General features: G+C 41.3%; 2 protein-coding genes across 2 annotated transcripts in view; one reads left to right on the top strand and one right to left on the bottom strand.

The window, feature by feature from the left end:
- The window catches only part of OGFOD1 (2-oxoglutarate and iron-dependent oxygenase domain containing 1), a 27,658-nt gene extending 22,576 nt beyond the window's left edge, over positions 1 to 5,082 (top strand). The window contains exons 11-13 of the mRNA XM_011961018.1: positions 2,438 to 2,560; positions 3,113 to 3,171; positions 3,630 to 5,082. Of these exons, the coding sequence (XP_011816408.1) occupies positions 2,438 to 2,560; positions 3,113 to 3,171; positions 3,630 to 3,791 (344 nt within the window). The 3' untranslated portion in view covers positions 3,792 to 5,082. The remainder of the gene's footprint in view (positions 1 to 2,437; positions 2,561 to 3,112; positions 3,172 to 3,629) is intronic.
- Positions 5,083 to 12,320: 7,238 nt separating this feature from the next.
- BBS2 (Bardet-Biedl syndrome 2) lies at positions 12,321 to 48,983 on the bottom strand. The gene is made up of 17 exons (XM_011961014.1): positions 48,827 to 48,983; positions 43,154 to 43,381; positions 38,734 to 38,859; positions 38,417 to 38,479; positions 37,569 to 37,646; positions 33,692 to 33,796; positions 33,522 to 33,608; positions 30,232 to 30,367; positions 29,882 to 30,021; positions 28,924 to 29,068; positions 28,668 to 28,839; positions 27,286 to 27,415; positions 25,939 to 26,070; positions 25,206 to 25,343; positions 24,442 to 24,554; positions 13,516 to 13,664; positions 12,321 to 12,797 (listed from the first exon to the last, which is right to left on the bottom strand). The coding sequence occupies exons 1-17, from the start codon at positions 48,941 to 48,943 to the stop codon at positions 12,691 to 12,693; spliced, it is 2,166 nt and encodes a 721-aa protein (XP_011816404.1). The 5' UTR covers positions 48,944 to 48,983; the 3' UTR covers positions 12,321 to 12,690.
- Positions 48,984 to 72,089: the final 23,106 nt, after the last annotated feature.

The following is a 72,089-nucleotide window of genomic DNA, read 5'->3' as shown; positions in this document are numbered from 1 at the left end:
ACGAGCGTGAGCCATCACACCTGGCCAAAATTTGTCCAGCTCTATTCCTTTTTTGGTTTCATTTTTATGGGAACCTGCAACTTAGGATAAAATCTATATGGGCAGCCAAAAGATGCTTTATTCCATTGTTGAGCATCTACTGTATACAAGAGGCTCTGGGCCAAAGCAGAGTAGGGAATACAAAAGTGAATGAGAAACATCACTGATTACAAAGTTTACCATCTTGAATAGAAGCTATAAATCTTGGCAAAAACTATCAAATTGCTGGGCATATGATAGCAGTGCTAAACATTGGCATACATGGGACACATCTAGTGAGATAACATTACAGACCTGATAACTTTAAGATGTTTTTAAAAGACTAACACATCAATTTCAGAATGTTTAGAAAACAAGCAAAAGGAAAATAATCATCTGTAAGTGGCCATATTAGCATTTGGAATATATCCTTCCACTGTTTTTTTTTTTTTTTTTTTTTTGAGATGGAGTCTCGCTCTGTCGCCCAGGCTGGGGTGCAGTGGCCGGATCTCAGCTCACTGCAAGCTCCGCCTCCCGGACTTACGCCATTCTCCTGCCTCAGCCTCCCGAGTAGCTGGGACTACAGGCGCCCGTCACCTCGCCCGGCTAGTTTTTTTGTATTTTTTAGTAGAGATGGGGTTTCACCATGTTAGCCAGAATGGTCTCAATCTCCTGACCTCATGATCCGCCCACCCTGGCCTCCTAAAGTGCTGGAATTACAGGAGTGAGCCACCACGCCCTGCCCACCAAAGCAGTTTTACATATATCTGCTTTCCAACATAGCATTTCTAGAAGATTTTATTTCAAGAATGTATGCCACAACTAAAAGTTTTGAAAAACACTGTTCTCTAGTATAATTTTTAATGCCTGCAATCTATTGGATCAGATGACCTTAACCAGTCCTGTGTTGAGCATTTAGATTTTTTTCCAGTTCTTCACTGTCATAACAAACGATGCAACCATTGTGTCTTCAGAATGCTTCTCAGAAGTATGGTGATACATCAAAGACTGCTCAAAATTTTAAGGCAGTTGCCAAATTGCCCTCCCCAAAACTTGTGTCAGTCTGCACTCTCACCAGCATTGTACATGATGATATTTTCATTCTTCCTAGCAAACTTGTATTTTCTTTTCCAACTTACTTATTCTTTAGGTGAAAATGGCATTTGCCTATCATTGACTAATGGTGCATGGTTGTATATTTTTCCCTATTGGTTACTTGATTTTTTTTCATGAGTCGACTGTCATTACCTCAGTGTATTTTCCTGTGGGCTTTTTGTCATTTTATCAGTTATAAAAAAAAAAGTTACATATAGGAGTATTAACCTTTTTTTTTTTTTCTGAGGCAGAATCTTGCTCTGTCACCCAGGCTGGAGTACAGTGGCGTGATCTCAGCTCACTGCAACCTCTGCTTCCCAGATTCAAGCGATTCTTATGCCTCAGCCTCCTAAGTAGCTGGGATTACAGGCACACGCCACCATGCCCAGCTACTATTTTCGTATTTTTTAGTAGAAACGGGGTTTTGCCATATTGGCCAGGCTGGTCTTGAACTCCTGACCACAGGTGATCTGCCTGCCTCAGAGGGATATTAACCTTCTGTTTAACAGGTTGTAATAGTTTATTTTTTAATTTTGTTCAGCATGGTTTAAATTTTATAAAATATTTTAGTAATCAGGTCTATCTTTGCCTTTCCTGGTTTCTACTTTAGGTAGTAACATGCTGAGAAATCTCTAAGGTTAGATAAAATAATAATCATGTTTTTTTATATATATATATATTTTTTGCAACTAGATTTCTTTTCCATCTGAAATTTATTATTATAGAGAGAAATCAAAATTCAACTTTTTTTTTTTTTTTTTTTTTCCATCTGAAATTTATTATTATAGAGAGAAATCAAAATTCAACTTTTTTTTTTTTTTTTTTGTGAGATGGAGTTTTGCTCTTATTGCCCAGGCTGGAGTGCAATGGCGCAATTTCAGATCACCACAACCTCCGCCTTCTGGGTTCAAGCAATCCTCCTGCCTTAGCCTCCCAGGTAGCTGGGATTACAGGCATGCACCACCACGCCTGGCTAATTTTATATTTGTAGTAGAGACGGGTTTTCTCCATGTTGGTCAGGCTGGTCTCGAACTTCTGACCTCAGGTGATCCGCCTGCCTTGGCCTCCCAAAGTGCTGGGATTACAGGCATGAGCCACCATGCCCAGCGCCAAAATTCAACTTTTTTACCCCAAAATAGAGCTGGTAATTTCTGACAATCTTTTATAAGGCTGGATTGGTAGAATAGCACTTCAATCAAAGGTTTGAAAGGAATGGTTTCCCTGTATTGCTGTATCATTCCTAATTATCATTCCCTTACAACCTAACAGTTCTATCAAGGTTATTTTTTAAAGTTGCTCGTCCTTCTTTTTTTTTCCTTCTTAGAATCAAGTGTCCCCACATGCCAAGGGGAACTGAGGCGTTGGAAGACCGGTCACTACACTTTAATTCATGACCATAGCAAGGCTGAATTTGCCCTAGACTTAATTCTCTACTGTGGCTGTGAAGGTAAGAGAGTGGAAAGCAGTGAATTATTCCCTATAGGAGGGGCAGTCTCTTCTGAGGGACCCTTTCCAGCTGAACCAATTCATAAGTAATTTGCCTAGTTCAGAATCTCAGATCACAGGATCTCAAAGTCGAAGGGATTTTAGAGGTCATGAGTTCCAGTCTCCCAGTTCAAAATAGGATTCATATCTGTGACTAGGGAATGGGGAGATGGACCATGCCATAATTTTCCCCTACGTGTGCTCCCAGATCTATAGATTTTATGTAATTGCCTTTCTGGGAAAATATTTAGCATTTAATTCTCTCTTAATTTTCTTATTCAAAGTTTTTTGAAATAAGTCTGCATTTCAGTTCAACTGTCTCAGGAAATTAGGCATTTAGGGGAAGGGAATCCATGACAAACTAGATGATAATAAGTTCAAGCTCGTAAGTCATAGAACCAGTTACTGCTGAACTCCCAGATCGCCCACTGCAGCATGGGATCAGTGATTTAAACAGATGATGCAACTCTTGCAATGAGGGCTTTCTGAATGCTATTTGTTTTTCTCTTGTAAGGCTGGGAACCAGAATACGGTGGTTTTACTTCTTACATTGCCAAAGGTGAAGATGAAGAGGTAAGTTTCTTCTGATAGCAAACTATCCTTTTTAGTTATTGAGAATGCTTTCATTTTTCAAAGACCCAATTTTTATGACCTTTTACCAATGTCTTTAGCTAATAAATCTGTTGGTCTGCCAGGCAATGGTTCTAATTTCTAGTAGAAAATACTCAACATGGAATAAAGATGCTAAAGGATACTCAGTAAGCATTTATTTTACCCTCCTGAGAAATTCCAAATTAAGAGCCTTGTGGTGCATTGCCACAAATCTTACAATGTATAAGAAATAAATGTAATAGGTAAGTACCTTTGTAGGTATATGCTGGAATAGGGCTTGTTGGAAAATGGCTTGACAGCCACCCCTAGTAAAGGTTCATTTAGAGGATCCCTCTATCCCCAGATTAAGTGCTTGGTATGGAAACCATCTGTTCCATGGTTAATCATGCAAGAGTTGAGAATAAGTTTCTCTTTTTCAGCTGCTAACAGTGAATCCAGAAAACAATTCTTTGGCATTGGTCTACAGAGATAGAGAGACTCTGAAATTTGTCAAGCATATTAACCACCGAAGCCTGGAACAAAAGAAAACCTTCCCAAACAGAACAGGTTTCTGGGACTTTTCATTCATATATTATGAATGACAGCACTGGACAAAGCTGAATAAAAACGTGACCCTTCGTCAGTACTGGGAAGTCTGGAAGAGCTAAGCATGGAGTCAAGGACAGCTACATGGTAGCTTGCCTGACAGTGTTCTTAAAACTGGTTGTCTTTTACTAGGACTCATAATGATTGTCCTCAACTAAGACCTTGAGCTAGGAGCTACGTACTTATCTCTTGATTAAAAAAAAAAAAAAAAGTTGACTTTTTTTAAACATTGAGTCCTTCTTTTTCCATATTGGCTTCTTTAGTGAATTTTTAACTTCAATTTTTTTTTTATTGAGGTAAAATATTTATAACATAAAATTGACCAGCTTACCCATTTTTAAATATGCAATTCAGTGGATTAAGTACATTCCCCTTGTCCAGCCGTCACCATCATCCATCACCAGAACTTTTCCATCTTCCCAAATTCTGTGCCCGTTGAACAATAACTCCCCACCCCGCTTCCCCTAGCAACAGCCATACTTTTTGTCTCTGTCATCAACTTCACTACTCATATTTCTCATATAAGTGGAATCATTCAGTATTTGTCCTTTTGTAACTGGTTTCACTTAGCATAAAGTCTTTAAGATTCATCCATGTTTCCAGCATTTCGGTTTTTTTAGAAAAACTCGTAAGTTATTGCAGCCAGCCATGGTGGCTCATGCCTGTAATCCCAGCACTTTGGGAGGCCAAGGCAGGCAGATCACCTGAGGTCGGGAGTTCAAGACCAGCCTCACCAACATGGAGAAACCCCGTCTCTACTAAAAATACAAAATTAGCTGGGCGTGGTGACACATTCCTGTAATCCCAGCGACTCAGAAGACTGGGGCAGGAGAATTGCTTGAACCCAGGAGGCGGAGGTTGCAGTGAGCCAAGATTGTGCCATCGCACTCCAGCCTGGGCAACAAGAGTGAAACTCTGTCTCAAAAAAAGAAGGGAAAAAAAAAATGATTGCAGATTTTGTTCTTCTCAATCATGCTGGTTTAGAAAATTACAGAGCCTTACATCCTGATCATGCTGGGCCTTAGAATTCTGACACAGTGAGTCATCACATTTCCTCCCACTGCCTGTGGCCTTGTTCCACCATGACTCTCACAGGACAGTGTAGGCTTAGACAATATGTAGTATTACTCCTTTGGAAAGGGTCTGGCCTACCATCACATGCCCCAAGAAACTTCTGGTTGGTAAAGAAGATAGGCTGCTTATTGCCATGTGTAGTCACTTCCAAGTGCCCACTGCCTTTCCATCCTGGAGTTGTGGCCTTTGTATAATTAAATGATTCTAGCCTCACATGTTGCTTCTGTTTTCCTAAATACTGTAGGGTCAACTATATAACTAATTGCTTTTTTTTTTTTTTGGGACGGTTTCGCTGTGTCGCCCAGGCTGGAGTGCAGTGGCGCGATCTCCACTCACTGCAAGCTCTGCCGCCTCCCAGGTTCACGCCATTCTCCTGCCTCAGCCTCCCTAGAAGCTGGGACTACAGGCGCCCGCCACCATGCCCGGCTAATTTTTTTGTATTTTTAGTAGAGACAGGGTTTCACCTTGTTCGCCAGGATGGTCTCCATCTCCTGACCTCGTGATCCGCCCGCCTTGGCCTCCCAAAGTGCTGGGATTACAGGCGTGAGCCACCGCACCCGGCCTGCTTTTTATTTTAAGAGATGGAATGCTAAAAAGCCACATCAGAATGCCAAGAGGCTGTGCATCTTGTTAATTTTTTTCTTGAACTGTTCCAGGGAGTTACATCATAATTACCTATGTGTGGGTATGCATGGGTGGATGAAAGATGCTGTTCTCATTCCATCCCAACAGAGTCTCCTTCTTCCTTTCTCTTTTTTACATTTATTTTTAGCTTTTGCAGTAGCATTTAGTGTGGGTTTTACTAATTAATAGAAAAAGCACTGGGCCTTTAAACTTCTTAACCACTCTTCTCTTTCATCTCCTAAAACTTTGAATATTCATTCTTTCCTGAAGTTTGCATTTAAATTAAAATGAGTTTCGCTTTGTCTTTTAGGTTTAGTTTCAAAAAGGTTTAATTCTGCACCCCACCCAGTTAAGAAATGTTTTAGCAGGTATGCCCTTGATATGGATATTTATTTATTTATATATATATTTTTATATTTATATAAATATTTATATTTATATTTTTATATTTATATAAATATTTATATTTATTTATATATTTTACGCATGTAGTAATATTAGTTATGCATGTAGTAATATTAGTTCTATTAGTACTAATATTAGTAGTTATAAAACACTAATTTTTAAATGATGAGATAAAAATAAATATCTAGAACTAGTTCTAACAGTCTTCCCTTATGCATATGGTAATGAACCATTTTACACCATATTATTTTGGAGACCACAATTTTGTGTGTGCATGTGTGAGACGGAGTCTCACTCTGTGGCCCAGGCTGGAGTACAGTGGCATGATCTCGGCTCACTGTAACCTCTGCCTCCTGGGTTCAAGCAATTCTGCCTCAGCCTCCTGAGCAGCTGGGATTACAGGCGCCTGCCTCCACACCCAGCTAATTTTTTTAAACTTTTAATAGAGACTGGGTTTCACCGTGTTGGCCAGGCTGGAGACCACAATTTTTTAACCACAGTGCAGCAGCACTGGAGTGGGATTGCAAATACTTTGTTACTAATGGTTTATGTCACAGCTTGCCTTTTCTATGTTCCAGCTGACTGAAGGTCATCTCACTTGCCTTCTGTTGTGTCTTCATGAGTTGAGGGGAAAGGGTGTCAGTGGCATAACTCCAGGAAGAGCCAGGGAAAAGTGCTTAGGTAGGTGACACTGTCATGTATGCCAACCTTGGAAAATAGTTTGAGACTCATGGCTGTAGGTACCATCCAAGGCCAATTTTCCAATTCTGGAAAGCCAAATCTAAATCTTAGAATACCTCACAAATGTTAAAAATGTGCTTGTTAGTGTCTCCTTTATCTCAGTGTGTTTATAGTCTGTCAACACACAATCTTTTATACACTACAAAAAGGGACTCGGGTGTCTGAGGGGAGAGAATCCCTAAGAGCCCAACTCTGATGTTGCTGTCAGTTACATCATCTACAGCAGCACCTCTTAGACTGTGAAGGATGGTGTAACTTACAGATTGTGTTTCTGCACTGAAGACACACAGTGACAGTGAAGCTTGTTTTCCTTATAGTACTTCATTTTGCATCTTGATTACTTTTTAGGGCCTGGGGCCAATGTCAACAACTGTTAGGTAGCAAAAGAAGAATTAGAACATGGGCATCTTTGTTTATACCTCTTTCAGATAAAAGCTATGATATTCACCTATAAAATATATGGTTTATCTCTTTATTCTTAATAGTGAGTCTCCAATTCTTATAACTCCCATTTTTATCCCCAAAGAAAACAGCTCTATGGGCCCGGCACAATGGCTCACACCTGTAATCCCAGCACTTTGGGGGGCCCCAAGGCTGACAGATTACCTGAAGTCAGGAGTTGGGAGACCAGCCTGGCCAACATGGTGAAACCCTAGCTCGACTAAAAATACAAAAATTAGCTGGGCATGCTGGTGCATGCCTGTAATCCTAGGTACTTGCGAGGCTGAGGCAGGAGAATCGCTTGAACCAAGTAGGCAGAGGTTGCAGTGAGCCGAGATCGCATCACTGCCCTCCAGCCTGGGCAACAGAACGAGAATCCGTCTCAAAAAAAAAAGCTTTCTGTTTTTTCAGACTACATAAATAATACATGCTCATTGTAAGGTAATCACATGTAATAATCTAAAGATCACCTGAAATCCCACCATCCTATGACAGCCACTGGTAGCTTTGTCATTTTTCAACTTGACTAGACTGAACTACATTTCCCAACTGTCTTCCCTATGTCTCAGGTTAGGATAAGCCACAAATTCCTATGCCAGATCTGCAGGGTCCAATGCAGCAGCAGCCCTTGAGTAGCTGGCACACCTTGCTCGTGTGAACCACACCTGTGCCTGGGCCTGCAACCACTCCACCTTCCCCTGGATGGATCTTCCTTCAGTTCCTCTGCAAATGGTCTGTTTCAGCAGAATGCCCACACCATCAAGGTCAGAAGCAACAAAAATTGACAGATTTTAGCATCCTCATGTGCTCTAGCCCATGCCTATGGGTTGCAGTTTGTTCTCCCCAACTCCACATCTTTTCTGACTACCTGCCCTATGGGCTTCAAGCCCCAGCACTGGACAGGAAGAGAATAGCCTTACAGAGACTACTTCACTACTTCTTCTTTTTATGTTAACCATACTGGAAATGAGGAACATTTTCACAAAACTTGTGAACATATTTGCATCTTTGAATAAGAAGAAAAATAAAACGTCTAAGGAAGTACCCTACAAATAACATTAGTCCTTAATTTTAAGGATGTGGAAAATGAAGGTTCCAAGAGAAATAATCTGTTAGTTTTGAACTAGGCTTGTCTACTGTTTAAAGATTGCCTCTCAAAATTCCACCAAAGTGTGGGTTTCTTCCCCACAGAACACCCCCCACCCAAAAAAAAAAAAAAATCAAAGCTTGGGTTACCTCTCCTAGACTAGTATTTTTTTTTCTTTATTATTATGATTATTATTATTTTGAGATGGAGTCTCCCTCTGTCACCCAGGCTGGAGTGCAGTGGTGTGATCTGAATTCACTGCAACCTCTGCCTCCCAGGTTCAAGCAATTCTCGGATTACAGGTGCCTAACACCACACTGGCTAATTTTTGTATTTTTAGTAGAGATAGGATTTCACTATGCTGGCTAGGCTGGTCTCAAACCCCTGACCTCAAGTGACCCACCCGCCTCAGCCTCCCAAAGTTCTGGCAGTTATTTATTGAATAAGAAGTTTTGGGGTGCATTATCTCGTCAACACCATGACTAAACAATGAAGAAGTGCAAACCCTGTTGAAAAGGTCCTGGGTCGAGGAGATCTAGTGAAATGATGCCAGAGGAGAGCTCTCCAACCTGCATGGAACTGGGTGTCCTGATGATTCTCTCTCTGATGTAAAATCAGTCCACAAAGACAATTTAAAAACAACTTGGGAACTGTCCATGTGACATCACTTTTAGGAAAAGCAGATTCTGTACTGTACAGATTACAAGATGACTCCAGAGCTAGAGCATAGAGTGTGGGCAGGGGCCAGATGGAAAAGAGGCAAAATGCGAAACACCAGGCTGTAATGGGTGTCTTACTGTACTTGAGTTTCCAAATGAAATTGGAGGTAATTTAGTTCTATAATGACAGGACTGTGCATTGGCAGATCTGTAACGGCTAATTATAAAATTTGAAACATTAATAACAATGTTGAAAATCATTCCTGTAAAACACTTCTAGGATTGCATAATAGTTTTAAAGTTCCTAGTTCTTTGATTTCTAAAGCTGCTGACAGGCGTATTGAGGACAGACAATCCCAAGCAGAGCGGCAGATGCTATTCTATGCTCAAGGCATTGGCTCAGCACTGGGGCGAGGGTGATGCTGGTTAAGATGCAGACACCATTCTTGCTTAACAGGGGATTAAGATTTAGGTAAAGAATTTAATAAGGGTTAAGGAGTAGACATGGGACAGGAAAGGTCACCTAAGGAGAGAGCATTTGAGTGGGGCCTTGAGGTACTGGATAGGCAGTCATGGTGGGAAATAATACAAATTATACTCTTAAAAATCCTCAGAACCTGAATTATGGTACTGAAAGCTTTCTCTCAGATATCAAAATCCTCAAAGTCAGTTTTAAATGACAGCTCAGTGCTCACTTAAAGCTTCAATATAATTCAGCAGTGAAATACAGCTTCACCGTAGCTTCTAGAAGTATTCAGATTCTATCAGGATAGAAACATATGGCAACAAAATAGAGAAGTTACTGATAAACTCATTTCTCCTTGTCCAGTTTTTCCTCATTCCTAAGCTGAACAGGATGAGTTCTAAGTGGGGGAAAAAAGGGTAGTTGTATGTTTTATGAATGTTTTCACTTCAGCCAGTCTTTACTTGCTTGGGAAGTTTGGAGTAGAAGAGGCTGTGACTACTTGGTTCCAACACCTCCTTCACACCAGGGCTTACCCAGCTGTGGGACCCTGTACAGGACACTCTGTCTTGGAGCTCAGAGCCTCATCTGTGAAACAGACACTGCCATCAACAGGATCAAATTACTGTGAAAATAACCTATAAATCAGAACAACTTAAGATGTCTTGCTGCAGGTCAATGCCTTCTAGCCTGGCCATGAGTATTTTTAGGTCTAAGAAGGAAGTTTTTTGGCTAAAGAACAACAGAGTGACCTTTGATGAGATTATGTTATTAGACTCCCTAAAAATGAATGGCATTATATAATTTAAAACTAGCACGAACTAGAGATTTTAATCTCAAATGGTATAAACTAGACTATGGTTAAAACAGACTCAACAGTAGGACTCAAGTTTCGTCTTGAGTCACTAGACAGGTCACACAGGTCACTAACTCTGTGACCTGAAAAGGAGGTTATCTATGCCTCAGTTTCCTCCTCTGTGAGGCAGATTTATTTATTTATTTATTTATTTATTTTTTGGAGACGGAGTCTCCCTCTGTCACCCAGGCTGGAGTGCAGTGGCACGATCTTGGCTTACTGCAACCTCCATGTGAGGCAGATTTACGATGATACTTTACTATTTTGGAGATTGAAAATAATACAGTATATGTGGATTATCTCTTGAGTTTATAGGTTGAAAATGGAAAACAGAAGTATTAGCATATTCTCATAATTAGGACTCCATAAGGCTTACATTTCAGATATAGGAGGGGCGATCCTAAAGTGGCCACATCAAAATCAGTAAAATTAATGTATACTAACCTCAGGGAAATGGGCCACTTCCCCTAAACTGCTTATGAATGCTATTAAGATATTAAAACTAACTGAAGTTTCACTCATTAAACCAGTCCTGAAATCTACGTTAGGGCAAAATTTTTCCTAGAGAAGAGACTGCTAGCTGTTGGCACAAATACCAGCGTTCTCACAGGCACGCAGCTAGATTCCATCTCCCGGCCTCCCCTGCAGATGTGGTCATGTGATTCAATGGAATTCTGAGTGGAGATGATAGTGTGCTACTTTCAGACCACACTTTTAAAAGAAGCTATGTTTTCCTCTTACTCTCTTCTACCAGCTTAGCTATACGGTCATGCTCCACTTAACAACAGGGATACAGTCTGAGAAATGCATCGTTAGGCTATTTTGTCATCATGCGAACACTGTACAGTGTGCACTTAAACACACCTAGATGGTATAGCCTACTCCACACCTAGGCTATATGGTATGGCCTGTTGTTCCTAGGCTACAAATCTGTACAGGATGGTACTATACTGAATACTGTAGGCAACTGTAACATAATGCTAAGTATTTGTGTAATTACACATAGCTAAACACAAAGGTACAGTAAAAATACGGTATTATAATCTTATGGTGACCTAAACTTCATTATCTGGCACATGGCTGTAAATAACCACAAGGCCCTATGACAGCCCTTGTCAAATAGGGTTCCAAGTGAGATAATAAAACCCCACTGTCCTAAGACCTCCCTCCACTGTATGTACTGAATGTGAAACTAGTCACCCAAACCTTTTTCCTTAGGCTTATTCCTTTAGGGAACTCAGGTAGAAAAGTTTGTCCTAGGGGATGACAGAGCCACATGATTAAAGGAACCTGGGTCCCTGCATAACTATGGAGATACCCTTACAGAACAAATGAAAAATGAGTCATTATGATTTTGAGGTCTATTTGTTACAGCAGCGAACATTACCCCAACAAAGTGATCACTCTAAATTGACTCTTCCTTAATGTAAATTTGTTGTTTGCACCCACCTTTCGGTGATTAACAAGCACACAAATCCAAATATCCACTTTTTTTTTTTTTTTTTTTAGACAGTTTCGCTCTTGTCACCCAGGCTGGAGTGCAGTGAGTGGTGCAATCTTGCTTACTGCAACCTCTGCCTGCCAGGTTCAAGCAATTCTCCTACCTCAGCCTCCCGCATATCTGGGATTATAGGTGTCCACCATCAAACCTGGCTAATTTTTTGTATTTTGAGTAGAGACCAGGTTTCATCATGTTGGCCAGGCTGGTCTCAAACTCCTGACCTCAGGGGATCCACCCGCCTTGGCCTCCCAAAGTGCTAGGATTACAGGTGTGAGCCACTGCGCTCAGCCCAAATATCCTTTTTTTTTTTTTTTTTGAGACAGGAGTCTTGCTCTGTCACCCAGACTGGAGTGCAGTGGTACGATCTCGGCTCACTGCAACCTCCACCACCCGGGTTCAAGCAATTCTGCTGCCTCAGACTCCCAGGCAGCTTGGACTACAGGTTAGTGCCACCACACCCGGCTAATTTTTTGTATTTTTAGTGGAGACAGGGTTTCACCGTGTTAGCCAGAATGGTCTCATCGCCTGACCTTATGATCCGCCCACCCTGGCCTCCCAAAGTGCTGGATTACAGGCATGAGCCCTGCACCCAGTGCACATTTTTGTTTTTCTCTACAAAATACAAATGGACAATTCTGATTTGGTGGTGATTTTATAATCAAATCAACACAAAGTTTAACATCTTTACCTTTTAATTAAAAAGTAGATAATCAATTTGAAAAGTACAAATTCAGTTACAATTTCAAGAAAAAATATGTATTTATATACCATAAATAAGCAAAAATTGGACTCTGAAGCCCTAATACTTCAAAAGCATTCATCCTATTCCATACAAACCTAGTATTCAGCAACAGTACTACTGATTTTAAAATAGAAAGTGAACCTATCTTCACAAGTAGTTCTCTGTCTTTAATTTGTACAACCCACCAAGGTTATTTTCATTCTTAGCACCTAGGGTTCACCAGGGTATGATCCAAAGCAAACCAGCATAGGTTTTTAACAGAAAATCTTTGCCAAGAACTTCATGACCTGTATTTTCCTCTCCTATGAAGAAGCTGTCCCCACTCGCATGATTCTGAACAGTGTGTTGATGTTATTGCTTCGAATTGCATCCCGACAAGCAGTGATCACCTGATTCTTTGGTTTTCCAACTGCATGAGAAGAAACATCAGGAACCAAAAGATTGTTAGATGTGAAATTATAAAATTAGAGGCCAGTTTTAAAACAACATAAAACCAGGAGGGAAAATAGTTATATGTGAAATATAACTAATTTATCTTACCATTCCCTAAAAAAGATAACTTGGTGAGGGAATTTATTGAAAAAACTGACTTAAAGACTGTCTCAAACCTAGAAACCAACAGTCGGTTTTACAGAAAAGGATCAAAGCTCATAGTCACCTAGCAAAGATTATTTCTAAAGAGGTCAAAACATCGACCCAAAACAGCAGAATTCAGGTATAAATCTCTGGCTATATTTCTGCTTCCTTGGGTTTGCCCTATTGTTCTTTTTCTAAATTTTTAAGTTAGACACAGCATTAATTTTCAGTCTCTTTTTTGCTAATTGGGCCTTGATGGTTTTATATACGCTTGTATATTTCCTTTGGGTTATATATAGTAGGTTTTTCTTTAGAGGATGCAGGAAGATCTAAGAAAAAGAGCTGAAGGTTTTCTTTCCCTCTGAAGTCCAGAGACAAAAGCCAAACACCAGGCTGACTGACTGAAACACAAGTGACTGGTGCCAGCTCTGGAGTGTGAAAGGTATGCTACTTTCAGCCCCAATATGAATTATTGGATGTTACCACCATCTTCAATGAGTTCCACCAAAAACATTACAGATGAAAGTGCAGTGTTAAGAAAAGAGACTTACCCCGTAGACGACCTGCTCTTTGAATTGCTTGATTTACTGCTTTGAGGTTTCCCAACAGCTCTGTGTGATTGTTACAGCGAATTTTATATCCATTTAGCAAGTCTCTATTAAGGTCATAGAGTTCCATATAACGACTCTTCATTGTTTTCCTGTGCAAATCAGTAGAAATTTGACATCATTTCATGTTGATACGGCAAGCTTAAGAAACACTTGCAAACTTCTTAGACATACAAAGAAAAGACACCATTTTTAAGCTATATTTTCATTAAAATGGAGTAACTGCTAGTTTGCTTTGAAAATATGGATAAGTTCCACAAAAATGTTCTTTTCTTTCCAAATAAACAAAAGACAAGTGGCCTTCCTTGGTTACTGGTCAATGGTTGGTTTTGATTTAGGTGGTTAAGAATTCTCAAGCCCACTGTGCTGGGAGTACGGACAAGTGAACAAGGTGACAACCCACCTTCGAAGTTTCAGATGAATATTCATTCAACTAATTTGGCCTGGCTGACAACTCAGCCTTGTATTTTATCAAAGTTTTAAAAACAAAGTCATAAAATTAAAACAGAAATGAGATCTATACTACACAACAATGAAAATGACTAAAGAAAAATATAGCTGAAGATACCAAATGCTAGCAAAGAAGTGGGATAAGTGGAATTCTCATGCATTGTGGACAGAAATACAAAAAGCTGCAACTACTTTGAAAGGTGATTTGGCAGTTTCTTATAAAGTTAAACACACACTGTACGACCCAGCAATCTCATTGTAAGGTATTTTACACAAGAGAAATGAAAACATATGTCTACAAAAAACTTGTATGCAAGTATATATAGCAGCTTTATTCTACTCACCAAAGTCTGGAAACAACCCAGTTATCCTCAATTGGTGAATGGATAAATACCATATATCCACACAATAGAATACTATTCAGCAATAAAAAGGAACAAACTACAGATACATGCAGCAACAGGGATGAATCTCTAAGACATTATGTAAGTGAATGAAGCCAGACTCAAAAGGATATATAGATATATATATCGTATGATTCCATTTATATGGTATTTTGAAAAGGGTAAAACTATAGGAAAAGAGGCCGGGCGCAGTGGCTCACACCTGTAATCCTAGCACTTTGGGAGGCCGAGGCGAGTGGATCACCTGAGGTCGGGAGTTCGAGACCAGCCTGACCAACATGGAGAAACCCTGTCTCTACTGAAAATACAAAATTAGCTGGGCGTGGTGGCGCATGCCTGTAATCCCAGCTATTCGAGAGGCTGAGGCAGGAGAACCGCTTCAAGCTGGGAGGCGGAGGTTGCAGTGAGCCAAGATCATGCCATTGCACTCCAGCCTGGGCAACAAGAGCAAAACTTCGTCTCAAAAAAAAAAAAAAAACTATAGGAAAAGAAATAAGATGAGTGGTTTCCAGGAACTGGAGGTTAGGAGAGGTATTGATACAAACAGTCACAAGAATGACAGAAAGTTTTTTTTTTTTTTTTTTGAGACGGAGTTTTGCTCTTGTTGCCCAGGCTGGAGTGCAATGGCACAATCTCAGCTCACTGCAACCTCCGCCTCCCAGGTTCAAGCGATTCTCCTGCCTCAGCCTCCTGAATAGGTAGGATTACAGGTACCCACCACCACACCTGGCTAATGTTTTGTATTTTTAGTAGAGATGGGGTTTACCATGTTGGCCAGCCTGGTCTCAAACTCCTGGCTTCAAGTGATCAACCTGCCTTGGCCTCCCAAAGTAGCTGGGATTACAAACGTGAGCCACCCAGCCAGTGATAGAAATATCCTATATCTCGATTGTGGTAGCAGCAACATGATTACATAAGTTTCTCAAAATTGATTAAACTGTAAACCTAAAAAGTGTAAATTTTCTGCATGTATGAGTTATATATCAATTAATTTGATTTTAAAAATAAAAACAAATATTGACATTTTGCAGTCAAATGCCTAAAGCCTTTTTGACATAAGAGAGAGACAGAGAGACAGAGAAACTAGGGACCCTACAGATAGTTGGCCAAAAAAAGCAAATATCTATCTCAATTTACAGATGATACAAGAATACATCTGGAAAAACTGTAAGATAATTAGTAAAGGGCACATTATAAAATCAGATAAAAATCAGTGTTCATATGTACAAACACAAAACCATAATTATAGAATAAGATATAAACAATATTTACAATTACAAAATATTTCGTGATTGTCTAAAAACACAGAAAATATCTAAGCATAAACTTAACACTGGTAACATCCAGTATCTACAAGAGGAAACTATTAAAGCACTCCAGAAAGACACAAAACATGGCTTGAGCAAATATAAAGACATAGCATGTTCTTACTTAGCAAGACCAAACGTCACTGTAGCGGCGTCAGTTCTCCCTAAGTTAATACATTTAACGTCATCTCAATTAAAATGCCTATTTTTGTTACGGAGCTACAAAAATTGCTGATGAAATTCACTGGAAGAACAAACAAGCACAAGCAGCTAGGAAAAACCATGAAAAAGAAAAGCAACAAGTGGGGACGGGGCACCTACCCACACCAGGTATGAAACATACAAAACATCCATACATGAAAGAATGGCACCATCAATGGTAGTTGCCAGAGCTAAAGGGAAGGGAGAATGGTTACTGTTTAATGGGTACAGAGTTTCAGGTTTAAAAGATAAAGAATTATGGAGATGCTGCTGGTGGTGATGGTTGTACACATTATGAATGTATTTAATGCCACTGAACTGTACACGAAAAGTAGTGTACAGTAGTTAAGATGGTAAATTTCACATTATGTGTATTTTACCATGAGTGGGAAAAAGAAAACAAACTATTACCCCTCTGCTCCCACACCACAACAATCAACACAGAAGACTGCTGTCCTCAACTGTGTGGAGATTTTTCCCACACACCAGGAAACAATCAGTTCTGTAGCAGACACCAGCTGGGTGTCCTCCAATTCCCTTCTGACACTATTCATCTGGAGACAGTGTCCGATCTCACAGACTGAGGGCTCAGTCCCACAAGATTGCCCCGACTTCAGACACACAGCACAAGTTCAGGCTGACAGAATTTCTCACTCATCTGCTTCAAGTTAGGGTTCCCAGGACCCACTCTCTGGGTTTGATTAGTTTGCTAGAGCAGTTCACAGAACTCAGGGAAACTTAATGGCATTTACCAGTTTATTATAAAGGATATTACAAAGGATACAGATGAAGAGATGCACAGAATGAAGTATTAGGGAAGGCGCTTGGAGCTCCCATGCCCTCCCTAAGTGCATCAACCTTCAGGAACCTCCGTGTGTTCAGATGTCTAGAAAATCTCTGAATGCTGTCCCTTTGGATTTTGATGGAATCTTCATTATTTAGGCATGACTGACTAAACCACTGGCCATAGGTGATCAACTTAACTCTCAGCCCCTCTCCGCTCCCTGGCGGTTGGGAGAGGGGTGGGCAGAAAGTCCCAATCCTCTAATCCTGCCTTGGTCGTTCTGGTGACTAACCCCTATCCTGAAGCTACCTAGGAGATGCCAGCCATAAGCCAATCAATAGCATACAAAAAGACATCACTTCAGAGATTCTAAGGATTTTAGGAGTTATTATGTCAGGAAACAGAGTGAAGATCAAATATATATTTTATAGTATCACATATCACAATGAAATTTCTATTTTCTTTTTTAGAGATGGGGTCTTGCTATGTTGCCCAGGCTGGTCTTGAGCTCCTGGCCTCAAGGCATCCTCATGCCTCAACCTCCCAAAGCACTGGGATTACAGACATAAGCTACTGTACCCAGCCAAAAATTTTTTAAATAAAAAAGAATGGCTGAGGCAGGATGATGGCTTAAGCCCAGGAGTTTGAGACCAGCCTGGACAATATAGTGAGACGTTGTCTCTACCAAAAACAAAAAAAAATTAGCAGGATGTGTTGGTGTGTGCCTGTAGTCCCAGCTACTCAGGAGGCTGAGGTAGGAGGATCCCTTGTACTTGGGAGGCCGAGAGCTGCAGTGAGCTGTGATCACACCACTGCACTCCAGCCTGGGCAACAGAGTGAGATTCCGTCTCAAAATAATTTTTTTTTTAAAAAAGAATGATATTGTCAAATGAAGTGACAAGTCAGACCAATGGAATAGTGCAGAAAATCCAGAAATAGATTCAACTGTGAACAGAAATATGATATATGATAAGGGCAGTATCTGAAATCATCGTGAGCATGATGAACTTTAAAAGTAGTATCAGGCCGGGCACCATGGCTCACGCCTATAATCCCAGCACTCTGGGAGGCTGAGGTAGGCGGATCACCTGAGGTCAGGAGTTTGAGACCAGCCTGGCCAACATGGTGAAACTCCATCTCTACTAAAAATACAAAAAAAAAATTAGCTGGGCATAGTGGCGCATGCCTGTAATCCCAGCTACTTGGGAGGCTGAGGCAGGAGAATCGCTTGAACCAGGAAGGTAGAGGTTGCAGTGAGCTGAGATAGCGCCACTGTACTCCAGCTTGGGCAAAAAGAGCAAAATTCCATCTCAAGGAAAAAAAAAAAAGTAGTATTAAAATAATGCAATGTGGCCAGGCACAGTGGCTCACACCTGTAATCCCAGCACTTTGACAGGCCAAGGAAGGCAGATCGCTTGAGCCCAGGAGATCAAGACCAGTCTGGGCAACATAGCAAGACCCTGGCTCTACACAAAAATTAGCTGGCTATGGTGGCACATGCCTGTAGTCCCAGCTATTCCAGAGGCTGAGGTGGGAAGATAACTTGAGCCCAGGAGATTGAGGCTACTGTGAGCTGTGATCTCTCTGCATTCCAGCCTGGGTGACATAGTGAGACCCTATCCACACACACAAACACACACACAAACACAATAATAATAATATAATAATAATGTGATAGTCATATGGAAAATGATAAAACTGAGTTTATTATTTATATGAACACCAGGATAAACTCCATCCGGAACAGAGACTTAATGTAAAAAAGGAAAATGTACAAGTACTAAAGGAAAACAGGTGAATTACTACTCTATTCCCTGGTGTTAAAGGAAACTTTTCTAACAGTAACTTAAAATGTAAAAGTATTAAGAAAATGTGGCTGGGCACGGTGGCTCATACCCATAATCCCGGCACTTTGGGAGGCCAAGGCAGGCAGATCACCTGAGGTGAAGAGTTTGAGACCAGTCTGGCCAACGTGGTGAAACCCCGTCTCTACTAAAAATGCAAAAATTAGCCAGGTGTGGTAGCGCTACTTGGGAGGCTGAGGCAGGAGAATTACTTGAACCTGGGAGGCAGAGGTGGCAGTGAGCCGAGATCACGCCACTGCACTCCAGGCTGGGCAACAGAGTAAGACTCCATCTCAAAAAAAATAAATAAAGTATTAAGAAAATGAGTGATCAATTTGACTATATACAAAATTTTTAAAGCTCTTACAAGGCAAAACCAATATTAAAGCAAAAATTTTTTTTAAAATCTAAGCAAAGTTTGGAAAACCCAAATGACAAACTCAGGAAAACATATTTGCAACTCACACCACACATAAGAGATTAATATACCCACTATGGTTTGGATGTGGTTCATCCCCACCAAAACTCATGTTGAAGTTTAAATGCCAGCGCGGCAGTGTTGGGAGGTGGGCCTAGTAGGGGGTATTTGGGTCATGCGGGCAGATCTCTCATGAATAGATTAATGCCACCTCTCAGGAGTGAGTATGAAGTAATTCTCAAAAGAGCAGGTTGTTATAAAGTGAGGGCACCCTCAGGCTTTGCCTCTTCACACATGTCCCCTTCTCCTTTGACCTTTTCTGCCATGTTTTGACCTCACGCATGGCCCTCAACAGAAGTCAAGTGGATGCCAGTGCCATGTTTCTTGTAATTCCCAGCCTACAGACCCATAAGCTAAATCAACTTCTTTTCTTTATAAATTACCCATTCTCAAGTATTCTGTTACAGAGGCACAAAATGGACTAAGACAGTACCTGATATGTAAACAGACAAATAGTTCACACAAAAAAGAAATGCAAATGGCCCTTAATTAAAACAATGAAAAATGCCCAGTGCTGAACATAATAAATGGCTCCTACAACTCAACAGCGAAAGAAAAAGAATAAATAAATAAACCACTAGTAATCCAATTTAAAAATGAGCTAGGGACTTGAATAGAAATTTATCCAAACAAGAAAAACAAATGACCAACAGGTATATAAAAAGATGCTCAATACCACTAGTCATCAGGGAAATGCAAATCAAAACCTCAATGAAGTATCATTTCACCTCTGTCAGGATGACAATTATCCAAAAAAAAGACAACAAGTGTTACCAAGGATGTAGAGAAATTGGAACCCTTGTACACTGCTGATTAGAATTCAAAATGGTGCAGCCACTACAGAAAACAATTTAGAAGTTCCTCAAAAAATTAAAAATAGAACTACCATATGCTCCAGCAATCTCACTTCTGGGTATTTATCCAAACAAACTGAAGTCAAGACCCTGAAGACCTATTAGCACTCCCACGTTCATCACCACACTATTTACAATAACCAAGATGTGCAAAAAACATAAATGTTCATCAACAGGTGAATGGATAAAGAAAATTTAGTACATATAAACAATGGAACACTATTCAGTCTTAAAAGAGAGGGAAATTCTGCAATATGTGACAACATGGATGAACTCTGAGGATGTTACGCTAAGTGAAATAAGCCAGTCATAGTAGGACACATTATATATTTGCATGGAGTATCTAAAATAGTCAAATTCATAAAATCAAAGAGTAGAACGATAGCTGAAGAAGGGGAAGAAGAAATGGGAATTTGCTTACCAATAGTTTCAATTAAGCAAGAAGAATCAGCTCTAAAGATGTGCTGTACAACGCTGCACCTATAGTCAACGATAATGTATTATACACTTAAAAATGTGTTAAGAAGGTAGATCTCATGCTGTGGTCTTACCACAATAAAATAAAATTTAAAAAATAAAAATTAAAACTAAGAGGCCATTTCTCATCCACTGGAGTATGCCAACACACTCCCCTGGCGAGGCTGAAGAGAAACAGGCAATTCTCATACATTGTATGGGAATACAAAATGATGTAACACCTATGGAGAATTTGACAAGATCTTGCAAAATTCTGTATGCATGTATCATTTACTGCAGTAATCCCATTTGTTAATAAGCCTTTTTCTCAAAGGTATCCTGGCAAAAATAAAAAAAGATTTACATAACAAAACTATTCATTAAAGCATTATCTACAGTAGCAAAAGAACAAATCCAAATAGAGGAAACTGGCTGAAAAACAGTCAGAAAATGGAGTAGCTGTAAAGACAAATGAGATGTATTTCTCTATACTATGGTGGAAAAATCTCCAAGATGTATTTTAAATGTAAAACACAAGGTGGGAAAAAAAAAAAAAAAAAAAAAAAAGCAAGGTGGAGGCTGGACGCAGTGGCTCACATCTGTAATCCCAGCACTTTGGGAGGCCAAGGTGGGAGGGTCAGTAGATCCCATGAGTTCAAGACCAGCCCAGGCAACATAGTGAGACCCTGTCTCTACAAAAAAATAAAAAATTAGCCGGGCTGGTGGCTCATGCCTATAGTCCCAGCTACTCACTAGGCTGAGGTGGGACAATCCCTTGAGCCCAGGGGATCAAGGCTGCAGTGAGCTGTGACTGCATCACCACATTCCAGCCTAGGTGACAGAGCAAGACTCTTGTCTGAAAAAAAAAAAAAAAAAACCAAGGTGGAGAAAAAGATGTATACATACTATGACTTAATCTAAGATATGAAGAGGTGTGTGTGTATATATCTGTGTGTATATACTTAAATATTCAACTGGTTATTTATAGTAAAAGGGAGAGAACAGAAAGAAGGTCACAGGAATGGAAAGTTAGACTTTTCTGTGCATGCCTGTCTTATAGATCTAACTTTAGAATCACAAAAAGGTTTTAGTAAATATGTAATAAAATTAAACCTAAAAGGTAAAAATGCCAATCCTCCAAAACTGAGAGCAAAATAAAACAAGGAACCTAACTCTGTATCAAATCTGTGGCATAACCAAAAGAGAAAAAATCTCAAGTGATTTTAAGATACAGTAATTTGACTGAAACTCCCTGCTGGGATATGCCCTAAAGGCACAAAAAACTAACACTCAGCAATCATATTGTTGATAACAACTTGGCTAATATTCTTAAATGTTGTGTCTGTGCTGTAAAATGAAGCAAATAAATAGTTATGTTGATACTGATTGAAGCCATGATATTCCCCCACTTTTTTAAAAGAGATCTTGCTCTGTCATCCCAGGCTGGAGTGCAGTGTCATGATCATAGCTCACTGCAGCTTCAAACTCCTAGGTTCCAGAGATCTTCTTACCTCTGCCTCCTGAGTAACTAGGACTACAGGCATGCACCACCATACCCAGCTAATTTTTTTTTTTTTTCCTCAGAGACTGGGTCTTGCTATGTTGCCCAAACTGGTCTTGAATCCCTGGGCTCAAGTGATCCCCTCACCTTGGCCTTGCAAAGTGCTGGGATTACAAGTGTAAACTACTGTGCCCAGCCTGAAGCCATGATTTTCAATGTGAGAGAGAAGAGATGCAATAATAAAATCAAAGTTAAGAGCCTATATTCATAAATTTGAATGGTAAATAGTATGAACTCATATTTTCTCACTGAAAAAAAAAAATTTCCTAGCTCTATTCACTGAAAAGGCCTAAAAACAATAATCAACCCAGTAGCAATGAACACCTTTAGTGGTCAGACCATGATCTCTAAATACCATTTCTCATGTAAAAGGACCAGGACTGGAGAGAAATGGCTGGTTCCATATTCAGACTGGGCATGTACCAGATAAGCCTAAAACATTTCATCATACAAGAAAACAAAGAACCAACCAAATTAATGGGACCATGTCCAAAGGCAACTGTATCCAACCTAAAGAGACTTCCATAGACCCACAGACTGGAAAATCTAGCCACAAAAAAATAATAATAACTGATATAAATTGAAACACATTAAATATGTTCAAATACATGGGTATATAAGGACTTAAAAATCTCACTGGTCACTTAGTGCATGCTGGAGACCAACGCATTATTTTAAAGCCATTAAATAAAGCTGATAAAGAACCTGTCTTTCCTGTACAAACTGTACCTCAGGGAACCAAGTAATTCATTAATTCATGAGGGAACATTATTTTGCATAGAAGTAGTTCAACTAACATATGAAGAAAATAACAGAATTAGAATATCACTATTTTGCAAACCCCAAAAGAAATAATGAATCTAGGCAATGATCATCAACGGCTGATAATATCATAAAAAGAAACAATCAGAAATTGCATGCTTCCTCATGGAAGTAAACAACACTACTCAGGAAATATTCTTGCCAAAATTTGAAATTGAATCTAATCAAGCCTCCAGATCCACCACTATCCCTTCTACACAGAAGGGGACAGAAGAATAATACTTAACATTACCAGAAGGATACAACCAGCAAAATCTAAAATGGGACCCCACAGGAAAGGGAGAGAAGAGACTGAGTGGGCAAGCAAAAGTGTGGATTGAAAGATTCCAACCAAATCCAATGTATGGTCTTTGATCTGGATCTTGATTTGAACAAGCCAATTTAAAACACACATGTCCACATTTATAAGACAACTGGGAACATCTAAACAGATGAGATATTTGTAATATTAAACAATTATTGTACATTTTTCTAAGTGTGATATGGCATTGTGGTTTTTATACATACGTGTGTATATATACATATATATGTGTGTGTGTATATATAATATTGAAAGGCCCTTTGTCTGAAATAGTTGTGGCTAGAATTACACAATGTCCAAAATTTGCCTCAAAATTATCTAGTGCCTGGGAGGGAAAGAAGGTGAGTGTAGAGATGAAAAAAGATCAGTCTTTAGCTGATAACTGTTGAAGCTGGGTGGGTGGTATATATGAAATCATTATATTCAAGTACTTTTGTATGTGTTTGAAATTTTCAATAATACAATTATCTTAAAAACCATTTACCTCTGAGCAAAACCATTATAATTATTTGCCAATAATTAAGGCCTCTCAGAAAAAACACAAGCAGCACTCTGGGTGAACTCTTGCCCCTAATATATAAATTGCCCCTAACATATAAATTTCATCTATGATTTGTTAGCTATTTTACTGAATTTTTTTCAGTACATTTTATTGGCAAGGTAAATTTGGCATCCTAGCAAGCACCAAGGAAGACCTGCACATACTTAACTTTTTTATTATAAAACGTTACATATTCAGAAAAATTCACCGAATACTTAACGAAGTCAAACAAGACATCAGACAGGAAGTTTCCCAAAGTGTTTTTTCTGAACATAGTCTCTCCTTCTCTGGGAGAAAATACTATCTTATATGATAATCTCTTCCCTGAATTTATTTATATTTTTATTTATTGCATGTTTCCCAAACTATAGTTTACTCTTTTCTCTAACTATACACACGGATACATTTTATAGTCTTTTAAGTCTGTCTTCTTTCAGTGTGTACTACACTTATCAGATTTTTCCTTGCTTTTATGTGTCATGGAGATTCATATGCTCTCACTGCTGTGTAGTATTCCACTGTATGAATATATCACAATTCATCCACTGTTGCTACACTGTTCATACTAATTTGGATTGTTTCCACTTTGAGATTTTTATAAACAATGGCTTTACAAATATTCTTATACAAATATCCTGGTTTATAAGCATACATATAACTAAGCTGTAACTTTCTCTAAGCTATAAACCAGGAATAGAATTGCTGGGTCACAGAGGACATGCATTTTCAACTTTACTGATAATGGCAAGTTATTTTCCAAAGTCACTGTAACAATTTATACTTCTACTGGTAACATCTGAGAGTTGCTATTCCATACTGCTCACATTTTTAACCTTGCACCTGTACTAACCATGACAAATACTCACATGTCCCTCATCAGACGAGCATCCTCAGCTCTGACCAGCAAACTTCGGATCAGATTAGAATGATCAGCCATGTCAGCACTGAGCTTCTGATGCACTGAATGATATTCATCCACCTGGAGACCATGAACACTCATGAATGAAAAAGGCCTCACAAACTTCTTGAACCCAGACAAATGAAAAGACACTATTTACCAGATACAGAGATCCCTTCTTTCCTCTATTCACTTATACCAATTAAGCTACTTCCCGTTATTTCATCTCTTTCTCAACAAGTTAACTCATCTGTGCTGCCTCCAATTTCAACAGGACACTCCATGTGAATCCTCCCCATGCTTTAGTACCAGGAGCCCCCATAACACACATATTAATATTTCAGGGATTTGCAGTGGGAATATTGTATACTTTGGGGCCAATCACAATCCTCTTTATTTTGCTCTTTTATCTTGAATTTGGGTTTTTGGAAAGACCTAAACTGAAGACCAAAGCACATACTACAAATAAGATGAAGAGCTAACAAAGGAAAATGTTAATATTTAAATGCATCACTTTAAACCAAAGAAAGCAAGCATGGTGCTCAAGAGCTAAACACTTCCTTTTATAAAAGAAATCCTTAAGTAGTAAACTCTCCAATACTAGTTCAATTTTTACTTCAAGAATTGCAAAAATTCTTGAAAACATCACTACAAGTACATCTGTAGTATCATTAATCTCCTCAGATATTAGACTACCACATTCTCACAAATGCATCTACCGCATGCCCTCACCTTCACTAGCACCTTTCGTAATTCCTCAAAGTAGACAGGAAAATCCGCTTCTACCTGAAGGTCTTCGATAGCAAAAAATGATGCCATTGACTGAATGATATCACCAGCCAAATCAATATCATCAGTATTTATAGTGATCTACCCAGAGAAAAAACAGACAAGTTTAGCATCCTCAGACATTAGACAAACTTAGCTAAAATAGTACCTGAATTTCCCCATACTCATTATATTATACTACTATAATATATATGATATATATTATAAATATTATACTACTATAATATTTATAGGCAGTGTTGAAAAAGGTAAGTTTATCTCTCAAAGAAATTACAAACTGCATTATTTCCAGCAGCTAGCTAAAAGGTAAATCCTCTAGCCTTAGAAATGAAATGACAAAATCATCCAAACAATGAAAATGTTTTTGTTGACCTCTGTATTCCCAATTCTTTCCAAATTAGACAAGGAAGAGATGAAGGGAAGGAGGTAGAAAACATCTATTCCAGATTATACCCCAGTGTCTAAGATGGTAACACTAACAGACTAAGTTAAACTATGTGAAAAAAATAAAACAAAACATGTGGTTTTATGACCTTGACATTGATGTCCCCCACCTCACTTTGGACTGAATAGTAAACACGACATGAGAAATCTATGCCCCTCTCATTCCATGGTCTAAGTGTTTGAATAAATAAATTTAAAAAAGAAATCTATGCCCCATTATATTAATCATTACCTCTCCATTAAGTTTTATTTTTATATACAGGTGGCCACCATTCCGTAAAGATGTGAAACACACTTGAAATGGAGCATTCTGAATGTGAGTGTCTTCTGGTAACAGAAAGTTCTGACTGAGCCATACAACAACCTTAAAAATGAACACAATGAAATGAGCCTCCACTTTTAAAGAATGTACAGACATTCTTTTTTTAATATGCCTCTAAATATGAAGGTACAGCCATTCTTAAGGGAAGAGTTCTCCTTTCTAGTTTTACTGCTTTGTTGAGGATAAAAAAAAAAAAGAATTATACTTCATCTTACACCAAGAAAATACTAAAACACTAGTCACACTCCCTTTTCTCACCTCACCCATGCTCTTAAGTAACATTCATAATTATCCCCGGCCCCACAGAAGACATGATTTCATAGCGTCTTCTACTTAGGCCTAGTCTAATATGCAATGTACAAATGATTCAGGTATGATGCTAATTCTGTTACACAACAGCTCTTCTGTAGGTATAACCTGGACAATGTAGTGTGCTTAAAACCATTCCCTTCTATTCTTTAAGAAGTGTAAAATGAAGTATACATGGGCACATACCACAGATATATCCACACAATAAGGAAAATATAAGTTTTAATGTTAATAGCAGTAACACCATGCAGTGGCTTGCAACACTGGTTCCACAAGAGAACCACCCATGAGACCTTCTGGAAGGGCCCACCTATAGAGTTTGTGGTTCCACAGGCCAGGCAGAGGCCTGAGAATCCACATGATTAAAAAGTCCCACCAGGAATTCCAAAGCCCAGCCAAGGTTAAATTCCACTGGTATCAGTCCTTTCAAATGTACAAGGTGGTACTATTACACCAATCATGTAATCCTTGGCCCCCCCCCGCCCTCAAAAAGGTGGGTAAGATTATCCTCACCTACAGATAAGAAAACTGAGGCTCACACTGGTGAGGGGAATTCCCCAAGATCACTAAGAATTTAATGAGTTAACATAGCGTTTAAAGCCAAAAACGTTCTCAGCTCCGAGTCCCACTATTTTTGCATATTGCTGCAGGTTCCTCTTGAAATACTACACCAGGATAACCACAGTAAGACCACAACAGAAAGAGAGGAATTAAACACTGGTAAGAATTCACCAGTAACAGGATTGCTCAGGTGCTTTTTCAAAGTGAGAGAAGATATGTTAGCAATATTTTTATTACAGGTTATAAGTCACCCCCAAGTTAGAGAATTCTTTCATATCCTATTTACTGCCACCAATATAACACATTCATGTAATTTTCCCTTCTATAAATAACATCTAAAGGGTTCTACTGTGTAAAAGCATTGAAAGAGAAAAGCGAGATGCTCACCCTCTGTGCCCGTTCTGCAATGGTAAAGTTAACATAACTGATTGGCTCACTGGCAGGGTCCAGGCTGGTCAGCGCATACATGGAGAATCGAGGGAGCTGTTTTGTCGATTCAAATACATGAAACTGGGTGCTGTGGTCAATCAATGAAACACAAGATAACTGTTTTGTATAGAATGTTGCTTCAAAATGCAAGGCCCAGAAAATAAAGTCACTTCTGGGTCATCAAATGATATTTAAGGGTTTCACTTAAGAAGGAACCCTCAAAACACTTGAGGCTTAAAGTACTACAGTAATATATAAGGTTTGGGATTTAAAGACAGCATGAGTCTACATATATACCTGCATGCACTAAGGGTTTAAAACACCATAAAGGGGATGTAAAAAGTCTCTTATCTTCCACAAATATAGCAGGTTTTCTTCATTAGCTGAGATTATGTATGACTGTAATATAAAGTTGCATCCTAAGTCTTGTAGTTTTAGTGGCCAATACTACAAACTGACAAATCATCAATTAAACATTTTGTGATTATGAGATCACCTGACTAAAAACAGAAAACAACGATCTTAGCCAGGCGTGGTGGCTTATGCCTGTAATTCCAGCACTTTCGGAAGCCAAGGCAGGCGGATCACCTGAGGTCAGGAGTTCAAGACCAGCCTGGCCAACACGGTGGAAACCATCTCTACTAAAAATACAAAAATTAGCAGGGCGTGGTGGTGGGCGCCTGTGGTCCCAGTGCTCGGGGGGCTGAGACAGGAAAATGGCTTGAACCCAGGAGGTGGAGGTTGCAGTGAACCGAGATCACCCCACTGCACTCCAACCTGGGTGACAGAGCGAGACTCGGTCTCAAAAAAAAATAGTCTCAAAAAAAGAAAAAAAAGAGATGGAGTCTCGCTCTGCTGCCCAGGCTGGAGTGCAGTGGCATGAACTTGGCTCACTGCAAGCTCCACCTCCCCAGTTCACACCATTCTCCTGCCTCAGCCTCCCAAGTAGCTGGGACTACAGGTGTGCACCACCACGCCTGGCTAATTTTTTTTTTTTTTTTTGTATTTTTAGTAGAGATGGGGTATCACCATGTTAGTCAGGATGGTCTTGATCTCCTGACCTTGTGATCCACACGTCTCAGCCTCCCAAAGTGCTGGGATTACAGTCATGAGCCACCGCACCCGGCCAAGAACCATCTTAAACTTACACATCAGTTTCTTCTTTTTCTTTTTACAGGTTTCAAATTGAGGAAATAAAAGGTCACGGGAAACTCTGGGTAGATAGAACCATGAAACGGTTTCTCAGGCCCCCCAGAATCCACTGGGTATATGGAAAATGTACATATCTTGCCCTCCTTTAAGTGCTGTATTGAAATGAACTGTGACTTGCAAAGGGTCACCTGCTTCTGTAACCCACGAACGCTTTCAAGTGCAGATCCACAGGGACGTCTTTGGGAGCCACAATAGGGATGCAGATGGAACTGGAAAGGTTGTGAATGCTGGGATGTACCACGTGGCTTTCACCTGTAAAAATTCCCTCTGCAAAAATCAATACTGCTCGGATGATGGTGTCTGCAGGGAAGAGGAAAAATAGTTTAGCACCGACTCCAAGATGGCGCAGGTGCCTCTAAACACCAGCTGTGAGTACTGTCTTACCATTAGAAGTAGAAATGCATAATTCTGTATGAGCAGTTTGGGTCTCACTCCCCAGGCTGACTGACAGCATGGTGTGGAGCCTGGTATTGGCTGGGATTATGCCCCGATGCCCATCGGCCTCGTTCAGTGGACTGGCCAATTCAGCCTGCAAAACACCCCAACCATTTCCTAGTCAGTCAACAAAACACTGAACTAATATCAATTTTAAATAATATTGCTATTCAGCTTCAAAAGACAGAGCTTCCAGAACCTTATTATTATAGTAATCTGATTCTTTAGAATTCAGAGAACTTACCTCATTAGTGCTCCCTTGCTCTATCTGGCCCTGTGGGAAAATACCCTTGCCTCTTCCTATGGCTATGGTCTACTGTATCCCATCATGCCTTTTACATTTTTAAGTATTGTTCTTTTAAAGTAAGCAAAGAAATTCCATTGGTACACCAAATTCAAATATAGTAATGCACGACAGGACAAATTAAAGGAACATTTCAGCCAGTTTGCTGTACACACACACAGTTTTTACAATTGCCAATTTTTAAATTATTTGTTTTTGAAAAAGATAAAAGACATTCTATACATATTGTTCTTGCCTTTTGTCACTTAGTAAAACGACAGATATCCTTCCATATCAGTCCAAGTATTCACTCTTTGAGCTGCTTAATATTCCCCCAGCACATACTTCCTACTGCTGACGAACACCTAAGTTGCTTCCAGCTGCTTTCACTGCTATAAATAAATAGTGCTGCAGGAAATGTCCTTGAACAATCAGGAAAACATTTCTACAGTTTAACTACCTGGAAGTGAAATTTCAAGATCAAAGGATATATCCCCTCTCAATTGTGACACTGGCAAAAAAGGCCACACCCTGGCAATGACACTGTCATTCTTCCGCATTTGCTGATCCTCCCGGTCAGTCTCAACATTTCAGCCTCCATTACCTGGTCACATTAAGACCTACCTTGGCATTTTCCTCATAGTTACGGAGCTCCAGCAACAGATTCTGCTTCTTCTGACTCAGCTCTCGGATCAGGTTCTGCTCTTCGCTGGTGTCCATGAGGTTCCCCTTCATCTCAGCCGTGCCAGGAAGATAGCCCCGGACTGAACAGAAGGAAGAAACTCCAAGTATAACCAGGTATACTTTTAGGTCATCAATTACCTGCTCTTAAAAACAAAAACCTAAGTTCTCCCCAACTTTGGTGAATGCATTAGAACTACAGGATCTGAGTACTTCTAGTGAAATTTCCTGACATTCTGACCCAATCAAATGGAAAATGTGACTTTTTAAGCATTTTTCTCATCCCAATTTACTTTCCCCATCCACTGAGCAGCAGATTAACTGTATGTGGCCATCCATCCGGTAATCTCCCTCTACCACACTGGCAATTGCAGAAGAAAAATTATCCTTAAAGATGACGTCCCCAGTTCGGTCACTTCGAGCATCAACCTACAAATAAAATACAAATTTAAAAGTTGCTTATGCTACACATTTAAAAACCACAATTTAAAAATAAAAATCAGCTTTAAAGGTCATTTAGTCTAGCAGTTTTCAAGAATATTCTATGAAGCCCTACGACTTCTCAGGAGATACATATGACTGCTGGGGCCAAGAGGGACCCTAAAGAGCCTCAACCAGCTGTGTTTTCTTCTTTTTAAATAAAAGCTGTTTTCCATATTGGCCTTCACACAATGCTTCATTTGAAGAAATGGGTCTGCTAAGAGCCAGAACATATAGTACACACAGCACAGTGCAAAACGGCATGGGCTTAATGGCCAAACTGCTCAGGTTCAGAATCTAGCTCTGTCACATACTATCCAAGGCATCTTGCAAGCTTCTTAACCATTCTGTGCTTGGTCTTTTCATCTGGCAATCAACAACCAGAACATGGAGAAATTAACAGTACTATACCTCATTGGGTTATATTGAGGCCCAATGAAGTTAACGTATAGCAACAGGGCCAGACACAGAGAAGTACGTAATAAATGTTAGCTCTATATAAAAATTGCATCTTTATTATATATAAGTGTGTAAAGTATGTTGAATCTGAAGTTCAAAAACTACAGTTAGCCCAATCTTCCACCACACAACCTTTTACAACAACCGTGTTAAGAGTCCCTCTTCCACACAAAAACCATTCAGATCTTTAGAGAGCTCTCCTATCCTCTAAGTCTCCCATTCCCAAGAGAGAGAACAAAGAAAGAAATGACTGATCAGAAACAAATGCATCTCAAAAGTGGTCATAAATGACCATCACTTAAAATGATTGATGATTATGAGGCCGGGCACGGTGGCACACGCCTGTAATCCCAGCACTTTGTGAAGCCAAGAGAGGCAGATCACGAGGTCAGGAGATCGAGACCATTCTGGCTAACACGGTGAAACCCCGTCTGTACTAAAAATACAAAAAATTAGCTGGGTGTGGTGGTACACACTTGTAGTCCCAGCTACTTGGGAGGCTGAGGCAGGAGAATTGCTCGAACCCGGGAGGTGGAGGTTGCAGTGAGCTGAGATCGTGCCACTGCACTCCAGCCTGGGCGACAGAGTGAGACTCCGTCTCAAAAAAAAAAAAAAAAAGATGATTATGTTCCAGGCAAGGACACAGGTATTATCAACAAAAGGCTAGCTACAGAAAATCTAGCAGACCAATCATTTTGATGACCAATGCTACTCACTATTTTTGTCTTTTCATAAACAATCTTCTGGGCAAAACTTTGCAATAAAAACATAAAGTAATTTAGGTTACAGCCTAACCCTTGTCTACAGTATATCACTGTCAAGTATCCATGCTATTAATAACATCATGGAAGCCTGAAAATTATCAATGCTAAAGCCTGTGAAAGAACGAATGACCTGTATTTTTACCAAAGCACATTAATGTAGCCCTCTAACTCAGACTAACCTGAACTTGCATCTTTCTAGTAGTTAAAGCCTAGCTACCTAATGGCTTCTACCACAGCATTTCCACAATATTTAGCAAATAAGAAGGCTCATTTACTAACTAAGAAGCAGGACTATAAATTAATATTTCTGTGGATATTCTGATCTTTTGCTTAATCCAACAGGGAGGTTTTACCCTGAAACGAAAGAATGGCCCTCCAATTCATCAAATGACATACAAAAGACAAAGTTAATTGGCTGGCAGCATTTATTTAGTATTTTCACACCCCTATTCACAAGTTGGATCTGTATATTTCCTTTCTGCATATTTCTGTTAAATGTAGATAATCAGTTTTTCCACTTATATAATTTTCTTATCTTTTTCATGCTCGGGAACAGATTGCATAATAGAAAGTCCTTAAAATTTCAAAAGCATTTAACTATAAAAACATCTAGGTCAAGAATTATATTTCGAGGTAACCTGATAAGTTTTCAAGTCTAGTAGTTTTCTAATTCTTAAGTCAGTCATAATAATTTATATTCCCTCAAAATATGATCCACTGCTATGATATGAATGTTTGTGCCCCCACAAAATTCCTATGTTGAATCCTATTAGCCAAGGTAATGAATGGTATTGGCAAGTGGAGCCTGTGGGAGGTGATTAGGTCATAAGGGCAGAGCCCCCATGAACAGGATTAGTGCCCTATAAAAGAAGGCCCAGAGAGATCCCTTGCCCCTTCCACCCTGTAAGGCTCCTGTCTATGAGGAAGTGGTCCCTCAACAGACACTGAATCTACCAACACCTTGACAGCAGGCTTCCCAGCCTCCAGAACTATAAGAAATGAATTTCTGTTGTTTATAAGCCATCCACCCTATGGTATTTTGTTACAGCAGCCCAAACCAACTCAGACATCCATTTCACCGACTTTCATATTTCTTAATAAGCAACTATACAGTCTTATAATTTTTTAGTACCCATACTAATGACAAAACTAAGTGGAGAAGCAGAAATCAACAGAATAGCTTTTTAGAATCTGTTCTCCACATAACACCAAAGGAATGTTTACAAAGGTGCTAGAGAAAAGTAAAGATAAATCAAAGAAGAAAAGGTAAGAATTTGCTGATCCCCTTCAGGCAATCCAACACTGACAGACAAGAAAGCGAGGGCAAATGGTATCCATGGAGATCTGGCAGCTACCTAGGCAGCTTCTAAGAAGACAATCCTGACTTGCCAGAAGACTGTAAAAAATTCTGATTTGAAGTTAAAAAAGGAAAGCAAGCAAAAAGATTTTATTTTAAAGTTATAGCTCAGAAAACAATATGCTAACATGATTCTTCCCATTAGTGCTAAGTTGTCAGGCAGTTTTGAAGATTTATTAGAAAAGAGCTATTCAAACAATTCCTTAAAACTCTTTTTTCCTGTTCTACTACCTAGAATCAATCTGGCTGATGGATTCTCAGTACTTCAAATAAAAGATTTAGAAAGAATCTCCCCGAAGATTTCCCCCAAACACCGCTTATGAGACTTAACCGTCTCTCACTCTGCTGCTCTTGACAATGATAGCAGGAATAATGTGTCGAGATTATTAAGCTAAATGTGAAAACACCGCCAAGGAACGAATTGAAGTTTACATCCCAATGTTACTGTTCTAAGTCCTACAGCCAATACACCTTGGACAATTATTACTCTGAATTATACCTGAACTTTGCTATTCAAACTTACCTTCCCATTGGACCAACCAGTTATCAGTTCATTCACTCCATCAGAATTAAGGTCAAAAGCATGAATGCTCATAGCATGATTTTTCGACTGAAAAAGAATTTCAATAATTAGCACAGAAGTCTCACAGTAAGTATCAAGTGCCTGAATATCAAAGGCTGAATTATACTAACTTTAATTCTCCAGTATCGGGCTGTTTTATCATAAACTCCAACTATGCCACTGGAAAGGGCATAACCAAATCGACTGCCATACATGGGACAAAGAGAGGTGACTACCTGCAAAACAATCCATAAAAACACAACATCTTTTCATCAAGGCTCAGTTTACTGTCAAGTACAGCTTTATAAGACTTCACACTCCTTATTACAACTATGTTAAAATTAGATTTAAAAGCGCTTCCAATCCATTAGTGGGGAATGTATTCCTCTTCTCTACGATATATGTCATCTACTTCACAGTTGTATAATCAGATTTAAATAAACTCACGGAGTTTGGTGTTTTAGAGCAACCTTATGTGGCAAGTTTCAGAAAATTATTTTTAAAAAACACATGAAAACTGAAGGACTAAGGAAGAAATAAGCTAACTACACAAGATAGAGAATATGCATATGCAATAGATATTATATACGTTCACCCAAGAGGCTTTAATGATTATTACTTAACATAACATTCTACAGTCTCAATTTTTAAAAGACTTGTAACAATTCACAATTGAATATCTTATTTCATGTATATACTTTTCTTTCTATGACATAACTTGTTTGCTAGAGGTAAAAGAAAGAACACATAATCCTTTGAAAAGTAAAAACACAGGCACCTGGATTTGTGTAGTATGTAACAATACATAGAATGCATATATGATACAGAAATATGTATAGGACTGTTCGAGGATTTGACATCCTTAAAAGGATAAACTTTTAGGTACTGAACAAAACTTTCCTTTAAAGTGAAAACCAAAGCTTAATGATATCCATGATCCTGCAGATCTACTTTCTAATTCTGCTCCTAATACAAGAGATATTAAGAAATAAATTGTATAAAGCAGAGAATAGTTATATAATTTCCTTTACACCTACAGCTTTTCTACAAAACCACCCACTTCACTTAACTATGAATACAAAGTGCTGTGTAGGATTCCAGAATTATTTAGCTCAAGGCATTCTTCTGACAATACTTCGTACTGTTCAACTGCCAAATGAATCATGATTTTGCTGATCTGGGAAAAGATATCTGAACTAGGAGCAAAACCTAACAAAGAGAACAGAAAAATGACCCTGCAAATGAACAGTGTTATGAAGTCCATTTTCAGAAATGTAGCCCCAGATTCCTGAGCTCCTTTTCTGCTTCCTTAGTTCACCAGTTTCTTCCTTTGTGAACTAGAAGATCAACAAGTCTCCTCAAATCCCTAACCCTATTCCAGGTTCTTGTCCTCTTTTCTAGGACTTGGGAAAGAGGCGTTTCAAGAATTCAGTTGCCTCACATCTAGTATTAACAAGCAGTAAAAATCCAACAAAATCTGAATGATTCCCACCAAAGGAGGAAAGATTTACCACGAATTAGAATGAAAGGGATATGAGAATGCGGGACACAGCATCTATCAGACAGGGATTCTCAAGTTGTCTTTTTTTTTTTTTTAGTGGCAGGGAAGGTTGCAAACCCCTTTGAGAATCTAATGAAGGAGAAAGCACACCTAAACACATACACACAAAACAGACTCCTGGGCCGGGCATGGTGGCTCATGCCTGTAATCCCAACACTTTGGGAGGCAGAGGCGGATGGATCACCTGAGGTCAGGAGTTCAAGACCAGTCTGGCCAACATGGCAAAACTCCATCTCTACTAAAAATGCAAAAATTAGCTGGGCGTGGTGGCAGGTGCCTGTAAGCCCAGCTAGTCGGGAGGCTGAGGCAGGAGAATCACCTGAACCTGGGAGGCAGAGGTTGCAGTGAGCCAAGATCACGCCACTGCCCTCCAGCCTGGGCGACAAGAGTGAAACTCCATCTCAAATAAAATTTAATTTAATTTAATTTAAAAAAAAGAAAGAAAAAAAAAAACAGACTCCCTGTATAGACACACATCCTCAGACTGCTCCTTTTGGCACCCATTTCTCCTCTTCGTTTCTTCTCTGTCCACAACTATCATCTTACATCATAACAACTGTGAATATATAAAAAGTACAGCAGGACTAAATAAAAACTGATGACTCTTGCCGTAGGAGAAATTAGTTAAAATCATTGATAACACTGTCCATCAATATGTAGGTCTTGCTTTTGGTCTTCTTTTATAGTTAGGGGGAAAGAAGTCTGACCTTCTTAGACAGCTTTTATGAGTGACATGAAGCAAGTAATTTAAGGGCAAGTCGCCAAGATCAGTTTTGAGACCAGCACCCTCGAGCTCTTCTGCTACAGACTCCTAAATACCACATAACTAAATTTTGCAGAATCTCACCATTCTGATCTCTAAGACTCTCTTTCACTGGTTTCTTTCTGTCCATTTACAACGTTCACAAGCTATTGCTCCTTTATCCTCTTCTTATTCCTTAATTAAGAATATCTTACACTTTTTTTTCTGTTTCAGTCTTGCCCAATCCTGGAAAACTAGCAGCAAATAAATATCCTAAGAATGTCAAAACCATAAAGGATACAGGTAATCTTTAGATACTGCTTTTTACTTTATTTTTGTCTTTATTTTCCCAACTCTTAATACTGTTACTTTTTTAAAATTTTATTTTATTTTTGAGACAGAGTCTTATTCTGTTGCCCTGGGTGGAATGCAGTGGCGCGATCATAGCTCACTGTAGCCTCAATCAAGCTCCTGGGCTCAAGGGATCCTCCTGCCTCAGTCTCCCAAGCAGCTGGGACTACAGACATGTGCCATCACCTTCTGGCTAATTTTTTATATTTTTTGTAGAGATGGAGTTTTGTTATGTTGCCCAGGCGGGTCTCAAACTCCGGCCTCAAGTGATCCTCCCACCTTGGCCTCCCGAAGCACTGGGATTACAGGCATCAGCCACTGCACCAGGCCTAAACATCACTTTTTAAAAATAAAGTTTAAACTCTTTAAGAAATATCTCAGGTTCAGTTACATGAGTGATTCTAATCACAAGTTCTCTAACACCTAATTTTTAAGTTTACCTACAGAAATGTGCCAAAGAAGTACTGAATTTGCATGAAGAAAAAAATATAAACATCTCATTTGTGCACTTCAGCCCTATTCAATACACATAATGAGGAGGAAGAGGCATAAAGGTTCAAATGCTGACCATACCACTTCATAGATAAGACCATGTACAAGTAACTTAACAAAAAATGTAACACCAGGCCAGGCCCAGTGGGTCACCCCTGTAATCCCAGCACTTTGGGAGGCCAAGACGGGCGGATCACTTGAGGTCAGGAGTTCAACAGCAGCCTGGCCAACATGGCGAAACCCCATCTCTACTAAAAATACAAAAATTAGCCAGGCGTGGTGGTGCGTGCCTGTAGTCTCAGCTACTCAGGAGGCTGAGGCATGAGAATAGCTTGAACTTGGGAGGTGGAGCTTGCAGTGAGCCAAGATCGCACCACTGCACTCCAGTCTGGGAGATGGAGTAAAACTCTGTCTCAAAACAAACAAACAAACAAAAAACCAGAACATAATTCTCCTCATCTATGGAAATAATAATAATTTATCTTCCTATTAGGGTTGTTGTAAGGATTCAATATGTTACTTCATATAAAGTACTTACAGCACAACCTGGCATACGATAGGTACATAATTAATGGTTGCCATTATTATTATTTGCATGTATTAACTCATTAAAAGAAATGCCTTTATGTATTTAACTATACTCAATAATTTTTCTCTATTTAATCAGTCTTTTCAAAATATATCTTAATTAGGATTTTTGTTGCTTTTCTTTCCATAACATACAGCTCTGTCTGACCTCCCCAGTTTTCATCCTAAAACCACCTGGGTTGGGAGCTGCCCCAGCACACTCACTTGGTGTTTCATCTGACGGTGCTGATCTAGCTTGCCCAAGGTTACCACAGTTCGAGGTGGCGCTTCTTACCTCTGTTTCTGTCATTTCTGCCACAATCTCATCTTCCTTAAAAACTCGGATATCAAAATCCTCAGATCCAACAAGAAGCTGAAGGGGAAATACCATACATGTTTAGGTGAGTAACCAAAAACAACAAAATTTCCATAAACAAAACAAAAAAATTGCACAATACTTTGCATGCTGTTTCTGCCACCCAAGATTGACAACCTCCTAAGAGTCTGATGCTCAGAAATGCTCCCTCTAATGGGAGGATCAGCAGATTCAGTGAAGAAACAGACAGCAGCTTTTATCCTGCCATGGGAGCTGCACATCTTGCCAGAATATGTTATTTCCCGGAGTACCTGAAAATGTTCCCTGGATTAGCAACTTTCTCTGCCTACAGATGAAAGCCCTGTTCAAACACCAGAGCCCAGTGTCCATGGACAAGAGAGGGGCAAATCAGTGCCCAACACAGCACTTCACACCAACTGACTGCTCAAGAAGCTAATTTCTAGGGTAACCATAATTTCAAAGGCTAAAAGCCAAACTCTAAAACATTTAGATTCCTCAAAAAAGTTGGCCAAAATTGAAAACTACATACAATATGGTTTCAAAGCATCAGGAGCAATTTATAAGACTGTGAATATAACTGAAATCCCAACTCTTCTACCCTCTCTCCCCTCTCCTGTGTCTCTGAAACACCGTGGCTTTGATCTTTGTACTTATGACACAAGCACAAGTGATTTATTGTTCAAAAGAGAAGAGAAAGATGAATGAGGCCAACTTCTGATCATTTAGGCAACAGAGCACCAATGTCACTGTCATGGCAAAATTTACTTGGCTGAACACACAAGAGAGGTATCTCCTCCCCCACATACCTCTTTCTTTCCATCACCATCAAAGTCACACAAGGCCAAGGAATTAACATTGTCTCCAGTAACCTGAAAATAAAACCCCAAACCATTAGCATGCCATCATTTTTCCATTTACTCCAAATATATTAGCTACATGAAGGAGAGGATTACACAAAACATGAATGAATGCTATTCAAATTATTCATATCCTTTTTTAATGCACAGAATTATAAATATTGTTCTATATTTTAATTACTCAGTGGAGTTGGTGGTTAAAAAAAGAAGAACATTAAAAGTAAAAATGCTTAAGGGTACCAAAAAGAATGTTTTCTTCTTCATACCGTCCAAAAGAGATCTCTTCCTTCATGATTAAAACCCTGCAGAGCACAATTGCCACCAATAATCGCAAGAGGGGAAGAAATGTCTCCCAACGTTCCCAGCACAATTGCATTTGCCCCATCTGCTACCTAAGAAAAGTAAAAGGACACATTATCTTAGACACAATAATCTGCAGGCACACTGAAGGTAATGTATATCCGTATTTTTATTTGGACACCCAAATTCCTCTGTCATCATTTGTGAGAAGCCAGATGGTCTCCTGAGAGGGCAGCCAGGGCTGTCCACTGAGACCTAACCCTGTGGCTTTTGCAAGGATGAGCACAGATACAGGGTAAATCAGAGCCTTGGCTTTCACACTAAGCCGCTACAAAACACAGCTACAGTACTCTGTGGGCCCTCTGGGACCACAGGTTTCAGAGGGCAAATTCTCCAGAGAATCAAGACTTATGCCTTTAACCACCCAAACTTGGTAATTTATTTTAACCGTTTTGGATGGAAACCTTTTTAATACTTGTAATCCAGTTCTTTACTACTCTTTTTAACTTTACTATTCTTTCTACTAAAAAGTACAAAGAATAATAAAACACCCATGGTCCCACCATCCAAAATAAATGTTTTAGACTTCTTGAATAAATTACGTAAGTTAATTTATTTCTGAAAGACTCAAGGACATCTTTGTAAACACTGTTTATGGTACAGGAAAATAACTGTTACTTATATAATCTTTAAGTAGGAAAACTATAAAGATTGGCTATATAGGAAAGAAAAGATTTCATAAGAAATTAAAACTGTTAAATGGCCAAAGAAATAATAAAGTTAAAAGGTAAACAATGAGGTGGGAAAAAACCTTTACAATATATTAGACAAAAAGTTAATATAAGAAAAAGGTTAATAAAAGGCAAATAAATACAAAAATGGTAAACACGTCAACCAAAAAAATAAATAGGAAATATTAGAGATGAAATACACTCAACAAACATGAAAAATATTCTTTCTCACAGTATATCATTTTTCACTTTTTGGATCAGCAATGAAAAAGAACAATAATATTCCCTACCAGTTAGGGTGTAATGAAACAGGCATGATCATCATTGAGGGGGGTGTGGAAAATGATAATCTTTCTAGGGAGGAATTTACCAATATCTATCAAAAATCTCATTTTTAAAAAAGTCTTTGACTAGGCAATTGTAAAGCTGAGTCCTTGTAATGTTAATTTATGTGTCAACTTGGCTAGGCCATGGTACTCAGCTATCTGGTCAAACATTATTCTAGAGCTGCACACATTAATTGGGCCAAATTTTGAGTAAATTGAGTAGATTTTGAGTAAAGCAGATTATTATCCATAATGTGGGTGGGCCTCACACATTAATTGGCCCACACACATTATGGATAATAATCTACCTTACTAGTAAATCCTTCAATACTTTCCAGTAAGTACTTTCTATCAAGTATTGAAGGACTTAATAGAAAAGAGACTGACCTCCCCCAAGGAAGAAGGGATTCTACCAGCAGACAGCCTTTGTACTTGAGCTTCAACATCAATTCTCTCCTAGGTCTCCAGCCTGCTGGCCCACTACGCAGATTTTTGACTTGCCAGTCTCCACAAATGTATAAGCCAATTCCTGAAAATAAATATTTCCCCCTCTAATATGTACATATCCTATTGGTTCTGTTTCTCTGGAGAACCCTGACTAACACAGTCCTAAAGTCAATTTCACTTCTGAACAAAAACAACGTGACCTTGAAATAGGCAAAGGGCAGAAAAAGTCCTAACCACTAAAGAAAAAATGTGATCAGCTGGACTTCACAAAAATAAAAAACTTTTGCTCATCAAAAGACACATGCCTACTGGAACAAGCCACAGACTGGGAGAAAATATTTAGTATATATAAATCTGATAAAGAGCTTCTATCCAGTATATCCAAGAAATGTCTACAAATCAGTAATACAGGGACAAACTACCAATAAAAAATAGGCAAAAGACTTAAGACACTTCACAGAAGACACATAAATGGGCAATAAGCACAAGAAAAGGCGCTCCACATCAATGATTATCAGGGAAATGCAAAATGAAATCACAGTAAGATATCACTTCACACCTTCCAAAATGGCTAAAATTAAAGACTGGCAACAACAAATGTTGACAAAGGATGTGGAGCAACTGGAACTCTCCTACACTGCAGGCAGGAGTGTAAAGTGATACAATCACTTTGCAAAAACAGTTGGGCAGTGTCATAAAGTTCTTATAAACCATACAGTCCAGCAATTCCACTCCTGGGTATTTACCCAAGATAAATTAAAACATATATCCACAAAAAGTATACATATATTATACAAAAAGTCTTATTAAAAACAAAAGTCTTATATGAAAATGGTTGTTAAAAACTGAAACAACCCAAATGTCCATCCACTTGTCTATCACCGAGAGAGTGGATAAACAAACCATAGTATGTTCACACAATGGAATATACTATTTTTGTTACTTAGCAACAACAACAAAAGACTACTTTTATATGTAACAACATGGATAATTCTTACAAGCATTATGTTAAGTGAAAGAAGCCAGACACCATAGAATACGTTCTGTATGATTCCATTTGTATGGAGTTCAACAACAGGAAAAGCTAATCTAAGCCAATAGAAGTCAGAATGGTGAATGTCTATCAGAGATAGAAACTGACTGGAATGGGGCACAACAACATTTTCTGAGGTGATGAAAATGTTCTATATTTTTATTGGGGTATTGGTTACAGGGATCCAAACTCATTGAACTGTACACATAAGGTCTGTGCAATTTTCATGTATGTACATTTTACGTCAACAAAAAAAGAAGAAAACCAGTCAAATGCAGTGGCTCACATCTATAATTATAACACTTTGGGAAGCTGAGGCAGGAAGACTGCTTTAGCCCAGGAGTTTGAGACCAGCCTGGCCAACACAGTGAGACCCCATTTCTCTAAAAAATAAACAATTAGCTGGGCGTGGTAGTACACACCTGTAGTCCCAGCTACTCAGAAGGCTGAGGTGGGAGAATTGCTTGAGCCCATGAGGTCAAGGCTGCAGTAAGCCATGATCATGACACTGCACTCCAGCCTGGGTGACAGAACAAGACTCCGTCTCAAAAAACAAAAACAAAAAGAAAGAAAACCATCTGCATTTTCAGGAACTTATCCTCAGGAAATAATTAGGGAAGTGGTCAAAGATATACAGTTATTACACTATGAACTATAATAGAGAAACAATGGAAATAACATAAATGTTCAACAACATGGAATGGTTAAACAAATTATATTAACACAATGAAATACTATAGAACCAATAAGAATGACATAACGGGTATATAGTAACTTCATATAAAGATGTTCACAACATATTATTGAATGAAAGAGCCACACATAATAGCCAGGGAGTGGAATGTCCATTAACTGATAAATGGATAAATAAAATGTGGTATATACATACAATGGAATATTATTCAGCCATAAAAATGAATTACTGACACATGCTACAACATGGATCAACCTTGAAAATATTATGCTAAGAAAAAAGCCACTCACAAATGATTACATATAATTCCATTATTTATGAAATGTCTAGAATATGCAAACTTCTAGAGACAGAAAGTAGATAACTGGTTGCCTAAGGTTAGGAGGTTAAAGAAAAATGGGAGGTGATACTAAAGCGTATGGGTTTTCTTTTGGGGGTAATAAGAATGTTGAAAATTGATGATGGTGATGGTTGTACAGCTCTCTGGATATACTAAAAACCACCAAATTGTATACTTTAAGTAGGTTAGTTGTACATGTGAATCATATCTTAATAAAGCTGCTATAGGGTAAAAACAAGTAAAAGGCTACATGTATGTATGATCCAATTTTACTACAAAATGTATTCATATATGCTTGGTAAAAAATCTCCGTTCAAAAATTCAAGTGTGAAGTGTTATTTTTAGATGAAAAAACAGGTGTAATTTCTTTTACTTTTTACTTCCTTATCTTTGCTGTAATAAACATGAATTGCTTGGGTATTAAAGTTGCAGCAGCCTGTAGGTGGTAGGCTACAGTAAGGGCTTCTCCTACAAGCTATTGCACTAAACTTGAATGTGAGTCCACCAGGAGACCTGTCTACTGGTTTCCCAGCTCTTCGTTGAATTCTCAACAGGAGATCTTGACAGATGGTAGTATCACAGATACACCTCATAGAGATAAGCTCAAGTGTCACCAAGTGATTAGCAACCATAACCAAATAAATAAGTTCCGAATACATAAAGTAGATGTTAATAGCAAAATCTCCATGTTGTTTATGTACACTGTAACAGTCACATAATCAACATACCAAAATAAATGATCTGATCTCTTCTAAGCATAAAAAATGGACATTAATGAGTAATGACAATTTTATGGTTATAAAGGTCATACTTGCCTCTCTGTAGAACAAATCCGAATTATTGTAGACATCATAAGCCAGAAGATTAGTCTGTGTCCCCACTAAAAGGGCATCATAGCCAAGCTCAGGGTTCAATACACCTGCAGTCAGGCAGCTGACTGCCTGGTTAATGTTGAGAAGAGAAACATCAGATTCCAGGGGGCTCTGGAAGACCCTGGATGCACTGACATGCTGGTTCCGTGTATGAGGATTATGAATAAAAACCTGAAACAAAAATAATTAATTACATTCCCTTAAAATATAAAAAATTATTGTTATACATTTTTTCAAAAAAAGAACCAGGTTACTAACACATCCACATTAACAAGAAGTCACTTTAATCTCCTATGAAACTTAAAACACTAGTACATAGGTCAATGCATGGACAACTTTCAGTCATTATGAATCATGGAAATCCAGTGGTTCTTAACCTTGTAAGGAACAGGGTAATGAACAAGATCTAGTCACTGCTTACCAGGCCAGCTTACATGCTACCCACCAGCAGGATGTCAAAGCACTCTTAGAAGCTAGCCTTTTCCTGATCAACCTAGAATAAGCTACTACCACCTTCAATGTGATTGCCACACACCAAGAAGATCATGGAAAACAGAATAAACACTACCTTTATCATCTTTCATCCAAGCACCTAATGAATTCACTTCCCAGACCTTAAAATGCTCTGCTAGTTAGTAAACCTGTTTCACAAACTTAAACCAAGTCATGCAAATCAAGTATCTTGAAGACTTTCATAATTTATACCAGTGACGCAGAACTAAGTAATTAGCCCAAAGATAATAAATTCAACAGTTTCAACTATCATAAATATAATCTGAGTGTCTGCATAAATTGTTCAACCTTCCTAAACTTCATCTGTAAAAAGGAGGTTTGGACTAGAAAATGCATTCTCAAGAGGGGCATGATCACTCCCAGGACAGGTAAATGGGTTTGCGACACAGGAATCGTGTAGCCCTTCGCAGGACCACAGTACAAAAAGAGATATACAGTATATCTGAGGTATCAGAATTTCACTGGGGAAATCTTCATGGTCTAAAAAAGTTCCAAGGTGGGCAACATGAAAAAAAGGGTTGGGGGGATGAAAAACACTGGACTAGGGGGTCCCTCTAGCCCCTTCTATTTCTAAAATGTGTAAATTTTACATGAGTATTTTATCTCTTTCACATAAATCCAAACAGAATTTTAAATTAATACCTACCCAAGGCAGCCTATTCAACAAAAAATAATTTTCAAAAGAATTGACTAAAAACATAGAAAAGATGTGCAGCCACTGAACACTGCCTTCATGTTCCATCTGTGTAACACTTGACAACATGCTTTGGTCAATGTTAATTGCATTTGAACCTGACACCAACCCTTGATTTCCAGATGAGGTCGGAAGAGTTAAGGCCCTTTGCCAAAGTCTTGAGACTGGTGACAGGGCTAAGACAAGAGCCTGGTGTGCTCCAGACCCCGAGCTCCAGCCACCACCACATCACACTTCCTTTTATAACAGTTCTGAACAAACCAATTCTTACAGAGTTTTCCAGAAATCTAATATGCTAAGAAAGAACAGGAGGGGAAATAGCTTACAGGCTCCACATTCATTCTTACTGGAATGGAAAGAGTTTGCAATTTTTATCAAGAGCAACAAAGGTCTCAGGAATCAGACTTTCCCCCAGTTCACTCCTGCTGTTCTCTGCACCCAGAGAGTCCACAGGGGAACAAATCTGTCTCTTCAGGCAAGGAAATAAAGCCAACCTTAGTCACATAACAAAAGGACCACTCCCAGGGTTTCCAAAGGACTGGCTGAAGTTCACACATCTGTTCTAGCTGAGGAGGTGCTGCAAACAATGTAAATTCAACTGACGCCTAAGAATTACCGTGAGAGAAAAAATGTCCCCAGAGGAAAACTCTAATGTGCACCCTGCAAGAGATTCCTTTTATTTATTTATATGTTTTTTGAGACGGAGTCTTGCTCTGTTGCCCAGGCTGGAGTACAGTGGCACAATCTTAGCTCACTGCAACCTCTGCCTCCCGGGTCTCAGCAATTCTCCTGCCTCAGCCTCCCAAGTAGCTTATTACAGTGGTGCACCACTACGCCCAACTAATTTTTGTATTTTTAGTAGAGACGGGTTTCAATTGGCCAGGTTGGTCTCGACCTCCTGACCTCAGTTGATCTGCCCATCTCGGCCTCCCAAAGTACTGGGATTGCAGACGTTAAGCCACCATGCACGGACAGAGACTCCTTTTAAAAATATCCTTGGCCGGGCGCGGTGGCTCAAGCCTGTAATCCCAGCACTTTGGGAGGCCGAGACGGGCGGATCACGAGGTCAGGAGATCAAGACCATCCTGGCTAACACGGTGAAACCCCGTCTCTACTAAAAAATACAAAAAAACTAGCCGGGCGAGGTGGCGGGCGCCTGTAGTCCCAGCTACTCGGGAGGCTGAGGCAGGAGAATGGCGTAAACCCGGGAGGCGGAGCTTGCAGTGAGCTGAGATTGCGCCACTGCACTCCAGCCTGGGTGACAGAGCAAGACTCTGTCTCAAAAAAAAAAAAAATATATATATATATATACGTATATATATATCCTTGCTAAGACCCAGAGTCAGCTCCATGTTCACAACAGGGTCCCAGATGTAATGATAAAGTCCTGTTTCTAGAGATGCAGGCTTTAACCCTAGGTGAAATGTTTTAATTGCTTTTAAGAGAATATATCCATGGTATTGAGTCATAAAATACTAATTATTTTTAAGGTCTCAAGATAAAAGATCAGGTCAGAACTTTCTAGATTTGTTTATAGGGCTGAACACAAAGTATCTACCCAATTACACAGGACAAAGGACCTCATTTATTTTATTTTATTTATTTATTTATTTATTTATTGGCCATTTTCGACAACAGCCCCTAGAATCAAGCATTCCTGCATTCCACTCCAGGTCACACCCTATCTAATATCTAAGGGCTGCCCTAAGGACCTCTGCCTCATCTCCCTGCTTCTACTCCGATACTTACTTTCCTGCATCCCATCACAGAACATGTGTTCTCCACATACCAGCCAGTTAGCCTTTATCTAAAACATAAAGCAAATTCCAACACCCACTTTATCAAAACCCTCAGGGACTTCCCAACTTACTCAGCATAAAAACCAAGGTCTTTGCCATGGCATTCAGGTTCCTATATGATCTGGCTTGTGGTTACCTCATGGCAACCCTCATTGCCTTCCAGCCTGTGGCTTCCTTGTGCTCCTGAAACACACCACGCGTATCTCCAGCTCAAGGCCCTTGCACCTGCAGATTCCTTTGCCTGCAAGGCACTTATCCCACAAATCTGCAGAGCTTGTTTCCTTAGTTCCTTCAAACCTCTCATCAAATGTTATTAGAGGCCAACTGACCACCTGTCTAAAACAGCAAGCTCCCATCACACTGAACCCCTTATTCTTCTACGAAAACACTTGCATATTCGGTTAACTGCCTGGTTCCCCCTCTCAAATGTAAGCTTCAAGGGGGCAAAACTTGTCTGTCACATTCTCCAATGCACCTGTAGGGCTAAGAACACTGCTCAGCACATAGTAAGCCCTCAAATTAGGGGCTGAGTTAGTATCAATGGGATATTTTCAGCCCATTTATGTATCTGCTATGCACCTACGGCACAACCAACATGAAGTTCTTTTTGGCGTTTGTCAGTGCTTTTTTTTTTTTGAGACCGAGTCTCATTCTGTTGCCCAGGCTGAAGTGCAATGGTGTGATCTCGGCTCACTGCAACCTCCACCTCCCAGGTTCAAGTGATTCTCCTCCCTCAACCCTCAAGTAGCTGGAATTATAGGCACCCACAACACCTGGCTAATTTTTGTATTTTTAGTAGAGACAGGGTTTCACCATGCTGGCCAGGCTGGTCTCGAACTCCTGACCTCAGGTGATCTGCCCGCCTCAGCCTCCCAAAGTGCTGGTATTACAGGCATGAGCCACTGCACCCAGCCTGTCAGTGGCTTCTAACTGTAACAATAACTAACATCATGATGTTCCAGATCCCATATTAATAGCTTAACTCTGTTATACTACTTGATGAAAATGAAGCCTTCCTTTTTACTTCCATATCCCAAGACATATAACATACAACATACGTGGCAGGGTCCTAAAAACTATAAATTGTTACACAAATGCTAACTTATTACATCCACACTGGGTCAGACAACATGCACTTTGACTACATTCCACACTTTCTAGTTGAGTGGCCCCAAGCACTGTGTTGAACCTCTCTCAACTGCAATTTCTAGTCAATAAAGTGAGAATCATAAAAAGAAAATAACAGGTAACAATTAGTGACCACTTCCTGTATGCCAAGCGCTTTACATGTATTAACTTTAAAGCTCACGATTCCACGTATTAGGTACTATTATTAAGTGCCTTGCCCAAGGTCATGAAATTAGTAGATACTGGAGCCAAGAAACACCATACCTATGCCATGCTGCTGCCCTTGGCCTTGTAGCAATGATGCTGAGATGACTCATGTAATAAAGTTCTGTGCCTGTTATGTTATTAGCCTTGTCACTACATTCCATGTATTTTGGGCATGCCTCCGTCAAATATACAGGGCTCTGATTTGCCTTGTCTGTTAACTTCTGGACTATAAGCTTTCTGAAAGTAGGGACTCCTTTTACATCCGAGTCTCCAAAATCTATACAGGTGTTCAGTAGAAGTCTGGTGAATGTTAAATGATCATGTCTCTTTTATCTCTTTGACTCTCACACCTTGCCCAGTAATTGCACATAGTAAGCACCTAATACTTAGTGAATAAATTATGGGGAAAGAACTGAATGTACATGGGCAAAGATCAAAGTGCAATATGAATAAGTCAAGTTTTGTTGTTTTTTTTCATTTTTTCATTCTTTTTTCGTTGTTCGGTAAAGGAGCAGTGTGAGAGGCTGGGTGCAGTGGTTCACGCCTGCAATCCTACCACTTTGGGAGGCCGAGGCAGGTAGATCACTTGAGGTCAGGAGTTCGAGACCAGCCTGGACAACATGGTGAAATCCTGTCTCTACTGAAAATACAAAAAATAGCCGGGCGTGGTGGTGGGCGCCTGTAATCTCAGATAGTCAGGACGCCGAGGCAGGAGAATTGCATAAACCCGGGAGACGGAGGCTGCAGTGATCCGAGATCGCGCCACTGCACTCCAGCCTGGGCGACAGGGCAAGACTCCGTCTCAAAAAAAAAAAAAGAAGAAGAAGAAGAAGAAGAAGCAGTGAAGAAGAAGAAAAAGAAGAAGAAGCAGGGTGAGAGAGTGGGAGGAATTCTGAGTTCCAAGTGACAAGCAGAGGCCCTTGGCTTGAATCTGGGGTCGGTTATTACTGGAACCCGAACCAAGCCCCTTCCCTCCGGAGACGTCTATTTTCTAAGCTCATAGAGGGACCCCGACCTCGCCTGACGACAAGAAAACGTCAACTTCTCAGAAAAGTTCTTCCTCTAAGACCCCACTGTCCCCTGCAGGATGGCGCTACAAGGCGCTAGCCGACCAGTTGCCGGGCAACACAGGCTGGGGGCGGGGCCAGAGAGGGGCGGGGTCCCAGGGGCGCGGCCGGCGGAGGTCCCGGGGTTCACCGGGGCGCGGGCTCCCTGCGGGTGGGAGCGGTCCCGGGGTTCACCGGGGCGCGGGCTCCCTGCGGGTGGGAGCGTTACCTTGCCCGCTTGGGTGGCGGCCGCCAGGCACGGGTGAGTCCCGTCGTAGCGCCCTATGGCCACCATGCGGGGGCTGATTTTGTGGCGCAGTTTCAGGGTGAACACAGGCAGCAGCATGATGGCGGCGGCTTAGGGGAGGAGGGCCTGACGCCAGACAGCCCGGGACGAATCTGTCCACGTACCGCCTGCTCCTCCTGCGGCTGCGCAGACCCGTCCGCTCCTTCTGCGGCTGCGCGGTAGAACTGCGGCGCCTTCTGCGGCTGCGCGGTGGAACCCCTGCTGGGCTGCGGAAGCAGTTGATACCCACTGCGGTGGTTTACCCCTCTGAGTTGAACTCCACTGATGAGCCTACAGGCTCAGCCCCGAGGCTTCCCCTTCTAGCACCACAACCAAACTGCACCCTACAAACTTCACACAATGCTACCCAACTCCAGAGAGTCATTAATTCAAGAATTATTTCTTGAGTGTCGGCTCTGTCCCTTGCTTTAGCCGTTGCATGGAGGAAAACCATAGCAATCCTTAGACTCACGTTAGGTTTAGGGCTCCTGGTAAGGCTCCCTATGTATTTTTTTTTTTTTTTTTTGAGGCGAAGTCTCGCTCTGTCGCCCGGACTGGAATGCAGTGGCCGGATCTCAGCTCACTGCAAGCTCCGCCTCCCGGGTTTACGCCATTCTCCTGCCTCAGCCTCCGGAGTAGCTGGGACTACAGGCGCCCGCCACCTCGCCCGGCTAGTTTTTGTATTTTTAGTAGAGACGGGGTTTCACCGTGTTAGCCAGGATGGTCTCGATCTCCTGACCTCGTGATCCACCCGTCTCGGCCTCCCAAAGTGCTGGGATTACAGGCTTGAGCCACCGCGCCCGGCCTGGCTCCCTATGTATTTTTAAGTGCAAACCTGCAAAATTGAGAAGTGACCAACAAAATTTCCTTGAGGGCCTATTGTGTGTCAAACACTGTTCTAGGTAATAAATAGCAAACAAAAGACAAACCTCCGCTTTCCTGGAACTGACGTACTAGTCAGGGGAGACAAACACTAAACAAGAAATGCATGTAATTTGGTAGTGAGCACTAGAGAGGAAATTAAGGGAAGGAAAAGGGGAGAGAGGGTTGAAGGGAATGCAATGTTAAGTAGGGTGGTAGGAAAGAGACCTCTCTGAGAAAGTGACATTCAGGCAAGGACTATTAGGAAGTGAGGAAGCCAGCCTCGAGGGAGGGTGTTCCTGCAGAGGAACTTCAGGTGAGCACCAGGGCTCACTCTGCTGCCTTCTGGAAACGGACAATCTGGGGTGGATGATGAGATGAGCAAGGACCGCTAGAGGAGACTTGGAGTAGCTAGCAAGGAAGTACAATCAGGAGAGTATAGTGTCCTGGAAGCTCAGAGAGGGTGGCCAGGAGGAGGAAAACAACTGTGTCAGATGCTGCAGGCAGGTCTTGAAAGATGAGTTCTGGGCCGAGGGCGGTGGTTCACGCCTGTAATCCTAGCACTTTGGGAGACCAAGGTGAGTGGATCACTTGAGGTCAGGAGTTCAAGACCAGCCTGGCCAACATGGTACAACCCCGACTCTAATAAAGGTACAAAAATTTGCTGGGTGTGGTCGTGGGTACCTGTAGTCCCAGCTACTTTGGAGGCTGAGGCAGGAGAATCGCTTGAACCCGGGAGGCGGAAGTTGCAGTGAGCCGAGATCATGCCACTGCACTCCAGCCTGGGTGACAGAGCGAGACTCCATTTCAAAGAAAAAAAAGAAAGATGAGTTCTGGAATAGTCTTGATACTTGCATTTTGTAATTACAGTTATATGAATGAGCATTTTTTTTTCAAGCCTATTGGTGTGTCTGTGACTATTTGTAACCTCTTTTGCAAATAATATCAAAATACTAATGTTAAAAGACTAAGATTGGTAATCTTTACTTTTTAAAATTGATTTTTATTTTATTTTATTTAGAGACAAGGTCTCACGCTGTCACTCAGGCTGGAGTGCAGTGGTGCTATCACAGCTCACTGTAACCTCGAACTCCTAGCCTCAAGTGATCCTCCAGTTTCAGCCTCCCAAAGTGCTAGAATTATAGGTGTAAGCCACTACTCCCAGCCTAAATTTAAAGATCTTGATGGAATGTAAGACCTGAGCCAGTGGCCCTCCAGTCCCCCTCTGATGGACCATGCTTCTGAGACCCAGCCTCTTTCTACCCCATCTCCACCCCCACCCTTCTGTCACCTGTCTACACCCCAAGTCCTATAGCCGCTGCCTGACCAGCCATGCCATGGAAATTACCCTGGGTCATTGGAACTTACTTTGTTTTGTGATGTCCCTTCTCTTTAGTCCCCAGATTCTACCTACACAAAATCATCATTTCACTGAATCCACTCAGCTGTGTTACTAGCTGATCACAACTTGATCAGCTACCTCTCCCAGGAATAGTTTGAAAGGAATGACTCTCTAATAGACATCATTTCAGATCCTTTATTTTTTCCTGATAAACATTTATGGAGGGTATCCATGTTCTAGATGGTGTTCAAGGACCTAGGGATACAGCAGTGAACAAGAAAGATATAATTCATACCCTTATGGAGTTTACATGCTCTAGGGGATAGGAAGCAACAGACACTAAACATGAAAATAAGTAAGATCATTTCATCTGGCGAGAAGGCTGATGTTCTAGGGCTCAGGAAGGTCTCTTAGAGGAAGTAACATTTGAACCAAGAACTTTGTGACAAGTAAGTGGCAGCCATTCAAAAATGTGAGGGATGGGCAGTCTAGACAGAGGGAACAGCAAGGGCACAGGACCAGTTTGGACATGTTTGAAGACCAGAAAGAAAATAATGTGGCTGGAGCCTAATGTATGAGAAGGGGCCAGGTCACCTAGTGCTTTTGAGCCAGACCAAGAAGCTTGGGTTTTACTCCAGCAGGCAGACAAGTCCTGGACTTCTATGTAAGGCTGGTCTTGGCCTCTGTTTACCCGGCCACGCCTTACTTACTGTATGGACTGCCTTGGTGGCCTCTAACTTTGTGGTTTCTCTTCCTAATAGGATATTACAGTCATCAGCATCAACATCATTAACATTTACTGAGCATTTTTGTTATTGTTGTTGAGACGGAGTCTAGCTCTGTCGCCCAGGCTGGAGTGAAGTGGCATGATTGTGCCTCCCGGGTTCAGGCCGTTCTCCTGTCTCAGCCTCCCGAGCAGCTGGGACTACAGGCGCCCGCCACCTCGCCTGGCTACTTTTTTGTATTTTTAGTAGAGACGGAGTTTCACTGCATTAGCCAGGATGGTCTCCATCTCCTGACCTCATGATCCGCCCGCCTCAGCCTCCCAAAGAGCTGGGATTACAGGCATGAGCCACCGTGCCTGGCCTTACTGAGCATTTTTTAGGTGCCATTCTAAGAACTTTATATGTATCATCTCACTTAATCATACAACAATTCTACAACCCTACATAGGGTTATTGTATGATTATATATATAATGTATAATAATATATGTTATACAATAATCCTACAATCCTACATAGGATTGTAAAATGGGATAACCATACAATAATCCTACAATCCTATGTACACCTGACAAAACTTTACCATTGTTACTTCCTCTGTAACTCTTCCTTGGCTCCCTATTTTCAATCAAAAAGAGTCCAAGCACTTCAGCAGATTACACAAAGATTTCCAAATTCTGACCACTGTTGACTGCTGCAGCCTCATCTTATGCTTCTTCTTTCTTCAGACTTGATCCTTCTCAGATGCCATGTCTAGCCTCTCTGCTCAAATTGTGCCCTCTGCCCAGAATGTCCTTCCCCTCCCTTCATAACTTCCCCCCATTCTTGAAGACTCAGGTTGGACATCACCACTCCAGCAAATCATGTTTGACAGCCTCCCTCACTGCTATTTCCACCCTTAGGAGGCAGCCACACTTCCCCTGTGCTTCCATCAGATCATGTATCATAATGAGGGTAATTGAGTTTAGGATATCCCTAGAGAGATAGGGAATCCCCCATCCTCCCTGCCAAGCACTGATCAGGGCAGGGGACTTACAGGCTCTCCTCCGAAGAGAAAGGCCCAGGGCTGACCCTCTTCTGCCAAATGTCCAATAATTTTCTCTGCCTCGCACGACTCACCAGCAATCATTGGTTCTTCTGAGGAGACCCGTGTCATCCTCACATCAGTGAGAGCTGAGACTTCCAAGGATCTAGGCCTTGAAGGTGGGAGAGGAGTTGAGAGCTGGCGGGCTCTAGGGAGACAGCACTACATAGCAGGTAAGCCTTTGACCCTTAACCATATCACACCTGGGTTCAGATGCCTCCTCCATCAGCCACTAGCTGAGATTTAGGCCCATTATTTAATCCCAGTTCTCATATTTATTGAACATCTTCTCTGTGCCAGGACTACACATACTCTTTTTTTTTTTTTTTTTTTTTTTGAGACAACATCTCACTCTGTCATCCAGGCTGGAGCACAGTGGTGTGATCATAGCTCACTGTAACCTCAAACTCCTGGCTCAAGTGATCCTCCTCCTGCAGCCTCCCAAAGTGCTGCAATTACAGGCATGAACCACAATGCCCAGCCACATACTAACTCATTTAATCACCACCACCCTTGGAGGGAGACACTTCTTTCTTGACATATTAACATAAGAAAACAAGTATCTCAATTCTTTAAACCCATCCTTAAAGATGTCATCCCTTAAAGTCATCATCCCTGTTTTACTAGAGGGGAAACCAAGTCATGGGAGACTCCATGATGTAAGCCTGAGGTCACACAGCTGATAAGCAGCAAAACCAGGATGGCTGACCAGGTGATCAGACCACAGAGCCTGACCTCCTCACCTCTGCACTTTCCTGCCTCCTGCAGTAAACCTCCCTGAGCACCAGCATCCTCATCTAGAAAACAGAAATATTAGCAGTCCTCATTCTTAAAGCAAAGCCTGGCCTTCAGTAAGGGCTCCCAGAAGTGGTTATTATCATTACCTGTAGGTGAAAGCACTGCCTTTGACTAGTTAGGGTCACTGTTCTAACAAATTTGATCTTTTTTCTTTTGCCAGTAGGTAGCATTGCTCCCAGTTTCCTTTTGGCCCTGGGATTGGAAAACCAAACTAGTAGCCAAGTTTTAGTGGCACTTGGTCAGGACCAAAATTGAAGATCCTGATTTCCAAGGGCGGGGGAGCCCGATGGGAGGGTGCCTTAGGCAACACCTGCCACCTGCCACTCCGTCTTCTTGTCCTCACATTGAGTTTGCAAAGCACCCCCACTAGAGGGTGTGCAGGTGTAAAAAACAGAGATTCAGGCACCTCAAGGCTGGATTAAAGACCTGGAGGGAGGCAGCATGGAGGGCTCCCTAGCACAGGAGATTCCAGCAGCCGCAGGGCCCACCTTGAAGAGCAGACTTCGGCAGGGAGGCCACCTGGAGAAGGACTTCTGCCTTTTTCTTTATGCACTGTATATGTTTTTGTTTGTTTGTTTGTTTGTTTCGTTTTGTTTCTGAGATGGAGTATCACTCTGTCGCCCAGGCTGGAGTGCAGTTCAGTGGCACGATCTTGGTTCACTGCAACCTCCGCCCCCTGGGTTCAAGCAATTCTCCTGCCTCAGCCTCCCGAGTACCTGGGATTACAGGTGCCTGCCACCATGTCTGGCTAATTTTTGTATTTTTGGTAGAGACAGGGTTTGACCATCTTGGCCAGGTTAGTCTTGAATTCCTGACCTCATGATCCACCTGCCTCGGCCTCCCAAAGTGCTGAGATTACAGGCATGAGCCACTGAGCCCGGCCTATGCACTGTATATGTTTATGCTATTTTTCAGCATGCTTGTTTTACTTTTCTAACTTAAAACAAAACAAAACCTTTAAAATAAAGTAGTGTAAGGGTAGGGTTGTCTGTGGATTTCAGGAATCCAAATCCAGGGCCTCTCCCCACCCCTCGTGATCCAGAACCTGCCTATAAAGGACCCCGGTCTTCAGTATCCCCAAACTCTTTAAGGCAACTGGCAATTAGGCCCGCTCCTCAATTCGCGGAGGGACAGGGGCCGAGAGACCCCAGGGACAGAGCAGGCGGAACAGGGCTGGACTCCGTGAGAACTTTCCACCCAGCTTCCCTTAGGGAGCAGTCCTCCCAGGCTTCCCGTCCTTTAGTCTTTCATCACTTGACTTCCTTTCTGGAATTCCTGGTAACTCTGTGATGTGTCTGCTGTGGGCCGTGGGGGTGAAGCTCTCCATGTTGGTCTCTTCTGTCAGCTCATTTCACACTTGCAAGAAATGAAATTAAGAATCATATGTTCAAAATCACTTTGCAATGTGTCATATGAAAAACAGAAACAGTACCTTCCGGTCAGTAGACAGGAGGAAAAGCTACAACTGCTACTAATAGCTAACATGTGTTGAGCACTTCCTACATGCCAGACTGCTAAATTATTTACTTATATGATCATCTCAATGTTCCCAATAATCATGTGAAGAAGGTAATATTATTATCCCCAATTTATGGATCAGAAACGAATTCAAGCCCAAATTCCACCCCCCCCACACACACACATATCCTACGGAAGTGGTAGGAAAAGCCACTGAAATCAGTGTTAGTTACCTCTCACCCCCACCCTCAGAGACCCATCAGAACCCTGGATACCTAGTGGTGCCAGAAAAGGGGCAGAGGGTCTTGGACCTCTAGTTTCATGTTTGTCACAAGCAACCTTGAGATATCCAATCACACGATACCCTTGGCCAAGCTCCCAATGGCCTCTTGTTATGGTGGATTCTCTGACATTTTCATGGGCTCGAAAATCCCTGGAGAGGCCGCACATCCCAGTGTCCAGGATCCCCTATCCCTCAAAGCATCGTGCAGCCCTCCTCTCAGGCCCTTGCTCTACCCCCAGGTGAGGCCAGGGTCCACAGTGTTTCCTAGATGCTTATAGATCAAGCCTGTAAAAATCTTGGAAAAAGTTGCTGAAAATGAGACTAAGAGAGAAGCACTTACATTAAAATGGAATCACTGCACATCTAGAATGTGTCCTGTACAGGGAGGCCAAGGCGGGTGGATCACAAGGTCAGGAGTTCAAGACCAGCCTGGACGACATGGTGAAAGCCAGTCTCTACTAAAAATACAAAAATTAGCTGGGTGTTGTGGCACGTACCTGTAATCCCAGCTACTCGGGAGGCTGAAGTAGGAGAATCGCTGGATCCCAGGAGTTGGAGGTTGCAGTTGCAGGTGCCACTGCACTCCAGCCTGGGAGATAGAGCGAGACTCCATCTCAAAAAAAAAAAAAAAGAATGTGCCCTGTACAGATAAAGGAACTGTTTCTAAAGCTCCCCCACTGTAGAGTTTTTGAAATTGTATTCTGTTATTCTCCATTCACCTCTCCAGATCCATCCTCTCTCTCCTCTGTTCTGGTCTATGCTAAGAAGACCAACCGTGGCAGATTTCATGGCCCATTTCCTTGCACCATCAGGTAATCAGATGATGGGAGAAGAGAAAGGTCAGAAAATTGATTCCTCTCCCACTGCTGGGTGTAATTTTGGCAGTGGTTATATTCCTCTACCTACCACCACTGCTTCTACCGGGTAGTTCCTCAACCTCTACTCCAACTTTCCCTGGACCCTGTAATGCCACCTCTCTCTCTCCATCCTTCAGGGTTAGGGACAGTGACAGTTCCCACTGTGCTAGTCTCTAGGTGCCTCATCATCTCTCCTGGATGTCCCTAATCCTGCCCACACCTCTGTAAATTGTCCCTTCATTAAACTCTGGTTCTGTTGAAAGGTAGCAGGCTCTTCCACACCAAATATACCATTTGGCATGAGGATTATTTTGAGCTGAAAGCAGCTGAGAAGAAGTAGATATAAGAAAAGCTTTCTGTTTGCCTCTATTTGCCTAAAGCAGGACATAGGTGTCCCTCCTCCCCTTCATACTGGGAAGGACAAAGGTCGATTAATGAAGATGTCTGCAGGGCCTTATTAGACCAGAGGAATCTTTCTAACAAATTTTTCTAACCAGTCTTTATCTACAATTAGTTTCTTGTATATTTGCCTTCCTACAATTTGCGATCCCTTAGAGACTCAAGGTCCTTTTTGTCTTATCACTTCTCAAAAAATGTATTGTCTCTTGTCAGAAATACTATATAAGCTGGAATTCTAAATAACCTCTTTGAGAATTACTCATTCCCTGGCTGTCTCCCATGCACATGTGATATATACATGTTAATACAATCTTGTTTTTCTCTTGTTAATCTGTCTTTTGTTGCAAATACTAGCAGGGGTCCCAGCTAAGAACTCAGAAAGGTGAAGGGCAAATTGTTTTTCCTCCCCTAAACTGTAAACACGTTGTACCCCCTCTTTCCTGCTGGAAACTGACTGTTACAAAGACTGTGCTTTTGACTTGGCCTTGGTGAAGAAGGTTCTTTTTGGAGTTAAGCATCAGTGTTTCCTGTGAGGGTCATGTGGCTACAGCTCACCTCCGCCTCTCCCCCAGAATGGCAGCATGGTCCAGCATCTTCTCTCGCTCTCTCCTAGTCCAAATCTCTACCCAGTCACAGTCACCTCCCAGCAGTCTCTCTGCTCCCACTTTGCCTTCACAAAGCAGCCAAATATCTTTATTTTAAAAAGAGAGAAAATAACATTTTGCAAGATGTAACCATTAGAGGAAAATGGGTAAAGAGACTTGAGGTCTCTCTATATTATTTCTTACAATTGCTTGTGAATCTATAATTATCTCATAATGAGAAGTTCAATTTTTAAAAGTTCAAAGGTAAGAATAGAAGAAGATCAGGGAGCAGTGTGAAAGGCACTATGAAGAAAACACAGAAAGAAAACATGACTATGAAATCACTGTGTTGGGAAAGGGAGACGAATTGTTGTCACAATTTAAGGTACTTAGGTAGCTAGCTCTCAGCTTTATCAGTATCCAAAAATGGCACTTCAGAATTTAGATATCGGGGGGGAGGTGGGGATGGTGAATGGGTACCAAAAAAATAGAAAGAATGAATAAGACCTAGTATTTGATAGCGCAGCAGGGTGACTGTAGTCAATAATAACTTAATTGCACATTTTGAAATAACTTAGAGTGTAACTGGATTGTTTGTAATTCAAAGGAGAAATGCTTGAGGGGATGGATACCCCTTTCTCCAGGATGTGCTTATTTCACATTGCATGCCAGTATCTCAGCATCTCACATACCCTATAAATAATAGGCACTCACAAAATTTTTAAAAATTAAAAAATAAAATAGAGAAAAATAAAGTAAAAATATTGTTTTAACTACAAAACAACAACAACAAAAAATGTCACTATCAAGATGCTTCCTCAGCATGAACTTTCAGGAATTGTGGTCACAGAAATACAACAAAGATGGTAGAGATGAGAGATTGGAGACTGGAGAATGAAGTGCACACTCACCAAGATCCCGGCCTGCCCTGCACTGGTTTCAAAAAGGTCTAGAGCTGTGCTTTCCAATATGGTAGCCTGAGTCATATGGCCATTGAGAATTTGAAATGTGGCTAGTTCACTGAAATAAGCTGTAAGCATAAAATACAAGACAGATCTGCAAGAATTCACATAAAATAAGAATTTCAAATATCTGACTGATATTTTTATATTGATCATATTTTGAAATCATAATATTTTGCATATATTGTGCTAAATAAAGTATATTATTAAGGTTTTTATAGATGAGAAAAGTCCTGGTGTGAAAATATTTTCAACACTTACTGAATAAACCAAAGAAACTCTCACAAGTGTTTTGTTCCCTTTTGGATCACTTCCAGCAAAATACAAATATGCTGTTATTTCCCCTATTTAAAAAAAAAAAAAAAGCTTCCTCTGCCAAGCACGGTGGCCCAAGCCTGTAATCCTAGCACTTTGGGAGGCTGAGGCAGGCGGATACTTGAGCTCAGGAGTTCATGACCAGCCTGGTAACATGGCAAGATTCTGTCTCTACCAAAAATACAAAAATTAGCTGGGTGTGGTGGCACATGCCTGTGGTCTCAGCTACTCAGGAGGCTGAGGCAGGAGGATTGCTCAAGCTTGGGAGGCATAGGTTACAGTGAGCTGAGATCGCACCACTGCACTCCAGCCTGAGTGACAGAATAAGACCCCCTCTCAAAAAAAAAAGAAGCTTTCTCTATGAATAAATAACTCCAAATAGTATATGTGTACTTTCCCCACTCCGGAGGTGAAGCTTAACTCTCCTCCCATTTATAGATGGGCTGGACTTTACAACTTGATTCCAAAAAGTAGATTATGGAAAGGGAAAAATAGTGACTTCATAGGAGGGACCCTGGCAGACACCATTTTAACCAAGTGACCAAGGTTAACATCACCAGTGATAGAATTTGGTATCAAATACTCCCTGACATGTTGGGATGAGAAGGGCACGTCATCTCTGTGGTTTTCTTCCCCAAATCTGTAAACTCTAATCATAAGAAAACATCAGCTAAACCCAAATCGAAGGACATTCTACAAAACACCTGACTAGTTTGCCCCAAAACTGCCACGTTCGTGAAAAATAAAGAAAGTCTGAGAAACTGTCACTGATCGGAAGAGATTAAGGAGACATGATTACTAAATACAATCCTGGGTGCACTCCTGGAATGGATCCTGGAGCAGAAAAAAGGACATTAATGAGAAAATTGGTGAAATCTGATTAGAGCTGATAGTTTGGTTCATGATACTGTAGCAATGTTAATTTCTCAGTTTTGACAAACATACATGGTTATGCAAGATGGTAACTCCAGGAAGCTGGGCAAAGGAACTGCAGGATCTCTTGCCTAAGGCTGGAGATTGGGATAGTAATAGGAGAATTAATTGTAAGGAGAACTTTTCAGGGTGATAAGAAGGCTCTATCTGTATTTTGATTGTGGTGGTGGTTATGTAGCTGGATATATTTGTCAAATATTACATCTGTACATTTAAAGTGTACATTTAAAGTGACTGTATTTTGTTATTTGTAAATTATGCCTCAAGAAAAGTGATTTAAAATATTTTTAAATAAAAAAATGGCCAAGCGTGATGGCTTACACCTGTAATCCCAGCACTTTAAGAGGCCAAGGTGGGCGGATTGCTTGAACCCAGGAGTTCGAGACCAGCCTGGAAAACAGGGTAAAACCCTATCTCTACAAAAAATACAAAACAATTAGCTGGGTGGGGTGGTGCTCACCTGTAGCCCCAGCTACTTGTGAGGCTGAAGTGGGAGGATGGCTTGGGCCCAGGGGGTCAAGGCTGCAGTAAGCCATGATCACACCATTGCACTCCATTCTGGGCAACAGAGTGAGACTATCTCAAGAAAATAAGTTAATTTTTAAAAATAAAATCATGTCAGTCCCATATATGAAATTCTCCAGTGGCTTCCCATTACACATGGAATAAAATCCAAACTCCTACCTGGCCTACAGAGTTCTGGTGTCTGGAAATCATTCCAACATATCAAATTTGGTCTCACCTCCTGGCCTTGGCACTTGCAGTTCCCTCCACCTGGAATCCGCCTGAAATGTTTTACCCCAGATCTTTTCAAGTCTAGCTATGAAGGGTTGGGGTCTGAGCCTTCTGCACCAATCTCAACCTGAAACTAAGCACCTCCTACTCCAGGTTCCAGATGTCCTCAAGCTCCAGCCTAGGCTTCTCGGCTCATCTGAGAATCAAGACTCAGGCATCCACCCCTGACTCCTGCCCGTCCCCAGTGGAACTCAGATGGCTCTGCAGGCCCTCCTAACTTTGATTGAACTCAGAAGTCTCACTAAGCATCCCTCCCAGCTCTACATCCTAGCTTAACATCAGCCTATCCCTCCTCTCACACTTCCCTGGCCTGGCTTCCCCGACAAGAAACATTCTAGCCTAACATCATCCAAGCACCTTCAACAATTCCTGGCACTAGCGGGTGCTCTTGAAATATTTGGTGAATGAATGATTGCCTACTCCAATAAATCAGTATTCACATCTTGAATAACTCATTTGGCGGGACCGACTAGACGACCTTACAATTCTCTCCACCTGGAATGCTCTGCCCCTAGATTGTTTCAAACCTGGCTCTTACAATCAGATCTCAGCTCAACACTCCCTTCCTCAGAGAGGACTGCCCTGCACCCCTAGTCTCTCACATCACCCTGCTCTATCTATCCCAGCCTGTAGGATTCACCTATATAACTTCTCCCCATTGAAAAGTACAGAATAGATTATATGGTTTTGCATTAATAAGCATTGAGAAGTGATGTTTCTTTTTCTTGTTTTGCACCATTTACCACCTCTATATCATGTAGATAACCTGACATTCACTAAATGCAATCCTGGGTACAATCCTGGACTGGATCCTGGAACAGAAAAAGGATATTAGTGAGAAAATTGGTGAAATCTGGAGAGTGTAGTTTGGTTAATAATATTATAGCGTATTATTACTATAAGTATCCTTAGATTCTAGGCGTCCTTAAGATTTAGGCAACATGAGTGAGCCGGAGACTGCGGAAGCAAAGAAGGGAAGCCATGGGAGAGTGATCACCATTTGCACACATATGAGGATCAGGACTTCATGTTTTTATAAATAACAATAAAGCATCGCATCCTCAGTCATTCAAAGATTTATTCAGTCAATTACTTTTAGGAAAATCAGAAAGATTTGACCCACCGGAATCCAAATACCATAATAGCTTTACCAGACAATTCACTCAAAGCATTATGATTAATTTTTGTTGATATGGTTGTTACTTTTCTAACATTCTCTGGCTTTTGCATAAGCTTCTTTTTTTCCTTTTTAGACAGAGTCTCGCTCTGTCACCCACACTGGAGTGCAGTGGCACAATCTCAGCTCACTGCAACCTCCACACCTCTACCTCCCAGGTTCAAGCAATTCTCCTGCCTCAGCCTCCCGAGTGGTTGGGATTACAGGTGTGCGCCACCACACTGGGCTAATTTTTGTATTTTTAGTAGAGACCAGGTTTCGCCCTGTTGGCTAGGCTGGTCTTGAACTCCCGACCTCAAGTGATCCACCTGTCTCGGCCTCTCAAAGTGCTAGGATTGCAGACGTGAACCACCATGCCTGGCCAGGCATAAGCTTCTGATTTTGAAATGACTGTATAACTTACATGAGTTGTGATTGTTTTCAATCTACCAACCTACTCTTCTTAATCTTTTCATTGTTAGGATCTGTGAAAAACTCCTCCCACTTTCATCTCCACCTGCCAAACCCACAGTGGTAAATGAAATTGATGGGAAGGTGTGACCCGAGATGTGCTAACAATGACAAGCCTGCTTTGCCAGAGCAACAAAGAGCTAAGAAGTCTTCAAATGATTCTGAAATTAGAGGAGGCCACACCTGGATGCAGTAAGCCCAGGCCTCAAGGGGCAGAGGAACCGGCTTCTGGACCATCCTGTCCTGGGTTCAGATCAAAGCTGATAGCTGGAGTCTGTTCCATTTTCCAAGAAGTGTGCTCTTTATAGCCCCCTGCATTCCTGGGTGTGACTAGCATCAGACGCTGGCTCAGCCTTGACTCAGCTTTAGTAACTACCTATTTGAGCGGGAAGCCAACCTCTGGAGCACCTGCTCTGGAAGGTTGAGTTTTTCTACTTTGGTACAAACTCCTATAGCTGAAAGCAATATGCAGCTTTGTGAATCTGAACATCATGTCCTCAGGGGACACGGAAGACTAAAGGAAACTCCAAGTTCCATTTCCACATTCATGGCATTTCCAAGTAGGAAGGGGCCAGAGAGATACCAGCCCAGGCTTCTGCCCAAGGCGAGAATCGCCATCCTGCCCCTGTTTAAATACTTCCTGTGTGCGGGTGGCTCACATCTCACATGGAGGCCATTACATTTCAATGCAGTTCCCAGGTTGAGACCAGCCTGGACAATAAAGCAAGACTCTATCTCTACAAAAAAAATACAAAAAAATTAGCTGGGCGTGGTAGCATACACCTGTAGTCCCAGCTACTCAGGAGGCTGAGGTGGGAGGATCACTAGAGCCCAGGAGGTCGAGGCTGCAGTGAACTATGATCGCACCACTGCACTCCAGCCTGGGTGACAGAACAAGACCCTGTCTCTGGAAAAGAAATTCTCAGAAATGCCCAACTTATAATGAGCCACATTATCAGTCTGTGGAAACGGATTGGCTTCATCACTCTGCCCATGTCAGCTTCTCGGGTATTTGAAGATATATCATCTTCCCTCCAAGCCCCCTCGATGCTGGAAACCCCCATGTGGCCCCTTCATGGGATCTTGGGGAATGCAATTCCTAGTTTCTTTATCAACCTGGGCACACTTTAGCATCACATCTTCCTTAAGGGGCCAGCTCCGAGAGAAACAGAACCCTAAAGCAGATGTGGACATGTCATGAGAACCTCTGGCTCCCTACACCCACAAAGTCTTTCCCTCTACCAGCCTCAGCTCCCAGGTGCAAACAAGAGGTAACACAGAAATCAGGGCTGTGCCAACACTGTAGAACTCTCCAGAGGAAGACACTGAGAAACAAAGATCAGCGCTCCCTCCCTTTTTTTTTTTTTTTTTTTTTTGGCAATTGATTAGAGGTTTGTTTTGCCAAGGTCAAGGATGTGACTGGGAAAAAGAAACACAGTCACAGTAGGATCTAAGACCTGTGCTTGTTCCAAAGAGGATTTTAGGAACTTTGATACTTAAAGGGGAAACAGCATTATCCACTTTGATATTTAAAGGGGAAAGACCTTCCACTCCTCTTCCTCAAGGAGAGGAAGGGAAATAAAAAAAGGAGAGAGAGTAGGCAATGAAGCCAAGTGGTTACATTTTTGTGAGGCTCTGATTAGCGCTCAGTAAATCGATACTTTTTTTATGTGGAAAGAGGGAGTAGGGGAAAAGTCAGTGATGCATTTTCTGGTGTTCAGTAACTCCATTTTACATAAGATAAAGTAAGCATGCGAAATTACAGCTATCTATTTGGGAACAAAAAAGGCAGTTTCTTGCATGACTCAGTTCCCAAACTTAATTTCCCTCCAGTGTAGTGAGTTTGGGGTCCCCAGATTCTCTCTTCTTTCAGCAGCAGCAACTATGCCCAGCTCGTCCTTGGCAGTTACGTGCTATCACTTAGCCCTGCCATCCTGAAATCCAATTACTCCCATTGGATTTAGGTTTCCTAATTCAGTGACTGCAGTTCCCACTGTTAAGTTCTGGCCTACAGAGAAATCACAGTACTGCTGCCTTTTTTGTTTTTGTTTTTAAGACAGGGTCTCGCTCTGTCACCCAGGCGGGATTGCAGTGGCACTATCACGGCTCACTGCAACCTCAACCTCCCAGGCACAAGTGATCCTCTACAAGTGTGTGTGCCACCACGCCCAGAATTTTTGTATTTTTTGTAGACATGGGTTTTGCCATGTTGCCCAGGCTGGTCTCATATCCTGGACTCAAGACATCTGCCCACCTCGGCCTCCTTCCAAAGTGTTGGGATTATAGGCGTGAGCCACCATGCCTGGCCTCACAGAGCTTCTTAAGGATGTGGTGGTTCCTCTCACAGATTTATTTCTGACAGGACTGGAAAAAGCATGTCTTCTGGACCTTCCCAGTGTGGTTGACTAGGTCTTAAATGACAAATCCATCGACAAAAGTGAACTGGCTGAGGTGCTGAGGCTTGATGGATTCCCGCACAACACAGAAAAGGCGTGCTTACCTGCAGAAGGCGTGCTCACCTGCAGAAGGCGTGCTCACCTGCAGAAGGCGTGCTCACCTGTGACTGTGAAGACGTGAAATGGAGAGTAGGATTTGGGACACCACACAGGGTAAACAGGCAAAAGGGGAAGCTGGTACCACCTGTTTTGGGGTGACTCAGTATCTCAGAATGTGAGCTTTTTTTTTTTAATGTAAATTTCTTTTTATTGGAGAAAAAAAGAAACAAGCAAGACTTGGCAGTATGTTTTTTAGGCATAGATACCAATGAAACAAAAACTGCATTTTAAATTTTTTTTAAAAAAATTTATTTCCAAAGGTTACTGAGGAACAGGTGGTGTTTGGTTACATAAGTAAGTTCTTTAGTGGTGATTCGTGAGATTTTCATGCACCCATCACCGAGCAGGATATGCTGCACCAATTTGTAGTCTTTTACCCTCACTTCCTTCCCACCCTTTTCCCCAAGTCCCCAAAGTTCATGGTGTCATTCTTATGCCTTTGCATCCTCATAGCTTAGCTCCCACTTATGAGTGAGAACATACGATGTTTGGTTTTCCATTCCTGAGTTGCTTCACTTATAATAGTCACCAATCTCATCCAGGTTATTGTGAATGCCATTAATTCATTCCTTTTCATGGCTGAGTAGTATTCCATCATATATATATGATATATGTATGATATATATCATATATATCTGTGGATAAGGAAACTTATCCGTATGTATGTATATATACACACCACAGTTTCCTTATCCACAGAATGTGAGCTTGTTTAGAGATAGGGGCTTTGCAGAGAAAATCAAAGTAGGGTGTCATAATCAAATGCATTATCCAATATGACTAGTGTCCTTATAAAAAGGGGAAATTTGGACATGAGACACACACACAGGGGGGGTAGTACATGAAGATGAAGACAGAGATCAGGATGATGCTTCTACCAGCCAAGCAATGCCAAGGATGACCAGCAAACCACCAGAAGCCAGGAGAGGCGTGGAACAAATTCTTTCTCACGGCATCTGAGGGAACCAACTCTGCCAACACCTTGATCTTGGACTTGTAGCCTCTAGGACTATGAGAAAATACATTTCTGTTGTTTAAGCTGCTCAGTTTGTAGTACTTTGTTAGGGCAGCCCAAGCAAATGAACACACCACCCCTAGGCCTAAAGGAATAAGGAAACTCTGCCTCAGGAACCCAGTGAGAGGGCACCTGGCTGGAGCTGCTGGAGGCAGCAGTGTAAGAAGGAAACAAGCACTGAAAATCTCAACCTCCTTCTCCTCCCACCTTTGTCTCCTGCAATGCTTAAGCCAACTGGAAGCCAGTGAGGAAAGGAGGTGGGGGATGCAAGCCAAGAGTATGCACCCACTTGGAGAGGATGTTGTCCACACTTCCCTTCTGACCTATCTATGTGGGGTCCTTAGTTAATGGAGCAGGAAGGGAACTCAGGAGCACCTGATCCAGCCCTTTCCTTTGACCCCTGGGGAAACTGAGTCTCAGAGGGGAATGTAAGAATGCAACCAATCAATGCAGAGTCAAGGCTAAGTCAGTTCTCTTGACTCCTAGTCATGCGCTCCTTCTGAACAGCAGGGTTGCTTTCACCTTCCACTCACCCACCTGAGCTCTTTAGCCCAGAGCCTTTTAAAAATATTTCTTTAATTTCTTGTTTGAATAGGTAATACTTTGATATACCAAATTAAAAGGTATAAAAGCACATACATGAGTATGTGGAGAAATTGGAATTCAATCTTTGTACATTGCTGGGGGAACTGTAAAATGGTGCTGTGGAAAACAGGACAAGTCCTCAAAGATTAAACAGAATTACCATATGATCCAGCAATTCCACTCGTACATATATACCCAAAAGAAATGAAAACAAGGACTCAAAAAAACACTTGCATCAATGCTCACAACAGCATTATTCGTGATAATGCTTCCAGCCTAAAGGTAGAAGCAACCCAAGTGTCCATCAACAAAAGAATGCAGAAACAAAACGTGGTCAGTAGATACAATGGAATATTATTCAACCATGAGAAGGAATGAAGTTCCGACCCCTGCTGTAATATGGATGAACCTTGAAGATATTATGTTAAGTAAAATAAGCCACCCACAAAAAGACAAATACTGTATGATTCCACTTATGTGAGGTACCTAGTCCAATTCCTAGAAGCAGAAAGTAGGATAGAGGTTACCAAGGGCTGGAGGGAGGAGGGAATGGGGAGTTATCATGTAATAGGTACAGAGTTTCTGTTGGGGACGATGAAAAAGTTCTGGAAATAATGGTGATGGTTACACAACTTTGTGGCTTAATGCCACTGAATTGCATACTTTAAAGTGGTTAAAATGGTAAAATTTATGTTATATATATTTTATCACAATAAAATGTATATCTACTTTTTTTTTTTTTTCTGAGATAGTGCCTCTGTCACCCAGGCTGGAGTGCAGTGGCATGATCTCAGCTCACTGCAACCTCCACCTCCCAGGTTCAAGTGATTCTCTTGCCTCAGCCTCCCGAGTAGCTGGGATTACAGATGCCTGCTACCACACCTGGCTAATTTTTGTGTTTTTAGTAGAGACGGGGTTTCACCATGTTGGCCAGGCTGGTTTCAAACTCCTGACCTCAGGTGATCCACCCTCCTCAGCCTCCCAAGGTACTGGGATATTTACTTTAAGGCCAGGCATGGTGGCTTCACACCTATAATCCCAGCAGTTTGGGAGGTCGAGACGGGTGGATTACTTGAGCCCAGGAGTTCGAGACCAGCCTGGGCAACATGGGAAAACCCCATCCCTACAAGAAACAAAAGTATATTTACTTTAAAAAGGACATAATGTGTACAGTGAAAGAAAGTCTCCCTGCTATCCCAGTTCTCACCACCAAAATCCTCTCCCTGGAGACGCCCCACTGACATAGTTCCCTGGGTCTCCTTCCACAGATGGTCTGTGGTTACACAGATAAATCCTCTCTTCTTAAACATATGCCTTACCTAGCTTTTGTGTACTCCATAAATGGTAGAATACTACATGCACGGTTTTATATTTTTCTTTTTTCATTTCATATGCTTTGGAGAGCATCCTTATTTTTTTAAGGCCACATAGTATTTCTGCACAAAGCCTTTTATGAAGGAACTGTTCAACTAATATTTGAAGGTGACAACAATTGCATTTTAATAAGTACATTACCTTAACTCCAAAGAATGAATTAGGAATGGTAGAATTTCAGGTCAGGTGCGGTGGCTCATGCCTGTAATCTCAGCACTTTGGGAGGCCAAGGCAGGAGGGTTGCTCAAGTCCAGGAGTTCGAAACCAGCCTGGGCAATGTAGTGAGACCCCATCTCTATGAAAAATAAAAAATCAGCCAGGAATGGTGATGTGCGCCTGTGACCTCAGCTACACAGGAGGCTGAGGTGGGAGAACCGCTTGAACTCAGGAGGTCAAGGCTGCAGTAAGCCATGATCTCACCTCTGCCACTCCAGCCTGGGTGACAGAGTAACACACTCCATCTCCAAAAAAAAAAAAAAGGAAAGAAGGAAAGAAGGAAGGAAGGAAGGAAGGAAGGAAGGAAGGAAGGAAGGAAGGAAGGAAGGAAGGAAGGAAGGAAGGAAGGAAGGAAGGAAGGAAAAGGAAAAAAGAAATGGTAGAATTTCATAAACCTACAAAGTATGTGTATGCATGGAGAGAGGATGGGATAGGAGTTTAGTCTTTTAGGTCAGCTTTACAAAGTTTATGGGGGCTACATCTGGCAAAAGGCCCTGTGCTAGATGCTGGTTACAATAAATAACAGCCAACGACTGTATGGCTCTCATCCCACAGCAGCTACTGTTATAAGCACTTTAACCATGTTGACTTATTTAATCCTCGCAACAACTTGATGTTGTAGGTGCTATTATTAATCACCCCCATTTTACAGGTCCGGACTCTGAGGCAGGAAGATATTAAGTATCTTGCCTAAGATCCCCTGACAATGAAGGACAGAACCGGGGATTGAACCCACAAAGTGGGGCTTTAGGGCCCTTGCTCTTGTTTTGTTTACTACATGAGCTGCCTCTCAGGCACGCAAACACTTACTGAACTTCATGCCAAGCCCTGGGCTTCCTACTGAGAGAGATATAATGATGTCTTAGCCATAAACCTCACCCTCAAGGCGTGACAGGGACACAGTTCACCCCAATACAAAGTGGACAACTGATCTGTGTTATACAAGAGGAACATATAGAATGTTCTGGAGGCTAAAGGAGAGATGGTACCGAACACTGAATGCCATGTGGAGGATGTGACACTTAGATGTAAAAGGGAGCAACAGCCATTTGTTACATCGAGTCTTCCTGACAATTCTATTATCATCCCCATTTCATAGGTTTAAAAAGATTACTGTAATCCTAACACTTTGGGAGGCTGAGGCTGGAGGATTGTTTGAGCCCAGAAGTTTAAGACCAGCCTGGACAATATAGTGAGACCCAGACTCTACAAAAAAAAATATTTTTTTTAATTAGCCAGTATAGTGGTGCACACCTGTAGTCCCAGCTGCTTGGGAGGCTGAGGCAGGAGGATCACTTGAGCCCAGGATGTCAAGGTTGCAGTGAACCACGATTGCACTACTGCACTCCAGCCTGGGTGACAGAGTGAGACCTTGTCTCAAAAAATAATAATAATAATTAATTGAGGCTCCCAGAGATGCATTAAAGTGGTGGAGTTGGGATTCTCTCCCAGGCTTCTCTAACTCAGAGCCATGCCCTGCCGAGACAGCCTGGCAAGGTCTTCCCCACACTGTTCACATCAACCTATCAGGGATGCTTGGGTTCTTTAGTGGGCTTGGTGCGAACCACCATCCTTGGCAGGGCTGCACTGGGCAATTAACAAACCAAAAGCACTTTGAAGATAAAATTGTCCATAAAAAGGGCTGGTTCCCACAGGTGCAGGCAGTGAGGCAGGGACAGTTTGTGGGGAGGCTTGTGGTGACGACAACATGGGATCCTTGAACAAGGAGGCTGAGTTTCCAGGCCCTTCCAAAAATCTCCTTCTCTGGCCCCAGAGGAAGCTATGATTTGAAACCATCCCTATAAAGTTTATAAAATTAATCAGCTGACAAGGGAGGGAGGGAAGTGAAACTAAACCAAGCTTTCAGGACATTCAGCATTAATCACTAGGTCATCTTGCTCCCTGGCCTCCTTCCTCATGGTCATTCACTGCCTCTTGCCGTCGAATGACATAAACCCTGCCACCCCTTAACTGCTCTGTAGATAACAACTTGAACGTTGTGAAACATTGTTTTCCATTTGAGATAGTCTTTCAAGTCCTGCGTAACAGTGAAAGTACTGACGTCAGCTGTTCTGAAGGACTCCACTGACATCAGCTGGTCAAAAGGACACCATGAGAAGCTGACATACCAAAAAACCCAGTTTCCACATCCTGATGATTTCATTCCTCTTACCCCAACCAATCAATGGCCTCAATTTTCCAGCCCCTCACCTGCCATGATCCTCTTAAAAACCCCAGTCTGGGTGACAAAGTGAGACTCTGCCTCAAAAAATATCCCAGCCCAGCACTCCTTGGAGAGATGGATTTGAGTCTTCTTCTATCTCCTTATGTGGTGCTCTGCAAAAACTTTCTCTGCTGCAAACCCTGCTGTCTTAGTGTATTTTTCTGTTACTGTACTATGGACATACGAACTTGTTGGTCCTATAACAGACTGAAAGCAAAACATTCCAAACTTTAGCATGAAGCACTGTCCTCTGAATTTTGCCATAACTATGTTCTACCTGTGTGATAGTTTATTTAGTACTATCTTCATTAAATTAACTCACTTAAAAATTATTCATCCTGGCCAGGCACTGTGGCTTACCCCTGTAATTCCAGCACTTTGAGAGGCCAAGGCAGGCAGATCACCTGAGGTCAGGAGTTCAAGACCAGCCTGCCCAACGTGGCAAAGCCCCGTCTCTACTAAAAATACAAAAAATTAGTCGGGCGCGGTGGTGGGCGCCTGTAGTCCCAGCTACTCAGGAGGCTGAGGCAGGAGAATCGCTTGAACCTGGGAGGTGGAGGTTGCAGTGAGCTGAGATCGCACCACTGCACTCCAGCCTGGGAGACAAGAGCGAAACTCTATCTCAAAAAAAAAAAAAAAATTATTCATCCTAAGCACTTAATCTTTGTGAAATTATTTTCAATGCATTTATAATTTCTTTTTCATATACATAAATTAAAACTATTTAAAACAACGACAATAAAAGTTTTTCTGTGGATCATCTAAAAGCCTCTCCCTTTTGGGAATGCCAGGCTAGGGCACCACTCTCCCTTGTGAGAGGAGATTCACTAACCCCACACTTCCTCCTGCTCCATGACTTTTAGCAACTTTCTTTTCTTTCTCTGAGCCTCAGTTTCCTCATCCCCGGATTCTTTGCAGCTCTTATATAAGGAATTGGTGAAATGCAGCCTCAAGCCAGTCAGCCTGGTCTAGAATCCTGGCCCTGCCCTTTCTTGCAGTTTGACCTCAGGCAAGTTATTTAGCCCATCTCTGCCCCAATTGCACCGTCTGTGAAATGGACACCACTTCACAGGGCTGCTGAAGGGCTTTGCATCTCCTCTAAGAAGCCCACCCTGACCATTTGATTGTATACATCACGTGTTGCCTACCCTGGCAACTTCTGGGCCTCTTTACTTGTACTTTTTCCCATAGCATTAATTACCTTCTAACAAACAACTGCATGATCTGACAAACTGCATGATTGATTGGTTATGTTTACTGTATTTCCTCCTGCCCTCTCTGAGAATGTAAATTCCACAAGGCCAGGGATATTCACCAGTTTTGTTTGCTGATGTATCTATTCCAAGTACCTAGGTGGAAGACTGCCTGGCCCTCAATTAATATTTCTTGAATGAAGGGAACGACTGAATGACTCCTGAGTCTCATAGCCTCCCACATGGGGTAAGAACCCCACACCCCAGGAACAGTCAGTAAAACCCCTGACCAAAGAAAGCATTCCCTTCAGTTTCATAGTTTGAAGGAATAGGGGCTATTAAGGAACAGTCCCTGACTCAAAGGAAGGCAGTATTTTGGGCTTTCTAGAAGTACTAATGATACCATCAAAGGAAGTGAAATTGTCATCAAAATCAATGCCTTTCAGCAAGTCCAGCAGATGTGGGCGGAGCTGCTATCCTGTGGGTTTTGAAAGGGGTGCGTACTGGGAGAGCCCCCACGGTCACCTGCTGGCTGTGATTTCTACCTCCCTTTTGGGTTGGGAAGTTGTAGTTACTTTTACTAAGTGCCTGCTAAGTACCAGGGGCTTCCTACAGATTAGTTCATTTATTCCTCAAAAAGCAGCTAAATGTTGGCTGGGTGGGCATGGTGGCTTACGCCTGTAATTCCAGTGCTTTGGGAGATCGAGGCAAGAGAATCGTTCAAGCCCAGGATTCAAGACAAGCCTAGACAATATAGAGAGACCCCATGTCTACAAAAAATAAAAAAAATTAGCCAGGTGCAATGACATGCACCTATAGTCCCAGCTTCTCAGGAGTCTGAGGTAGGGGGACCGCTTGAGCCCAGGAGTTCAAGGCTGCAGTGAGCTCTGATGGCACCACTGTACTCCAGCCTTGGCAACAGAGTGAAGACCTTTCTCTAAAAAAACAACCAAAAAAGAAAAATACAAATAAATGTAGTGGTGGAATTATGCCTATTGTACAGATGAGGAAAGAAGGATGAA

The sequence above is a fragment of the Colobus angolensis genome, unplaced genomic scaffold (genome assembly GCF_000951035.1).
Source record: "Colobus angolensis palliatus isolate OR3802 unplaced genomic scaffold, Cang.pa_1.0 Scaffold531, whole genome shotgun sequence".
Taxonomy (NCBI): domain Eukaryota; kingdom Metazoa; phylum Chordata; class Mammalia; order Primates; family Cercopithecidae; genus Colobus; species Colobus angolensis.
The sequence above is the reverse complement of the archived record's forward strand: the minus strand, read 5'-3'. Positions and strand labels throughout refer to the sequence as shown.

What these genes read in the sequence shown, in the direction of transcription:
- BBS2 (XM_011961014.1), bottom strand. Translation starts at nt 48,943, where the DNA reads ATGCTGCTGCCTGTGTTCACCCTGAAACTGCGCCACAAAATCAGCCCC. An exon ending in CCGCCACCCAAGCGGGCAAG is followed by an intron (nt 43,382 to 48,826) that starts GTAACGCTCCCA and finishes TTTTTGTTTCAG; the next exon opens with GTTTTTATTCATAATCCTCA. An exon ending in GAAGAGATCTCTTTTGGACG is followed by an intron (nt 38,480 to 38,733) that starts GTATGAAGAAGA and finishes TTTTATTTTCAG; the next exon opens with GTTACTGGAGACAATGTTAA.